This window comes from Eschrichtius robustus, chromosome 15 (genome assembly GCF_028021215.1).
Source record: "Eschrichtius robustus isolate mEscRob2 chromosome 15, mEscRob2.pri, whole genome shotgun sequence".
Lineage (NCBI taxonomy): Eukaryota > Metazoa > Chordata > Mammalia > Artiodactyla > Eschrichtiidae > Eschrichtius > Eschrichtius robustus.
Genome location: NC_090838.1, coordinates 61,171,718 through 61,241,290, shown reverse-complemented (window position 1 = coordinate 61,241,290; position 69,573 = coordinate 61,171,718). Strand labels below are relative to the sequence as shown.

Here is a 69,573-nt window from a genome sequence, read left to right as displayed (position 1 = left end):
GACAAGATGAGCACAGAGGCAGTGCCAGGATCAGACAGACCTCTGCCAGGAGGGTTCCCTGGAGGAGGTGGGAAATCAGGAGAGACACCTCTGAAGCTTTATCCTCAGCTCCTGGAGCTGATCCTGGCTAGGACTTCCTTAGTAAGCACTAAGTCTCTGCTTTGTGTATATGCAGGCAGCTGGAGTCTTGGACTGGTCAGGGCCCCAGGGAGATCCCAGCTGAGAGAAAGGACCTGGAGCCTGTGGGAGACAAAGTGTGTAAGGAAAGCAGAGGCTGGGAGACTTGCTCAGGACACCACTGTCCCGACTGGCTTGGCCACTCCCTACCACATGCCCCAAAGACTCTCCTTCCAGGCTGAGTGCCTTCCTCCCAGAATCCTGAGGGCTTGCAAACCACTTCCCAACTTATCCATCCCAGTGGCACAATTCCATCTTTGTGTGCTCCCCTCCAACCTGACTCTCTCTGGACCCTCCTAAGGGTGGACCCTCACTGAAACTCAGGAGTGGGGAGGTGAGAGGGAGGGGCTGGGAGGGGCAACCAGGGCACTGGCTTCTGAGCCTTTCCAGGTGCCTTGTTCAGGGTTTGGCCAGGCCTGGGGGAGGGCAGACATGGGTCTCCCAGACGGGCTGGGGAGGCAAGGAGTCAACCCCTGGAGAGTTCAATAAGCCAGTGATACCGAAAATTGGCCTCTGTACACCAGCACGGAATTGAATCTCGGAGACAGAGTTTGGGTGAAGTAGAAAAGAACAGCTTTATTGCTTTGTCAGGCAAAGGGGGCCACAGTGGGCTAATGCCCACAAAACTGTGTGTCCTGAGACTTCCCTGGTGGTCTAGTGGTTAAGATTCCATGCTCCCAATGCAGGGGGCCCGGATTTGATCCTTGGTCAGGGAACTAGATCCCCCATGCTGCAACTAAGGGCTCGCATGCCTCAACTGAAGATCCTGCATGCCTCAATGAAGACCTGGTGCAGCCAAATAAATAAATAAATATTAACAAAACAAAACTGTGTGTCCTGACGGGGGGATGGGGAGGTGTTGTGAGGAGTTTTGTTTTGCTTTTTGGCCGTGCTGTGCGGGCATGGGAGATCTTAGTTCCCCCACCAGGGATTGAACCCTCACCCCCTACAGTGGAAGGGCAAAGTCCTAACCACTGGACCACCAGGGAATTCCTGGTGTTGTGAGGAGTTTTATAGTCAAGGCGATGGGTTGCTGATAACGATCAGGGTACCTGCAGGGCCTGCATTTCTTCAATTCAGAGATCATCCAGAGTCAGGTGGTTTTAAAGATACTGTTATATATATCCCTTGAGGGGGAACCAGGACCCTGCCCCAAGGCTGCACTATTGTTTGTTGACTGCCCCTCCCTTGTCTCTGCATCCCCTCCCTTCCCTGATTAGCAACCATTTAAAATTGCCCTTTGGAACTCAGGGAAGGTCATGGAGGCCGAACGAAGCCTATTTCCTACAAACAAGAAACGGGGGACACAGAAAGACTTTTGTGCCCAGGAGCCCCACATGGTCCTGCTCGGTTTCACCAGGAAGTCACACGGAGGTGGTCAAGGAGTCCAGTGAGTATCGTGGACTCCGGGTGCAAACAGGAGGCCAGAGAAGACAGGGGTTAGAATGGGCTGGAGCACCCAGGAAGGCTTCCTGGAGGAGGGATGTTAAGTAGGTCTTGAAAGCCTGGGCAGAGAGAAGGGGCAGGAAGAGCACTGTGAGTGGGGGGAGGAGCTTCTGTGCAGGGCAGGGGGCCAGGAAGAGCAAGGTCCTTTAGGGTTCCAGAGCCATGACTCAGAGTGTCACGTGCGGGGGCAAGGGGTAGACCCAGGCAGCTTTCCTTTTCCTCTCCACCTGCCCAGGAGACCCGGCCAGTGTGACCGGCAGGGTGGGAGACTGGACAGATGGAAGAGGAAGGGCCGGCGGGTAGCTTTGAGACAGGAAGAGGGCAGGGGACAACCTTTAAAAGAATGACCTAGCTGTTGAGGACACGACATAAACGGGTTAGAACCAACTAGGTCCAAGATGGTGGACAAGTCGACTTCCGCTAGATCTTGAACCTCAGTATACGCTCATTGTAATACATCAGCACGCTAAATGACATATCCACAGGCGCTATGACAGTTCCCAGGCCGACCATAAAAGGCCAAAAAGTGGGCGGTGACCCAATTCCTGGAAATCTCCACCCCTTCCCCTAAATAGTTGGAATAATCCTCCCACTCATTAGCCTATGAAATTACCCAGCCTATAAAAACTAACCACTTCAGATTCCGGGGGCCTCTCTCGCCTTCTGAGATGGCTCACACTCTGTCTGTGGAGTGTGTATCTCCCTGAATAAAACTTCTTGTACTTTATGGCTCACTCTTGAATTCTTTCCTGCAAGAAACCAAGAACTCACACGTGGCGGCCGTCCCAGGGACTCGCCTGAGACCTGGGACACCACCGTCTTTCTCCCAAGACACTCTTTCCTGCAACAGCTTAATCAGTTAAAACAGTCCCTTTCATGGTGCCCTGCAGGTCTCAAAGGGCTCCTTGGAGCCAATCTCCCCTATTTCAATACCTGCTAAGAAATAGGGAGACCAATGGTCTGGTTTGCTCAGGACTGACGGAGTTCCTGTGACATGGGACTTTCAGCTTTAAAAATGGGATGAATTGGTTGCTCTATCAAAAAATCGCTTCTGGAGAGGAGTCCTAGGGCAACTCTGTCAATCGCCCCAATGACCCATGACAGGTTATATGGCTCAAGTGTCTTTAGAAGGAGAAGTGTTTGGTTTTCAGTTCTATAAAATTGTCTTCCAATAATTTAGGAGCAGGATTTACCTGTCTCTGCCGATAACAGAATGAGCTATTGTTCCACAGATCAATTCTGCATTGTTTCCCAAATGGTGTTTCCTGGAGAGATGTTAATTGGCTTCCAGAACAAAGGGTTCCTGTGGTCCCTGGCCTGAGTCCTCTTCAATCTTCCTGCGCCACCTTTCTTGGAGAATCCGGCTGCCCATCAGTACATTAAGGCTCAGAAAAGCCCCAAAGGAGAGAAACCCGTTTTGTCCTGTTTAATGGCTCAATAAACAAGGTTGCACCAAGGGAGTCTTGTCTCACAAGAGGTATTAAGCCCCTAATACATCTGCCCCCTGCCAACACACGCGCGTGCGTGTGCGCACACACACACACACACAGATTTTCTCTCTCTTTTTGAAAAAAAATTTATTTTATTTATTTTTGGCTGCATTGGGTCTTCGTTGCTGCGCATGGGCTTTCTCTAGTTACGGCGAGCGGGGGCTACCCTTCCTTGCTGTAGGGACTCTCATTGCAGTGGCTTCTCTTGTTGCAGAGCACCGGCTCTAGATGTACGGGCTTCAGTAGTTATGGCTCGCGGGTCTAGAGCGCAGGCTCAGTAGTTGTGGCGCTTGGGCTTAGTTTCTCCGAGGCATGTGGGGTCTCCCTGGACCAGGGCTCGAACCCGTGTCCCCTGCATTGGCAGGCAGATTCTTAACCACTGAGCCACCAGGGAAGTCCCCAGATTTTCTCTTAATTCCAGCTTGAAAAACTCTGGAAGAGGGACTTCCCTGGAAGTCCTGTAACAGGTCACTGTTAACAGGTCATCCTACATAGATATTTGGGCTCGGGGCCTTCCTCATACCCTTGTCATCACACCTCACCCCTTGGGCAAATGCCCCCCTCCCCAGGGCAGTCCTGTGTGCTGAGCCATCTCTGCTCTCTCCCAAGAGTGAGAGGGGCAGGGGCCGCCATCAGAGGGGCTCGCTGGCCCAGCCGGTCCCACGTGGCCGGGCATGTGCGGTTCAGTGACTGTCTGAGGCCTAAGCAGAGGGGACAGCAGCGCCTTTCCTGAGACAAGTGGGAAGAAGGTATCAGCCATGGCTGACCGAGCGGTGACTCAGGGCCCAACACAGAGCCAATTAGCAGCCACCACAGTGGTAGTGGGCTTGCCTCGGCTTCCACGAGAAGCCCCACGTGCAACTGGCATGTCAGGCCGAGTCAGCACCAGGAGGGCTGGCTGGAGGCTGCCTGCATGGGGGAACGTGCGTGATAACACTTCTCTTGGGCTCAGAGGAGCTGGGCCAAGTGAGATGCATGAGCACGTGTGCCTCTGCCTGAGAGCTCACGTGCGTGTGTGTACTCGTGTGTGGTGCGTGTGACACATTCGTCATCCAGGACTCGTGTGTCAGTGTGCGTGTGTACACCTGCTCATGTTCCTTCAGCATGTTTAGTGCGTGCTTTGTGTGCCTACCTGGCAAAAGCTGGGAATTCTAGGACTGAGCCAGCCAAAGTCCCTGCCCTCACAGGGCTTACATTTTAGTGGGAGAGACAGAAGAGGACCAAGTAAACATCTACTGTATTGATGTGTAGTGGAAAGTGCTACGAGGAAAGGCAAAACAGGAAATGGGATGGGGGTTCCTATTTTACACTGCGATCAGGGAGGGCCCCTCTGTGGAGGCGACCTTGACCTACATGAGGAGGAGGCATCTTGTGAATATCTGGAGGAGGACCTTAGACAGAGGGCAGAGAGCAGGGCCAGAGTGAGGGAGCTGGAATTCCACCACGTGGCCAGTGGGCGTGGTGTGGATGGGAGGAAAAGGGAGACCGTGCAGCTGGGATGACATCTGACGGACCAGGCCTGGGGACCACCCTCAGTGAGAACCTACCTGCCCGACTCGGCTCTGAGGGGCAGCTCTGACCCCCTCCCTAAGCCCGATCCCACTGTCCAGCACAGCGAGGCACCATCCCCAGGTAGGCCCCTCAGCTCTGCCGATGCGTCTGCATGGTGACCAGCAACAAGAGAAGCCACTGCCCAGGGAAAGAGGACAGGACTCTCACAGGCAGGCTCGAAACTGGCCTTGAAGCTGCATCCTAGTGACCAGAGGCGAGGCTGCTGGTGGGTGCCCTGATGTGTGGAAGCCACTGGCAGATGGCGTGATGGGACTGCTAAGAGGCTGCTGGGGACACTGGAGACCCTGGGCCAGGCTCTCTCAGCCCAGACTTTCCCTTGGGAGGCCTGGCAGGGTGCAGCAACCAGGGCTGGGCCTTGGGAAAGCTGGAGGCCTCACTGCCCCTCACACCGCCTCTCCGTGGGGAGGGCAGGCTCTAGACCCCAGCAAAGGTGCCAGAAGCTGCTTTCAGACCTTGTCCTCCATTTCCCAAACCCCTCAGCCCTGGCCAGAGAGCCTCGCAGGCCTGGGAGGGGAAGCTTAGCGGGCTGCACTGCAGATGGCCTCCGGGAGAGGTTGGGTGGATGAAAGGAAAGGGACGTGCTTGGGTGGGAAAACTGTTGTCACCACATCAAACCAGCCAAAGGCTTCCTTCCAGGGGGGCAGATGGATTGGGGTGTCTCAGGATGACGGCAGGCGTGGGGCCTGTGTCCGTGTGTCTTGCTGGGAAGCTGCGTCTGCGGGTCTGTTTGTATGTGTGTGTACGTGTGCGTATCGGGTGTCTGGGGCAGTCTGGGTCCTTCCTGGTTGTTTGTGTGTCTGTGGGCGAGTCCCCGTGCCTCTGTGCCTGTGAGCACCTCCGTGGCCCCCGCACGTGCCGGCTGCGTGGGGACCTCTCTGGGTACGTACCTTTCTGGGTGTGAGTGTGTGAGGTGTCTTGCGGCGCGTCGTCTGTCAGCCTCTGAAGCTGTAACACCCTGCTCCCTAGCATATGACCCCGAAGCTCTCGGGGAGAAGCCGCCTCCTCCATTCTCGTCAAGGCGGTGGCCTGGGCGGTGGGAGACGAGCAGCTCTTGGGGGATGCGGGAGTGCTGGGCTGGTGGGCACAGACCTGCACCTGGCTCTGCCTTTGCTGTCACTGTCACTGTCACCCGCTGCTGCATGGCTGGCCAGACCGGCAGCCCCCAAACAAGTCCCGCACTGATCGTGGTCTCTTACTGACCTCTGGCTTGTGGTTTCAGACTCTCGTCACTGCCGCTGCCGACCCTGAAGGGGCACGGAGTGTGGCGGCGAGGAGAGGAGGTGGGTTGGTTGGACGACAGCTGGTGGGCGGGGCTCAGAGATTTCAGATTTGGGAGGCAATTCAGAGGGAATCTAGCCCCCCGCCCCAGAGTATCCACGCAGCGGCACAGTTCCATCTTTGTGTGGCTCCCCTCCAACCTGACTCTCTCTGGACCCTCCTAAGGGTGGACCCTCACTGAAACTCAGGAGTGAGGAGGTGAGAGGGAGGGGCTGGGGGCGGCAACCAGGGCCCTGGCTTCTGAGCCTGTCCACGTGCCTTGCCCGGGGTTTGGCCAGACTGGGGGAGGGCAGGCGTGGGTCTCACACGCTGGCTGGGGAGGCAAAATGTCAGCTCCTGGAAAAGTCACCAGGAGGCAGTAAATGAGCCCGGTGAGGACCGTGGACTCTGGATGCAAACAGGAGGCCAGAGAAGATGGGGGCTAGAATGGGCTGGAGCACTCAGGAAGACTTCCTGGAGGAGGAATATTAAGTGGGTCTTGAAAAACTGGTAGGGACTGGATGGGCAGAGAGAAGGGGCAGGAAGAGCACTGTGAGTGGGGGGAGGAGGGTCTGTGCAGGGCAGGCAGCCAGGAGGAGCAGGGTCCTTTAGGGTTCCAGGGCCATGACTCAGTGTTGTGTGGGGCTGGGGGACAGGGCCGGGAAAGCTTCAGGGATTGCCCTTTGCTGAGTAGGGGCTGGGAGGAAGGGGAGGGAGAAGAAGGGCAGGCTGGGCACGGCTGGCCACACAGGCAGGCCCCTCCACAGCCAACATCACTGCTGTTTTACCTGAGGGGGGTGGATATTCCAGACTCTAGTGCCCTGTGTACTTCTCTCCCCCAGGGCAGTGGTTCCCATCCTGGCTGCCCTGTGGAAGCCCTGTGCAAACAGTGGGGTGGCCGGTGCAAAGGGGGCATTTGAAAAACTGCCGCAGCCGGGGCCCCAGCCCAGAGTCTGATTCCACTTGGTCTGAAGTCATTATGCTGTGCAGCAGGACCAAGAACCCCCTGACTCAGGGTTAAACTCAGGGTTTAACCCTGACTCAGGGTTAAACAATGAAGGGGGGGTTGATGCAGCTGACATAGGAGAAGGCGCGGGCCCAAATTTCGCATCAGCGTCTTTTGAGCCCTGGTAACCTCTTCCCCTGGGGCAGTTAGGACTCTTGAGTTGCAAGAAACAGAAACTTCGATAAGAGGAAGCTGGGATGGGAAGGGCTTGGAACTGGGATCCAGAAAGACTAAGCCACACCCCACTGACCATATCTTCTCACACATCAGCCCGGGGCCTTCTCACCACAGCCTAGATTCCTTTGTTGTCACCCACATAGTGGGCTCTCAGGTTGACATCTTATTGGCTAAGTGCCACGTGCTACACACAGGCTGGCCCAGCTTTCTCTCGGGCCGCCTTTCCACTTCTGGGAAAGAGAATCTGGCTGTCCTTAAGGATCCACCCCTAGTGTGATCTGTAGTGTGATCTGGCTAAATATTGCTGCAAGGGCCAGCCCTGTAGGCAGGATGGTTCTTGCGTGCCAGGCCCTGTGCTGGGCACTGGGGACAAGGAAATGAGCCCACGCTCATCGCCGTCTCAGGAAACATTTGAGCTGGGTCTTGAAGAATGAGTAGGAGTTTGCCAGGTGGAAAGGTGGGACAGGGTGTAACGGGTGAGGTTGGGGAGTCTGCGTCTCAGGCAAGAGCACCACAGAAAGAGAAGGAACCTCCAACTCTCTTAGCTCTGTGTGAACAGAGAGAGAGAACGCCTGCGCAAGGAGGGACCCTTAATGGGACACCACGCTAAGGTGCAGTTCGGGTTTGATATGCATCGTATTTCTCCTGCCTACTGCTACCATTCAATCCCCCAGTGGTTGGGCTGAAGTTGATAGCAGAGAGCTTTGTTTTGTTTTGTTTGAAAAGCAGGACACATCGCTGCCCTAAGCAAAATAGATGTTCTGTTAGGAAGGAAAAAGGAAAAGAGGACGACCCAGCAGCAGCCCTTCAGCCTACACATCCTTGTTCCCTTGTACGGTAAGCACCTGACTCTGCCCATCACAGGAGGTGATACGAAAAGCCTGCAGAAGCGGAGGAGGCTGGCATAGGAGGCGAAAGTGTTCCATATGAGAACAACTGTAAGGAGAGGGCTGGGGGGAGTGTGTGTGTGTGTGTGTGTGTATGTGTGTGTGTGTGTGTGTGAAATATCTGAAGAGTGGATATTCGGAGGCAGTGTTATCTGTGGGGAAAGGCATTCTCCTGTGTGCAGTCTTTCTACCCTAACTGGGCCTAAGGACAGGCCTTGGGCCTGGAACATTTCCTCCCCAAGAGATAATGAGCCCACACAGCCCGTGCCGGGCTTATCACCTCGTGTGGGAATATCTTTCCCTGTTTCAAGCTCAGCGTGTGCTCCTTTGTCCCGCTTATACCTGTACATCAGTGCCCCTCCGGCACGCCCCCAGCTTTCGGTATTCCAAACTCCAGGAAGGAGGGGTTGGGATGCTTCTGCTTCAGCATGAGAGGGGTGCACAGAGGCCAGCTGCCCTGCGACGGCTGCACCTGCCGTCAGGGCCACCTGCTGGCCACGAGGAACCAAGGCCCACGGCTGAAGCGGCTCTTGCTCTGTCTTCACGTGAGTAAAGAAAGCATTGGGCCGTTCAATGCCTGACTGCGCTGTGTTTTCCTTGGCGACTCAACGCCAAGATGCTGTGGGCAGAAGAGTTTGGACTTCTGTTCCAGTGGCTGACGCTGTGATGATCTTTGTGGTGATCCACAAAGTTGGAGCCCCCCTCTGGCACTGGCCACTGGTACAAGATGTTCTGTGGTTAAGCATGTGGGTACCGGTGCCAGGAAGACGGGGGGGCTGGGGGTGACCAACTCAGCCCAGTTAGCCCGTGACTTTCCTGGTTGTGGCCCGGAAAGTCCCGTATCCTGGGCAGAGCAGCATGGTTGGCCACCCAATCTGGGGCTCCCTAGCTGTGTGAACTTGATCAAGTTACCTAACCTCTCTGTGCCCCGGGTTCCTCCTCCGTAAAATGGGTATAAAAATAATACCTACTTTAAAGACTTTTTGTGAGGATTAAACAAGAGAGTTTGTATAAAGGACCTAGCTCGATGCCTGGCGCAAAGACGTGTTCAACAAATCTTAGCCATTAATAACAGTATCGTATCAGGTGTATAGCCTTTTCCTGGGTAGTCCCAAAGGGGAAAACTGGACCACTCTCTTCAGTACAAAGAAATATTTCCTCACAGATCATGGGGTAGTGAATTTTCAAGGTGTTCAAATAAAGGCAGATGTTGGGCCTGCTTTGTGAAGTGGGAGGTAGAACTTCCTCCTGGCCCTGACCCTTCTTAGTCCTTTGATATATTCATCTCAGCCTCCTCTTCTTTCCCCCCAGGAGGGGAGTTAGCTCGTCAGAGAGAGCTGTCCCTTTTCTTCTAAGCAGGATTTCCTGTCACGGGGGACCACTCAGAGCTGCTTGAATCAAGACAGGGAGACACTCCAGCGATCTGTGTCGGTAAAGGCGGAGTGAATGAGAATGGCTGGCTGCTGTCCCGGCTCCCGGGGCCACCTCCTCTCCTTGGAGGAGAGGCTGGGCCTCCATCAGAGGAGGTACCACAACCCTGCTCAGGGGCTCTTCTGTGTATGTGCGTGTGTGTGACTGTGTGTGTGTGTTTGTATGAGAGAGAGAGGGGGAGAGGGAGAGGGAGACATCTGCAAGGGTCTCAGTTGATATATGCCGAATCCCAGAGTGCTTGCCTTCCCCTGCCTTGTTCTTTCCTGTCATTCTCCAGCCTCACACCCACCCCCACACACACACCCTTCCCCACCCCCAACGGGGTCCGCTCAGCTCGCAGACCCGGCAGCTTAGCTGAAGACAATGCTGAGGCAATTAATAGAGCCTTTTGAGGACTTGTCACTAGAAAGCTCTTTAACTCAGCCACCTGAATTGGGGCCCCAGGCATGTGACAGGGATGGGGGAGGGGTGCCAGGAACACCAGGGCAGCTGCCTGGGTGGGGGCAGAGGCATAGCAGAGAAACAGGGTCAGGAGGCCTGTGGATTATGGGCACATAGGAGTGGCCATTGTTTTTCACTGTTTCTGGTTCGTCTCTTCCTAGAATTTTCCTCTGGCTGACCTGCTGCAGAACCAAGGCCTGAGAGGTGAGCTGCCAAACGAGAAACCTGCTGACTACATGGACCGTCACAGGAAAGGTGTTCCGCTACGGTGTGGGCACCTTAGAGAGGGGACATTGTACGTGTTAGGGATAGAGTGGGAGGGGGGCGGCAGGTACCTACCCCAACACTGTGCTTCTGTTGCCGCCGGGGCGCTGGCCAGGAAAGGGGCAAGAGCTACACAGCGGGACGAGAGGAGGGAAGAGGGGCCTGGATCTCCAGGCCTGTCCCTGCCTGTCTCTGACTCCATGGTGTCTCTCACACAACCATCCTTGTCTGTAGCCAATCCAGGCAGGGGCAGCAGAGGCCCGGATGCTGACGGAGACCCTGTCTCCAACTGTGTGCAGTGTAAGCGTGCACGTGTGCGCTCGCTCTCTCTAGAACCGGCCCTGGCTTTGGTCCTCTTCAGGTCCTCTGGCCGCCACTAGAGGGCGGCAGCGAACATAGCCAGGTCAGGGGCACTTGAGCTGCAGGGTCCCGCACTGCCCAGCCTCTTCATTCCACGCTTCCCCGCCCTTCTGAGCACCTAGGGATGCTCAGGCCCCAGCCAGATAACCACTGGGACCACAGAACCAACTAAAGCCAGTCCCCAGCCTTGGGTGCAGTGAAGGTGTAAGTGTGTGAGAATGTGAGAAGGTTAGCTAGTGAAGATGCTGAAGGGAACTGGAGGTGAACAGAGGTGGCCAAAGCCAGAACCCTGCTGTCTATTCATTAGCTCCTATAAGGCTAAAGGCAGAGGGATACAAGGAAGAGCCAGGGGACCAGGCAGCCTGCAGGGAGATAAAGCAGGGCCCAGCCCACGACCAGGCAGGCAGAATCACCCTGACAGCAGGTTAGTTAAAGAGACCAGAGAAAACCACGTGGGTCTGGAGCCAGACTGTCCAGATTCAAACCCCAGCTCCTCCAAGTACTAGCTGTGCGACCTTAGATAAGGTGTTGAACCTCTCTGAGCTTTCGTTTCTCATCTGTGAAATGGAGACAGTAATAGCATTATGTCCTATGCTAGACATGAGTGTTAAATGGGTTAAAACATACAAATCACTCAGAACAGTGTCTGGCGCAGAGTAAGAACACTATACGTGCACTAGAGTGCACTTATAGAAAGTATAAAAAGAAACAAAAGGCAATGATTGTTTTATGAGGAAGAGATCCACATGATGTTGAAAGAGCTAATTTCCCTAGAACATCGTCATGAGATGTATGGGAACTGATCCCCACACATGCGGAAATCAAATGGTAACATATGAGCCTGTGAATCAGTAAAAGTTAAAGGAGTATGTGTAACATTGGTATAAGTGTATGTAGTTACTGAGGTCTGTCAATATGTAAATCAACAAACTTTTGAACCTACAAATCTTTTCACTCTTGAGTTCCTTGAAATGAGCATGGGAGCCCTTCTGCTTCACCCCATCCCTCCTTCAAGAGAGGTTGTTTTTTTCATCCTGGTGACCTCCTGCCTAAGCACAGGTCCCAAAGAGCCTTCATGAACCCTGCCCCACCTTCTTGGGAAATCATGGTTTCTTCCTGCTGTCCAGAGGAAACATGAATCCTCAGCCTTGGTCCCTGGGGCCAGTTTTGGCTCTGAGACTGTGGGGAAGTAAAAATGCCCAGCTCTGGAATAACAGTCCTGGGTCAGCCATCTGAATGCCCTTAACATTTTCCAGCCTCAAGTTTCCCTTATCTACAATTCTGGGGAGGAGTGGGAGAATACTTTTATATTTTCCTCCCTCCTTGGGAGGATAACGTTTAGGAAAAACGAAGACGAATTGAGATTTTATTGTGCTTCTACTCACTGATGCTTCTGCGTCTCAAATACAAACTCCCCAACAGAAAAGACTTAACCATGAAGCTCCCCTATTGGGCCAATCAGGGGTGGCCAGGTCATGTGATCCAAGGTTAGCTGACTTACCTGTAAGGCTCCACATGCTTTTCTCACAAAGGGACTGATTAACACGACAGACAATTTGAGACATCCTAGCAGGTCCAACATACTACAAACATTTAAATTTTAAACTTAATTCATGAATAGGTAATACATTTACATATATTTACATAGTTCAATGCTTTAAGGATATAAAAAGGAATATGGAGGAAATGCCCTCTCTTACTCTTGAACCCCACTCTTTCTCTTCCTAGGAGGCAAGCAAAGTTACCATTTTTTAATGGACTCTTCCAGAGATATTCCATATAAAGAAATATCTGTGCAGATTCTTTTGCTTTTTTCAAAAGAGGATCCTCCTCTATGGGTACATAAAGAGCATCCTCGATTGTTTTTATGGCTCTGTTTTATAATGTACCAAAACGTACTTGTCCAGTTTCCTAATAATGAACATTTAGGTTGTTTTCAATCTCTCCCGGTGCTGTAATGAAGAGCCTTGTAAATAAGCACACAGTCTTTTTTTTTTTTTGGTCGCATCGCATGGCGGCACAAGGAACTTCCCCTTCTCTGACCAGGGATTAAACCCGCACCCCCTGCACCCCCTGCAGTAGAAGTGTGCAGTCTTAACCACTGGACCACTAGGGAAGTCCAAACCACTGGACCACTAGGGAAGTCCAAGCACACAGTCATTTAAGGTCCCACTTCTCCTTATACACAGCCCTCAGAAATTCTTAACCGGGGGTGTAGGGACCCCTAAGAAGTCAGCAGATATAAAATTCAGGGAGACAAACTGAAGGACTCTAGAAAATTGGAAGGGGAAAAAGTTTCCCTCTTTATTTACACTAAGGTCTAACTGAAATTTAACATTTCCTTCCATTATGAATGCAGGCAACAAACTCACAGTAGTTGGCAATATCTGTGACTTTCTCTTCTTATATGATTGAAGATATTTTGAAAATATTTACACTCATCCCTCCTTTGTCATTGTGGTAGTAAAGGAAAACTGCTTCTTTACTCACCACACTTCTGACACCAAATGTGTAGGTTTTTTCCCCACATCAATCAATTTTCCGACTCTCTGGGCACCAACTGGGTGTCCTATAATTTTATTCAATTCTGAGACTATCTACCTGGAGTTATCGTCAGACTCCACAGCTTTAAGACCCTAGTCCCACAACACTGCCTTCAATTCAGATTCCAGCCACAGTCATGGGTCCCTGTGGTACCACACTTCTGTCTGACTTTCCATTCTGAACCCTATGGTTTAGAGATTTTCATGGAGGCTTCCTCATGATTATTAACTCAATGTCCAGTCCCTCTCCCCTACCTGGAGGATGGAGGGTAGGATTGAAAGTTCCAAGCGTCTAGGGCATTCCCTGGAGGTCCAGTGATTAGGACTCCTCGCTCTCACTGCTGATGGCCCGGGTTCGATCCCTGGTCGGGGAACTAAAATCCCACAAGTCACGCAGTGTGGCCAAAAAAGAAACAGTTCCAAGCTTCCAATCTGGTGACCAGCCCCCTTACTGCAGCTAACCAGGAGCCCACCAAGAGTCACCTCATTAGAACAGAAGATGTTCCTATCACCCAGGAAATTCCGAGGAATTTAGGAGTTCTGTGTCAGGAACTGGGGGCAGAGACCAAATATATGTTTCTTATTATGTCACTGGGAGGTAGTTGCTAGACTTTCTGTTAGATTGGGTTATGTTATGCATTAATAAAGAAGCATATATATTATTATACCACACAGTTTTCTAAAAATTTTTTTGATATCTGTATTTCAGTGTAATTTCTTTGCTTTGTAATCTTATGTATTTTTTAATCGTGGTAAACTATACATAACATAAAATTTACCATTTGAACCATTTAAAATGTACAGATCAGTGGCATTAGGTACATTCACAATGTCGTGCAATCATCACTACCAGCCATCTCCAGAACTTTTCCATCTTCCCAAACTGAAACTGTGTACCCATCAAACAATAACTCCCTATTGCCCTCTGTCCCACCCTCCCCCAACCAACCACCATTCTACTTTCTGTCTCTATGCATTTGACTATTCTAGATACCTCAGATGAGTGGACTCGTACAATATTTGTCCTTTTGCGTCTGGCTTCTTTCACTTAGCATAATGTCCTCAAGGTTCACCCACGTTGTAGCATGCATCAGAATTTCATGTCTTTCAAGGCTGAATAATATTCCATTGCATGCACATACCATTTTGTTTATCCATTCATCTGTTGTTTTGAGTTGTTTCCGCCTTTTGACTATTGTGAATAATGCTGCTATGAACATGCGTGTGCAAATATTTCTTTGAATCCCTCCTTTCAGTACTTTTGGGTATACACCCAGGAGTGGAATTTCTTGATAGCATGGTAATTCTATGTTTAATTTTTTTGAGGAATATGTATTTATTTTTATACATGAAAAATATTCTGAGATAAGAAACATACCAGGGGCCCGTTATACGTTATTTTGGCATGCCTGTCTCAGCCACCAGATGGGGGACTTCTTGACAAGGGCTGCCCTGCTCCTTGGGGCCCCTCAGTTAGCTCTTCCAGAGGTGTAGTAAATGCATTCAGCGCCTAATGGGCGAAGTCAACAGAGAGGGAGAGTTAGGCTTGAGGATGACTAATCAAAGGTGCCCCAATTCCTACCTGTGCCTCTTCCTAGATGTACAATCACCTGAGGCAAAGTAACCTTCCTAGGCCCTGGTCTACATCATCGGATTAATTTCCATCATGAACCTACAGCCTAGCTTTTAGCACAGTGCCTGGCACACGTTAGGCACTCAACGGTTTTGTTCCTGTTACCTGCGGGAGCAAAAGAAAGGCCTGGGCAACCTGCCTGGAGGCTTCTGGCCCGAGGTTGCTGGGGAGGGGTCGGGAGGCCCTCCCCTTCCCTGGACCACCCTCCAGGCTGGCGCAGGAGTGCACAGGGAGGGGCCGGAGGCTACGTTCCAAGCTCCGGTACTAGCGCCGCGAACCCGCGCCTCAGGACCGTCCCGCCTCCCCGGGGATGCATCGTCTACCGTCCCCTCCTTGCAGCCTCGGGAGCCCAGCGGTCCGCGGGCGCGCGCCGATCTGGGCAGCAGCGGTTGGCCCTCCGCGCCGGCGGGGGGCGCTAGTCCGGACCCGGCTGGGGGCGGTGCTCGGGCCGGGCTGCTCTCGGCGGCGGCGCACGACCGTCCGAGGGGCGGGGACGCGGCGGCGGTAGCGGTGGCTCCGTGTTGCCGGAGCCCGAGCGCGCAGGCCCGTCCCGGCGGGCGGGCGGCCGGGGCGGGGGCGCCATGTGGTTCATGTATGTGCTGAGCTGGCTGTCGCTCTTCATCCAGGTGGCCTTCATCACGCTGGCCGTCGGTGAGAGTGCGCGACCCCGGCCCGCGCGGGCTCCAGCTCTGGCATCTGTGCTCGCCGGGGGTCGCATCACGAGGGCGCCGGAGAGAGCCGGGAGACCCCCGCCCGGTCCTTCCGGCCTTTGCATCCCCCTGCCTGCCCCGCCTGGTCCTGCCCCTCCTCCTGACCCCAGTAGCCTAGCCTGACCTCGGGTCCTTCCAGGAGTCGCAGAGTCCGCCCCAGCGGTGCCCGGGAGTGACTGAGTCAAGTGCCCCTTGCCCGCGCATGGCCAACCGCTGCCGCGCCCTCCGTCGCGGGGCCGACCGCACCGAACTTTTCCCAGACACCTACCCTTTCGCCTCGGGCCCTTGGTGCTTCGCACTCTGACTTTGACGGGCTTTACCTTTTTGGCTAGTTCCTACTCTTGATCTCAGCTGAGACTTCACCTCCTCCGGGAAGCCCTCCTTATGGGGTTTGACTTGTCCTACTGGGATAGTCTGACTCCCCTTCCCACTCAACACCCCCCACCCCCGCAAAGCTGGTCAGGGAAGGGACCTCGTCTGTCTCGTACTGTACTCAGCTCTCAGCCCAGCACCTGGCGCATACTAAATGCCAACGGATATTTATTGAATGAGTGAAAGAAATTCCCTTTTATGGGCCAGAGGTTAGGTTTGTGCTGAGGCATCAAATACAGGTTTCCATTCACTTTTATGAAATCTCTCCTTAGTTGCCCTGACAAAGTTTTACTTCCGACTTGGGAGGGTAACACGGATTGTTTGGTATGTTCCTTACCTAATGGAGTCATGAAAGGTTGAGTGGAATCCAGCTGCAGAGAGAGGGGTGATCAGGATGGTGGGAGTGACCCTAGCTAATGTTCTCCCTGCTTGCTTCCCTCCGCCAGCGGCCGGACTCTATTACCTGGCAGAATTGATAGAAGAATACACAGTGGCCACCAGCAGGATCATAAAATACATGATCTGGGTAAGTGGCAGTTTTCCCCAGGATCCCCCTCACTCTTGCCCTGCCTCAAAAGGAGGAAGTGGGGAAAGTTTGGCCTGGGTGATGAGACCTCTGTCCTTGCTGTTTCCTGAGAGTACCACCCCCTACCTCCCTGCCCTGTGCCTTGTCCCCTGGGTCTGCTCTCCTGGGCCTAGGTCTTCCCTGCCTCCTTCCCCAAGTGGCATCGCTTCACTGCGGGCCTCGTTCTTGGTTCCTTAAGGCGAGAGCTGAGTGCCCATTCTCTGTTGACAGGACTGTGGCTTTGCCTTTGTTTGACCGCCTTCAGTGGTCTTAGCCCCTTGCTCTGCTTACAGCATTTAGAACTGAGAGGAACCTTAAGGACAGTTTTGAGTACTTGTTCATTGCCCTCTTTCTAACTGGATCAAGTGACTTGTTCTAAGAGGGAGACACCTTCCCTGCCCCTGGCCCTGGCCTGCTCAGGGCTTGTGGAAGGCTTCTCTTCCTGAAGACACAATCCTTGCCATTGATGTCCAAGCCACAGGAGTGACTGCTGGTGGATAGATTTCTGCAGCTGCAGGAAAGGCTGGGGAGGGGCTGGGGGCAGCCACTTCCACTTTGGGCATGGGAGTTAGTGGTGGAGACAAGACCATAGCTCTCAGCTCTGGCTTCAGAGGCCCAGCTCATGGGTGTTGGTACAGGAATTAGACCTTCATTCAACCGACTGCCTGCCTTTTGTTGAGCACTGACAGCTATAAGTCCTTCAGAACAATGTTTTTCAAACTGCAGGAAGGATTCATTATTGGGTTGTGCAGTCAATTCAGTAGATCATTATCAGCATTAAAAAGAAAAAGGAATGGGAAAGACTAGAATTGAAATCTGAACTTTGATCATGTATATGTACATGTGTTGGGGTCACAGTGTAAACTATTTTTCTTACTGTGGGTTGCTGTCAAACAAACTTTGAGATTAAAAAGTGCTGCCCTTTGGGAGCTGAGAGACTAGCTAGGGAGGTCAGAACTGTGGCTGTGAAACAAGGAGAGACTGAAACATGAGCAGAGTGTTGCCCTGAGTAGGCTGGGGGTTAGTGAGTCCAGAAAGGCTGCCTGGAAGAAGCTCCCTGCACTGTGTGCCTCTGGTTGTTTTCAGTTCTCCACAGCTGTGCTGATTGGCCTCTACGTTTTTGAGCGCTTCCCCACCTACATGATTGGTGTGGGCCTCTTCACCAACCTTGTCTACTTTGGCCTCCTCCAGACCTTCCCCTTCATCATGCTGACCTCGCCTAACTTCATCCTGTCGTGCGGTGAGAGGGGACATAGTTGGGGAGGCAGCTGAGGTGGTTGGATGTGCCCAGCTCAGTCTAGGGCACTGAAAGGGATATAAAGAAAAGAGGCAAACCACTGAGGTCCTGCAGGAGGCCAGGCTGATTGGAGGTTGGGGTTCTCACACATGAGCAGCCTAGAGCCCACGTTGGCTCTAGTGACTAGAATTTGGGGGGCTGGGATACTCAGAAAGGGAGGGCTTTCCTAGGGAGATAAGTTTGACAAAGGGTTTGAGAAGGGAAAAGAGGTGGGTTGGCTGAGCAGTTATAGCCCCTAAGAAACCACTTGGCCAGGAAAAGCCCAAAGCCTTTCCCTGGCCTGCAGGCAGCTCCCCATCCAGTCCTCTGGCCCAAAGTCATGATTAAGACGAGCCTCCTGGGGCTCTGGGGCTCCCTGCAGACAGCTGCCTTGGGGTTGACAGACCCCAGTGTTCGGAGGACCCTGGCTTTCCTGCCTTTGCTCTGCCACCAGTTTCTGACCCCGGGGAGTCATTTCCCCTCTCTGGCCTTAGCTTCTCCATCTGTTCAATGATGTTTAGGAGACTCATTTGGCACACAGATGCTATAGTTATTCTCGGAAAAGGTTCTAGACAGTATCTGGTTACCGGGATTGCCTTTTCTCCCTTTAATCATTACTGGTCATCATAGCCTTTGGTCAAGATATCAGATTGATTGGGGTTTCTTAGAGCTGCTTTTCTATTTCTGTGAGAGAATCTGGAAAGAGACTGTTATTCACAGGAGGGCACAGTGTTAAAGCCAGGACTGAGTGCCTTGGTGTGATTCCACCAAAGGATTTGTTCTGCGGGGATTGGTGTGAGGAGTCCTTCCCTGGAGACCAGGCTCCTCTTGCATCTTCCCGGGGGGGAAGGCGCTCCCCAATCCCCCCACCCGTTGGGGAGCTCCCTTGGCTTCCCTTTGTCACTCCCCTGACTTGCCCTCTAGATGCCCGGGAGAGTTTTTCTGAAGATCTGTGGGTGTCAGGTACCATCCTATCTTCCAGTACGCCCTCGCCCTAGAGCGTGGCTAGGAACGGCAGAGCTGTGGTTCTCTGCCTTAGAAGGGGAGAGGCAAGAGAGGAGAAAAGAGGAAAGATTCGTGGCAGTGGGCTGTGAGGTGTATGTGAGGGGTGTTGGGTGTGAGGGGATGCCTTGTTCTGGTGCCTGCCCTTCACCTCACCGTGGGAACCGGCAGGAATGCCTGTCTCTGAGCAGTGAGTCCCCAGGATCTCTCTCTGAATTTGGCTGCATGCTAAGGAGGTGGTGGGATCCAGAACATACCAGTTCACACCAGTGAACCTTATCCTGAGGACGGACCCCTCCCCCAGAATTTTGAGGAACCCTAAGATTGCACTGCAAACTGTCTAGCAAACACCCCGTCTGGAGTGGACTCCTTGGGAGCGTGTGCTCTGCACGCCCGTGACATCCTCCCACACAGCCCTGCGGAGCTCTCTTCAGGACTCACGGCCGCTAAAGACCAGGTCAATTGGCACCGTGCTTTGGAGTGTGTAGCACTGGAGTCTCATTTTTATAATATTCAAAGAGTGTTTTACCTACTTCTAATTGGATTCATGAGTGCCCTCTGCAGCGGGCAGGTGGGGGCTAGTTCTTCCATTCTAGCAGACGGGAAACTGGCTTCTGGAGAGTAGTGCGCTTGGCACGGAGCCATACTCTGAGCTGGGTGTGAAGTCAGGACTAAGACTCGGCTTCCAACCTCCAGGGCCTTGTGAAGGTTGAAAGTCTGCTTTATGTTATCCGCCCTACAATAAATGACTCTTCATTCCCTCAACAGGGCTAGTGGTGGTGAATCATTACCTAGCGTTCCAGTTTTTTGCAGAGGAATATTATCCCTTCTCAGAGGTAAGAAGTATTCAGTACGTCATCAAACTACTAACCGGGACAGAGCGAGTAAAAGGGACTTGCATGATTTCTTTGTGAACTTGGCTATGATTTGAAACTGAGTTTATTCAGGGATGACACATCTTTTTAAAAAATGGTATAGATGATTTTAGAAAGCAGTGAGGATGAGGAGCAGGACCGGTTTGGCTGAGGTGGGGAGGACACTGCTGTCTCCCAGTGAGTCCTCTGGGGCTCCCAGCATCCCAGCCTAACATCCTAAGGTCAGGAGGGGGTGGGGGGGTGGCCTGGTCTGACGCAGACCTCACAGGGCAGGGGGGTGCTGCAACCCCGAGCCTTGCTACTCCAGCTTGAACCCCTGGGGAAGAACAAGGTCACTTCTCTAGGGAACATGGGTCATTCATGGTTTTGCCCTCCATCTGCCTCCTTCGGTTCAGAGGAGATGCTTGTCCTAGTGACCACGATTTGGGGATTGTGGCCACGCGGTCATCTTTGGTCTCCACCTTTTCCCACTGAATTTTCTCCATATCTGGGGGTGTCCTGTCTCTGCTTCCCGGGCCCTGGTCCCCTTCAGAGATCAAGTGTGGGGCACGCTTGACCGCCTCTCTAAGATACATGGTGAGCACACCTGGCCCAGCCTTGGCATCTCCAGGGGCACCCTCATCTCAGTGTCTCTGTTGCCAGGTCCTGGCCTATTTCACTTTCTGTCTGTGGATAATCCCGTTTGCGTTCTTTGTGTCACTGTCGGCTGGGGAGAACGTCCTGCCCTCCACCATGCAGCCCGGAGGTGAGAAGGGGTTTGTAAGGTGGGAGGCATGGTGGGAGGACGCCAGCAAGGCCTGAGTTGCTGGGGGAGCTGGAGCCCGCCCTGTGATGGAGACACTTGGACTCTGGGTGGGCAGAGCTGTGTTCTCTCTCTCTCACACACACACACACACACACACCCACACACACCCACACCCACACACACCCACACCCACACCACACACACAAACACACACACACACACTCATCTCCCTTCCTGTGTCTCCACAGATGACGTGGTCTCCAATTACTTCACCAAAGGCAAGCGGGGCAAACGCTTAGGGATCCTGGTTGTCTTCTCCTTCATCAAAGAGGCCATTCTACCCAGTCGGCAGAAGATGTACTGAACTTCTGTGGAGGGGATGCTGGGGCGAGATAAGGAGAGCCAGGCCCCTGGGCCTCTGTACTAGGTGGGGGCCGGGAGCTGGAAGGCACCTTCCCCCAGCCCTGGTCCTCCTTCCCTCGACTCCCCCGGAAGTCCCCATCCCCACCGTCCTCAGGAGGCTCAGCTTGGCTCAGATCTGATGCTGCCAGAGGCTGAGACCTCAGAGGGCGCCAGGGAGGATGCGGTGCCTGCTTAGCCAGGAGGCCGTGGTCCACCCGGGTGTGCAGAAGCGGAGCTCCTGTGGCCCTCCCGCCCCCTCCTGTGATGGGTCCGGAGTTCTGGCTCAGCCAGGGCAGGCAGGGCAGGGGCCGTGAAGCTGGAGAGCAGACAGTGGTAACTGCTGTGAGCAGATGGCCATGGGGAGGGGCCGTGGCTTAGCACTTGCAAGAGAAAGTTTTTGCTGTTGAACTGTGATTTCTGTCCAAGTGCTGATTCCCGTTTGAATAAAGATTCTAGGTGGCCCTGTTTGCCTTAATACCCTGAAAGTTCATCTTCCTTTTTTCCTGCTGACCTTCCGCCTGGACTGGCTTTTCTGCGCCAGGGGCTCCTTTTCTGGGTTTGGGGTCTTGCCTTTCCGAAGGGACTGTTCTTGTGGCCCTTAGTGGGAAGGGGACAGAGATGAGGAGCCGAGCCTGGAGTGGGAGGCGGGGTGGGGGGGGCAGGGGAGTGGGGATGGATGCAGCCTTTCTTAATCCCCTTCTCTCTCCTTCCATCTCTTCTTTCCCCAAGGCTCCGTGACTGTCAGACTGAGGGCAGAGAGGGGATGGTGTGGGACTGGGTTAGATTTTTCAGGAGAACATGTACAGTATCCTATTTATAAGTCTTCCCGTAGGGAAGAGGAGTGGTTTCTGGCTGAATTCTATCTCAGGCTCGAGGAGAAACATTAAAAATTGGCTTCCTGGCAGCCTGGGCTACAGCCTGTTTTGTAAGAAACAGGGCTGGTGAAAGAAGCTGTTTGTCATCTAAGAGCACACAAGGGCTGGCCCTCTCTTCTGAGTGGTCTTGACTTCTGGGGAGGTGATCAGTCTTCTAAAAAGGCAGGCCAGGTCCTGGGCACAGGCCAGCATTTGTTGACCTTGCATTCCAACTACAGTGCCTTGCAAGTACTCAGCAGTACATATGCGAATGAAGTCCCCACGAGAGCCATTACCGGACATGTCCTATACCTCAGAGCCAAGCAGACAGGTGCAGAGATGGACTGCACACATGTGGTACCTTTCAGCCACAGGGAAGACCTCTGAGCTTGAAAATCTTACCTCTACATCCAGCCTCAAGTCCCACCACAGCCCTTCATTTCCTTGGGTTTAGCATTCCCATTCTCTTAAAAATACCAGCCTTCCCCTTTCCTGGGGAGGAGCCGCACACTTTGGCCTTCTCTCAGTGGCACGGAGATTGCCAGGCCCTTTTGTCCTATGCAGACAAGGGAGGACAAGCTGGAGGACACTGGAGGCCAGTGTCCTGACTGCAGGCCAGCAGCTGGCCTTGCTCTCCCTTGCTGTCCATTTCTTTGTTTCTCACCCCAATGGTGTGGCTTTGCCCTCCATTCACTCCACTGCCAGTGTTCTGGGGGTTGCCAGTGTCCTTGTGCTAAGTCCAGCGGACCCTCTTCATATCTCCTCTTTCTGGGTCTGTGCAGCATCGGGCAGGGCTCGTCACCCCCAGCGTCCCGAGCACTTCCGTGGCTGGTTCTCCCTCTCTGGCTGCTCCTTTCCGGGTCCTGTGCAGGCCCCTCCACTCACCCCCTGCGCAGTGGGGTTTCTCAGGGTTCGGTCGTGGGTTCCCTGGAGGAGCCCATCCGTGCTGATGGCTTCAAGGAATTGAGAGCTGACAGCCAGCCCCAGCATCCCTCCCGGTCCTCTGAACCACAGTTCTGCTGCCTTTGGGCACACAGACAACTCTCATGGCCCAGATAGCACTTGGTGCTGTCCTTTGCAACCTGCCTTTTTTGGGTACCTGCCTTGGCCCCAAGATCACTCAGGAGCCGACCAGAAACCTGCTTTCTCTTTCTGCCCTGACATCCAGTCTCTAACAACTGTCAAGTTTACCTTCTTAACATCTCTCGATTTGAGCCACTCCCACTGTCAGCAGCTTTCACCTGGATTATTGTGACAGCCTCCTTCTGCTTCTCTATCCCGCAGCCAGAGATGTCTTTCTAATGCATGGTTGATCCCGTCACTCCCTGGCTTACAACCTTCCATGGCTCCCCTCTGTCCTCAGGATAAAGTCCAGACCCCTTAGCATGGCTTGTGAGGCTCGTGGTGTCCCGGTTCTTGCTCGCCTCTCTGGCCTCATCACTTGCCACCTTGCATTCTGATTGTCAGCCTCCTGTATCCGGAGATCCCACTTTAATTCCCTTTCTTCTGCTCACCTGAGTACCTTCTCTGTCAGTTCTCAACTTAGATTTCACTTCCTCCAAGGAACTTTGAATGTCCCCTCTCCCTCCAGAACACCACACAGATCACTCTGGGCTTACTTGCCTGCTTACTGGTTTATCTCCCCATTAGACTGTAAGCTCCTTGAGGGCAGGGATTGTCCTTTAATTTTTGTATCAACCGTGCCTAGCTTGGCACCTGGCACATAGAAAGTACTCAATAAATGTTTGTTTAATGAATGATTTGTAGTGGTGTGTACAGGGGATAGCAGGGGACCCAGGATAGCTTCCTGAAGAAAGTACACGTGCTTTCAGTCTCAAACTGAAGCCATACGTCCTCCCTCTCTTCTCCAGAAAGGCTGCCTGTGCCTCCCTGTACTGCAGAAACCCCAGTGGCAGCTGGGAATGAAGGATGGCAGCCCATAGTGGCAGGGAATCCAATGGCAGGGTGACACATTAGCTCTCTTCCTCCCTGTTCTGGATCTGGAGATGCAGAGTGAGGCTTAGAACCTGCAGCAGGAAGGACTTAATATGAACAAGAGGCAGAATTTCCCAGTGGTCCCTCATCCTGGAATCCTTGTCCCTGGTGAGCTGTTGGGTGTGAGGAGGGGAAATGGGGACACCAAGGTGTCACTTTTACAATGGTAGGGCCCAGGATAGAGAAGGATCCCCACTCTGAGCCTTGGGCTACTGCCCTAACTTGGATCTCCTGGGGGGTCGAAGAGATTCCTTTGTGGAGAGAAGGGAGACCTGGGAGCTGGGTTTTGTCGGGGAGGGGGCTCCGATCCTTGAGCTTGGGGGTGGGCAGCCTGTGGGCACTCCCCCTTCCTCCCCATCCATACAGAATCACCACACCTCAGCCTTCACTGGGCAGCCTCCAGTCGGGAGGCTACCAAAATAAGTTTAAGTGTGGGGTGGTTTGGGGGAGGGCAGAGTGGGGAGCCCTTGATGGGCTCGCACAGCTGCCAGGAAGCCTTCGTCAAATGTCTCTCGCAGGTTCATGCTCAGAGTGTCGGTCCAGAAGGTGCCATCACCCAGGCGCCGCTTCCGGGGCACCTCTCTCATGGTGACAGAACAGAAGCCCTGGGGCACCTTCATCCTGCACGGCTGCACCGACGGGTACAGCTCGCGGATTATCACCTCTAAAGGCAGCCGGGGCACAGGCACCACCTGGTTGCCGGCCACCGTGTGCAGGAGCGCACCACCGTGCCCGTCAGACCTCACCTCGAGGAAGCAGCGGAAGTCGTGCTCCGGCCTGGGGTCGGGATGCACGCCCAGGCGGATGCCCTGCGGGTAGCCGATCTGGGCGGTGGGGGACCTGACAGGGTTGTTGCTGAGATTCCACACCTTGGGCCGCCTGACCATGGGCTGCTTGCAGGTGGGTATAGGCATCACGGAGGGCTGACTGGGCTGCAGCGTCTGTCGCAGGCGCGCTGCTCGGGAGGGGTAGACGCTCTTGGGAGGCCACAGTGCCCGGTGCTTGGGGGTCTTGGAGAGCACAGTGGCCTGGGGTGGAGGACGGGGCTCTCCCTGAGTGTTGCGGATCAGGGATTGGCCTTGGGGCAGCAGCTTGCGATGGAGCCACTTCTTGAAGTCAGCTTCTCTCAGAATTTGCTGCTCTTTCTGCAATATCAGAAGGCACAAGATAGTTCTGGAGGGCTACTCCCCCTGTGCTTCTGTGGAAGGAGGCCCGGTGGCTGCAGCCCTGGAAACCTCAAGTTTCTGACTGAGTAGATACCTTCCTGTCTCCGGGGAGCCCGGAGTCTGATGAGAGAAACCCCTGCCTGTGGGAGCCCTTGTTCTGATGGGGAGATAGCCACTGCCTGGAGGGGGCCCCTGGGCTCATGGGACAGACAGAGCCTTTCCCATAGGAGAGACCTCCAATCTGATGGAGATACAGCCTCTGCCCTAGGTGAGGTCTCCAACTTGAGGGGGGAGACACAGTCCCTGCCCTATGGAAAAACTTGAGTCTTAATGGGGGAGACCAGCCTCCACCCCCACTAAAGGAGTTCCCAGTCTGATGGTGGAGACATGTCCTGCCCTAAGAGTCTCTGGGTTGATGGGGAAAAAGGCAAATGAGTGATGCAGACTTATCCTTGACCCTGGAAGGAGAAAGCAGAAAAGTTTGGAAGGCTAGGAACTGGATGGAGCTAATCTGGGCAGGCTTCTTGGAAGTGGTGGGCCTTGAGTGGTCAGTGTAGGGAGAGAGACAGTTTTGGCTGGCTCTCCAGGCTGGGTGGTGATGCTCTCTGTCCTTGCCTCCACTAGAGCTGAACCTTCAACTCGTTGTCACAGAACCGACCCCTTTCCCCTCCCCGTCTCAGTGTCTCACTTCCCAGACTGTTGCTAAGCAGTCAGGTGGTTTGGAGATTGACCCAGCTTCAGATTTAGGCTCCGATTAGGCTAAGCCAATCATAATAATTCCATCAGCCTCGCCCCAGACCTAAGTCAGTCAACACATGGCTTTCTTTTAGCTCTAGGGATTGGAACAAGAATGGACACATGATCCAGTTGAGGCCAATAAGAGATAAGGGGAGATCTTCAAGGGGCTTCTGGGAAATCTTAGAGCCACAGGAACAGATGGGCTTTGCCTCCTCTGGATACATACATGACTATGAAGGCTGGGTGACACTGACAACGGAGGGTAGGACAGGGAAATTTGGCGAGGAATGCAGCTGGAACAGAGCTGGAGTACCGGATTTTGCCAGCCCCGAAGCCCTCCCAACTCCTGGATCCACTTAGGATTCCCAGCATCTTCTTTTGGGGTTTTCTGGTTCTTACATCCTATGTAGTTATACCTGCTTAAAATCCTTTATTCTCCTTTTCTGTCCCAGCTGAGGTCTGACATTGATCTGGGCCCCTGCCGGGTCTCTAGCTTGTCAGTCTCCAGCTCACATCTGATTCCCTGGCTGTACTGAATTTGCACTTCTTGACAAACTCCATGCTCTCATGTGCCCCTATGCCTCTCCACAGGGCTCTCTGTTCCTTCTACCAGGTTAGTCCTTTCCTGATTCTTCATATGGCCAACGGCCGCCCACCTTTAAAGAGTCCCCTTGAGCATTATCCCTTCGGCACCCTCCTGGAGCCCTCCTCCTCAGAGGAGCGAGCGAGGGAGGCTCTTTCTGGGTGGGACCACTTCTAGCCACTCTTCTAACTAACTGCGCATGTGGGTCCCTGCCTCCTCTGCTCACACGCCTGGACGGCCGGTGCCCCTGCCCGTCCTACTGGCCCTACCCCTTACCTGATACTCAGTCAGGCAGTCCTCCTCCGTGAGCGCCAGCTGCTTCTTGAGCCTCTTCAGTTTCCCCATCTCATGGGCAAAGTCCTTCTTGTCCTGTTGCCACATGGCATCCTTCAAGAACCTGGTGCCGAGGTGGGGGGGGGGGTGTCATTCCCCAGTGACTGAGCTTCGTCCTGGGCAGGGAGGACTGGCTGCTGCTGAGGGCCTGGGTGGGAGTGGGCAGAGCTGCCAGAGATGAGATGAGCGAGACGACCCATCCGCACTGCCCGAGGCCCCGCTGGCTGAAGCGTCTGCGGGATCACCACCCTCCTGCTGATGAGTTGGGGCCTCACGGCAGTGCTAAGCCCCAGGGGTGAGGCCCTGTGGAGAGCCCTGGGAATAGCATCTTGGGGAGAGGCCCCCTCTGCAGACTCACCCCCAGACCCTCCTCTTACATGCTCAGCTCTGGGTGAGGGCACTGGGGAAGGGTGACAGGCAGGGGTGGTTCTCACAGCCTCACCGGGCACAGATGCGGTGGTTCCATATTTTGCAGTAGTCGATGGGCTTGCAGCCCCTGGCATCTTGGGCATGAACATTAGCACCTTTCTGCACCAGGACCTTCACACAGCTCAGCAGGCCCTCGCGGGCTGCCAGGTGCAGGGGTGCGGAGCCGTTGCATGTCTGACTGTGGAGGGCCCCGCCGGGGGGAGGAGGGCAGAAAGGAAGGACCAAGGGCATCTGCCTGTCAGGTGAGCCAACCAGCTTCCAGGCTGCTCTGCCACCCGTCCACTGGGTGACCCTGGCATGTCCCTTCTCCTCTCTGTACCTCAGTTTCTTCAACTGTAGAAGGAGGGTTTGGACTAAGTGAACAGCAGGTCTTATTATGGGGTATGTGACCGTGAGGAAATGCCAGAAGGAGAGCTGGTTGGCTGGAGCTCGGAGACCCCTAACCTCATCTCTCCTTAAACCACTCAGCCCTCCTGCCCCTTCCCCACACCTAGCCATGGCCCACAAGGCCTGCGTGGCCGGGGCCCTGCTTCCTCCCCAACTTTGTCCTCTGACCTTGCCCCACTCTCTCCCAGCATGGCCTTTACACCTCTGCCTGGAACACTTTTCCTTGGCTTTGCTAGGCTGGCTCACCTCTCCATTCTCTCCTTAGAGGTAACTGCTCTTCCCAAATAGATCTCCTCCCTGCCCGCTTTACTCACCACCCCACCACCCTGTTTATACCCTTCATAACCACTTACCACATTCTGTCATTTTGTTCATTTATTAGTTTGCTAATTGGCTGTCTGCTCCTGCACTAGTATATCAGCTTTACGAGGGCAGGGACCATTGCTGTATGTTCACCATTGTATTCCTCAACTCTGGCCCAGCACTTAGCACATTACATGCTGGATAAGTATTTTGAATGAATGCAGTCTCCTATACGCCATCCATGCACTTTCCATGCATTTTCTCAACTATCACAATAGTCTCACGTGATAGGCACTGTCATCCCCCCAAATTTCAGTTGAAGACACTGAGGCAGTAGTTCCCACACTCTGCTGCAAATGAGAAATAGCTGGGGACCTTTTGAGCCTTCCAGAGTCCAGGCCACACCTCAGACCAATTAAATGACAACCTTTGGATTGGAACACAGGCATTGGTATTTTTGAAGCTCCCCAGGTGATTCCAGTGTACAGACAGGTTTGGGAACCGGAGCACTGAGGCTTAGGGTTGAGTGACTTGCCTGAGGTTTTTCTGTCTGGTAGCAGGCAGCAAAGCTGGGACACGAACTAGGTCTGTCCTCTCCCCAAATCTCTTAACCACGACACCATGTGGGCTCTCTGACTGTTCATGTGGGAACCAATCCTTGTCACCCCACAGCCCCTCTGACTGTCCTGCTTGGATCTGCCTGCCTGGAAGTGGGGTTCTTATCTGCCCAGCCTCCAAGTCACTCTCCCCTCATAGGCTGGACTCACGTGTTGAGGGCCGCCCCTTGCTTAATCAGATAGTGAATGCAGGGGAGGGCCATGGTCTTGTTGTCACTGTGGATGACAAGGTGTAGAGGTGTCTGGCCATCGTTGGTGGGCAGGTCCGCGGGAAACTTGTACTCCTCTACCAAGACCTGTAGGCATGCAAGCCTGCCGCTCTGGGCTGCAAAGTGGATGGCAGTGAAACCCTGTCGGGGCCAGAGGAGGCAGGAAGAGGCTGAGCAGGACTGGCACCCCAGGGCCCACAGCCTAACCCAGAGAGCAACTTCTTGGGGTTACCCTCCCCCTCTTCTCTGTGCCCCCGGGGAATCGCACGTACCCCTTTCCCACTCCCGTATCGCTCACCCTTCCCCGCTCCCCCAGATGGCCTTCCAGACAGTCGGAAGGTGAATTAGGACCATCTCCCCAGAAAAGGACATCTCCGGATGCGCCACTGTCACTCTTCGCCAGGTAACTACTACGTACGGAGCTCTCTGCGGGGTGGAGACGATTTCGGTCCCCGCCCCTGAGCTCCGAGGCCTTACCTTGTCATCGGCCGGGATTTCCCCACGGTGCCGATTTAGACAGAATCGCAACCATTCCAGGTTGCCCAGCGAGGCCGCGAACAGCTCGTGGTAGCGCCCGATCGCCCTCTGGTCCCACACCTCGGCTAGACTCACGGAGCTAGAGCAGGCGCGGGGAGGAAGGCGGGAGTGAGCCGGGCAGCGGCGGCCTGCGGGGCCCGCGCGGGCCAGGCCCCCACGTGCACGAAGGCCTTTCTGGAGGCCGGGCCAGGGCGCGCTGCGCGGCAGGGCAATGGGGACACGACCGTCGTCGAGGGCCCCGGGCACCTTGCAGGAGGCGAGCCTGACCCGGCCGACCCCCGCCGCCCCACGGCCGGCCGCTCCGGGAGGCCCGAGCGGTTTCCCGCGCCCCGACGCCCGCACACCCGCTCCCAGGCCCACCTGGGCCGCCGGGCCGCCGAGTCGCCGCAGCTGGCCGACACCTGCTCCGCCAGCCGCATGGGGACGACCCCTGAGAGGCGCTGCCGCCCGCGGGGTGCCGCCCGCCCGCCGAGGTTCCAGCTCGCGCTCCGGGGGGCGGGCGGGCGCTCTCGGGCGAGGGTCGCGGGGTCGGTCCCGCTCGCCCCCTCGGCCCCGGCGCCGCCCAGCCTGCCACCCCACCCCCGCGGCCCAGTCGTCCTGGAGACTCGACATCGCACACACCCCACACTGAAAGACACGTAGCTTTTGTTTATGATTATAAAATTGGTTAAGTGCTGATTGTAAAAAACAGAAAGGACAATGAGGATATTAAAAATCAATCCCACCACCCACAGAAATCACGGTCTATTACTCTATGTGTATGTATATTGTATACGTTTTTGTGCCTCTTTTCATTCAGCGCTAAATTATGAGCTAGCTTCCATTGTCAGTCCACATCCTAAACGTGTATTATGACGCAACCAGAGCCCAACATCGTGATGGATGCGCTGTCAATTTCACATGTGCTGCAGAAAACTAAATGGCTCATTTCTGGTTGTTTTCTTAGGATGGATTCCTGGGAGTAGAATTACTAAGTGAAAGGGAATGAACATTTTTTAGCTGTTGATATATGTTTCCAAACTGCCCTCCAGCAAGGTTTTCTATTCCCTTACACTTCCACCTGAAGTAAAACAGGTACACTGTAAATCAGCCACGTGACTTTGGTCAAGTAGCCAAGCAATAAATGTTGCTTGAATCAGTGTTGAGTGTTACTGAACCATCCACATTCTCACCCCTTCTCAGGGGAAACAGACTGCAAACTTATCAGAGGGCTACTGAGGCCCCAGGGTCGACTCTAGGCTTATCTGGCCACACCACCCACTTCTGACGACCTTCTTCCCTCTGCACCGGATTTCCCAATGTTTCCCCTGGGAAGGTCTATGATGGAGGGAGGAGGGTCTATTATGACCACAGTGACCTGCAAGGAGAGACAAAAATGCAGATTCTCCAACCAGAAGGACCTGTCCCCCTTTCCAGGGAAACCTCCTTTTGTAGCCCACTTGCCTTCCAATCCCAGTGGTCAGAAGGAGTCAGCACCTCTCCTGAGCTCCTTGAAAACCAGCAACTCCTACTGGATATTTGCCCCAGGTGGGGCCTTAGCAACTGGCTTCAAAGTAAGATAAAGTGACAGTGCTTTGCAGGGACAGATTTTGAGGATTTCCTGGAAGCTGAGGGATTCTTTGGGCTGTTGCTTTTGGAATATGAGGATCCAAACAATGGCAGCAAGACCTTATGCCTGTGTTGGGGTCGGAGGGTGTATCTCAGGACCTCTTCAAGTAAATGCTCTCTATCTTCGCCTGGGGTATCTTGCGGTCTCTATAGCGGTGGTTGCAACCCTGGCTGTACATTGGAATCACCTGGGGGGGGCGGGACTATCAGTGCAGGGGACTTGTGCCTAGCGATTCAAATTACAAGTTGACCCTCGAACAACGAGGATTTGAACTGTGCAACGGGGGTTCATTCATACACACATATTTTTCAATAGTAAATGCTACATGGTCCCTGGTTGGTTGAATCTGCGGATAAGGAGGAACCGCGTTTATGCAAGGCCAACTCAACGTTATGTGAGGACTGACCCCCACGTTGTTCAAGGGTCAACTAATTGATCTGGTTTAGAGCCTGAGCAGTTGGTGTTTTGTAAATTTCTCTAGGTGACTGTCACATGCAGCCAGGGTTGAGAAGGACTTTGAGGCATTCCTGCCTCAGTCCTCCTCCTGAGGAGGCCAGAGGCTGCAGGTGATCCTGAGGAAAGAAGGTCACAGAGTGAGGCAGGGGCAGATGGGAGGAGAGGATGGCTTTCACCCTAAAGACCCCTTGGCCAGAGCTAGAGCCATGCGACTGGGCAGACAGTGCCTGATGGAACAACAGAAGACAGACCACGGGGAGGGCAGATGGCAGAAAATGCCCAGAGGGGGTGGATTTCCTCTCTGGAAAGGGATGGTAAGGGTATATCTCCTGAACAACTGGTTTGACAGCCTCCAGGCAAGGGTGATGGAAGGCGGAGGGAAGAGGCAAACCCGGAGAGAAACCGAGGCAGGACCTCAGAGCCTGCTGTCTCCACATCCTGGTCCCATGCCCAAGGCCCGCTCCTCGTTGCTCCCTAAGCCACTCCAAGATCCTTTTGAAGCTTAAGCTATTTTGGATTGTTTCTATCACTTTTAACTGAAGCCTGACTAGTAAAAACTTCCTGAGGTTAAATTCTCCATAGGAACAAATAATTGGGACCAGTGGGGTGGTCCCTGGAAGATGCTGTATGGGCCAGGGCACTGTGGAACCCCAGAGGACATTGGGACCAGTTCCTAAGGGGTGGGTGTGCTTTGAATGCCAGGACTGGTTGGTTTGAGCGGGGGCACACTCACTTGGGCTAGGGCAGGAGGAAGCTGGCCCTTTCACTGTGGCCTGGCCGGTGCTAGCACATTGTCTGAGGATGGTAGTAGGACAGGGGATCTTGGCTGCAAGCAGTTGAAGTCCTCGAGTGATGGGTCTGGTTTCTGGCTGTGGTGGTAATGGCATAGGAAACAGGGCTGACTGATTTTGAGGTCAACACCCTGGGTATCCAGCTGTAGTTGTGGGAGGGAGGAATAATGCTACCTTGATGGGGTAAACACTCCCATCTGAGGTAGAGAGGAAGCTTGAACGACAGGTCCTAAGAGGTAGGAGTGGGAATGCCTGCCTCTTGAGACCAGATTTGGAGAAAGACAGGAATCTGGGTGCCTATCACATTGTGAGCGTGGAGATCAAGTCTGTTCAGGACAGGAACCCCAGAGAGCAAGTCATATCTCTTAACCAGATTTCCAAGTTGTGTGCCCATTTTCTTATCTGTTCTCCCTAGTACTCTTAATGAAGGTGTCAGATCAGAATGAATCCTTTGCTTCAGCCTCAGAGCAATTTCAAAGGATCAGCAAAACCGTAGCTGGGCTGGTGTTTTCACCCCGCCACCGAGTGTCTCAGATATTGGAGGTTATCATGAAGCTTTCAGTAACAGGGAGATGATTTAATCAGGCTAGCACCTGAGTATCATGCTTAATTCTAACCATCCCAGAAGGGATCTAAAATGTAATTCTAATGCCTCTTGAACTGCTGAGAGCTAGAGTGAGTTTGTCTCAAATCCCTATGCCCAGCTTCCACTTCTGGAATGGTAGCATGAGGTGCTCTGTTGACCCACTGTCCTACCATAACTGGTAAAGATTATTTTACAGACCAATTGTAAAAGTCTCCAGAAATTTTCCTAAGGGCATACAGCAAATGAAGAAACTTATTCAAGAAAATCTACTAAATCTCAGCAAGAACAGTGAGAGTCTGTGGCACTTAAGCTACAACCTTCTCCCTCCCTTCCTCTCTCCCCATCTCAGAGCAATGACTGAAGCTCTGATCCAGGTGAGTGTGGCCAAGAAAATGGGGCTCCTTTTCCCCTCAGCTCCCAGTCAAGAGATATGGGTATCTCACTGAGAGGAGCAGGCCGCCAGCATCTCACCAATGCCTCCTTTCTCTGCTCCAAGTTGTAGAGGCTAAATTCCTGGTGAGTGTAGCCAAAAGATTGTGGCTCCCTTCTTTCACCCAGCCCTCACCAATAGGACAGAGGCTTCATTTCAGGCATGGCAGTCTGAGAATACTGATCACCCTTGTCCCAGCTTACATGCTCATGGGGCAGGGGTTCTGTGTTGGGAGAGGCTTACTGGCAACCTAAATGTCCATCGACAGGATCAGAGGCTACCACCAGTGCCCAGAAGCCTGCTCACAAAGCTGGATGTCGTTCTGAGAGATATGAGCCACTGTCCTTGCCCTCAGCTCCTCAACAGAGACTCAGAGATTATGCCCAGTCAATCCATAAAAACTAAGAGCTCTGAAGCTCTTCCCTAAATCACTGACTTTAGGGAATTCCTTGGCAGTTCAGTGGTTAGGGCTCCATGCTTCCACAGCAGGGGCACAGATTCGATCCCTGCTCCGGGAACTAAGATCCCACAAGGCACAAACCCACAAAAAAAAAAAAAAAAAAAAAATCACTGACTTTATTTGGAACAGAGCATGGGGACATTCAAACTTAAGAGTGCTCTGAAAACAATGGAGATTTTGGTGGTAAGCAATTAAAAACAACAAACTGTAGGTCAGGTAGTTTACCAGAGAGAACCAGGGAAAAAGAAAGCTTAGACGAGCCCTCCTGGGGTCAGAACAAACCTCAAAGAATGGCTTTAAAAACTACCTTCACGGGGCTTCCCTGGTGGTGCAGTGGTTGAGAGTCTGCCTGCCAATGCAGGGGACACGGGTTCGAGGCCTGGTCTGGGAAGATCCCACATGCCGCGGAGCAACTGGGCCCGTGAGCCACAGCTACTGAGCCTGCGCGTCTGGAGCCCGTGCTCCGAAACAAGAGAGGCCGCGATAGTGAGAGGCCCGCGCACCGCGATGAAGAGTGGTCCCCGCTCGCCGCAACTAGAGAAAGCCTTTGCACAGAAACGAAGACCCAACACAGCCAAAAATAAATAAATTAATTAAAAAAAAAAACAAAGAAACAAAAAAAACTACCTTCACAAAGGGAACCAAATTTAATTGAATCGGACCCTAGAGCAATTTATGCCCTAGGGGCATTGTTGACAATAGAGCAATAAGCTGACAATTAGTGGAGCCTAAAAGTTGGGTATGATACCAGCAGAGACAGCCAGTTTAACAGAGAACTCAGGGAAAGAGACAGTCTGAGAGAGTCCTGCTAAAACTGCTGCCATCCCAGAGTTACCTGCATATATCCAGGGCTGCATCCTCTTAGCAGTCATATCAGAGGCTTCACATTGAGGGGGAAAGATACTTCACTAAAATATTCCATCCAAGTCACTAAATGAATAAACAAGAAAACAACAACAAACAAACCTTGGAGAAGGGGGTGGGAAAATCAGTATCCACAGTTGCTACAATATATTACTTAAAAAGTCCAGTTCTCAACAAAAAATTATGAGACATACAAAGAAACAGAAAAAGTATGACCCATAAGCAGGGGAAAAAAAAAAAGCATACAACAGAAATTGTCTCTGAAAGGGCACAGATATCAGACTTAACAAACCAAGATTTCAAAACAATTATTATAAGTATTTTCAAAGAACTAAAGGAAACCATACTAAAAAGTATTAAAAGAAAGTATGACAGTGTCTCATCAAATAAGGAATATCAATAAAGAGAAATTATTTTTTTAAAAAAGAACCAAATGAAAATTCTGAAATTGAAAAATACAATAACTGAAAAGTTTACTAGGAATTCTCAAGAGTAGATTTGAACTTGCAGAAAAAAGAATCAGCAAACTTGAAGATAAGTGAATAGAGATTATGCAGTTCAAAGAACAGAGATAAAAAAAGAGTGAAGAAAAATGAACAGATCCTCAAAAAAAAAAATACATATGGGACATCATTAGGCACACCAACATACACATAGTGGGAGTACCAGGATGAGAAGTGAGAGAAAGGAGCAGAAAAAATACTTGAAGACGTAATGGTTGAAAAAGATTAATCTACACATTTAAGAAGCTCAACAAACTTAAAGTACAAAAACACAAAGAGATTCACACCTGGGCAATCATACTAAAAATGCTGAAGACAAGGAGAAAATTTTGAAAACAACAAGAGAAAAGTGATTCACCACATACAAGGGGATCCAAAAAAGACTTGACTTCCCATCAGAAATAATAAGGTCATAAGGCAATGAGATGACATATGCAAATGCTGAAAGAGAAAAACTGTCAACCAAGAATCTTATATCCAGCAAAACTATCTTTAAAAAATGAGGATGAAATAAAAACGTTGCCTACACCCCCCAAAAACAGAAAACAAAAACTGAAAATTTTTTGCTAGCAGCCCTGCCTCACAAGAATTACCAATTGAGATTCTTCAGGCTACTAGCAAGTGACCCCATGCCATAATTTGGATCCTTGTAAAACAAAAACAAAGCACACAAAAAACCCAAAGAGCACTGGTAAAGGTAGTTATGTACTTATAAAAAACAATATAAATGTGTATTTCTTCTCCTTTTTCTCTTAACTGATTTTAAAAGAAATTGTACAGAACAATATACATATAATTGTACTGTTGGGCCTATAACATATAGAAACATATTTCACAATAACAACACAAAGGAGGTAGATGGGAGCAAAGCTGTATGGAGTAAGAAAATAAATAAGTAAGATTTTAAATATTTATTTATTTATTTATTTTATTTTGGCTGTGCCAGGTCTTCGTTGCGGCATGCGGGATCTTTTTTAGTTGCGGCATGCAGACTTCTTAGTTGCGGCATGCGAGCTCTTAGTGGCGCATGCATGCGGGGTCTAGTTCCCCGACAAGGGATCAAACCCAGGCCTGCTGCATTGGGAGTGCAAAGTCTTACCCACTGGACCACCAGGGAAGTCCCAGAAAGTACGATTTTAACTTGAATCCACGGGAACAAATGAAGAGAACCAGAAATTGTAAATTAGAAAATTAGTATAGCAAAATCTATAAACATATACTGTTCTCAGCTTCTTTAAAGGATGTAAAATTACATAAAGCAATAGTAACAATGCATATGTAATATATACAGATTGTAATATGTATAATAATATTGCAATAAAGTGGAAGAGAAAATAGAGATATACAGGACATATAGGATATTCAGTATCTCCTTAGAATTAAGTTAATGTACGTCTAAAATAGATTCTGCTAAGGTGAGATTGTATATGGTAAGCCCTAGAGGAAACACTAAGAAAATAAATAAAAAACAAGAGTTTAACTCATCATTAACAGAATTAAAATGTTACACTACAAAAGATTCACTTAATGTAAAAGAAAGCATTAAAGGAAGAATAGGGGAACAATAACAACAAAAAAGACACATATAGAAAATGAAAAGTAAAATGGCAGATGTACATCCTACCATATCAGAAATAATAGTCAATATGAATGGATTTAACAATCCAATCAAAAGACAGAAATGGTCAAGCTGAATAAAAATCAAGATCCGACTATATGCCTTCTACAGGAAATATACCTTGGGTTCAAAGATACAAATAGGTTGAAAGTAAAAGGATAAAAGGAAAGAAAAAGTTATATTTTGCAAACAGCAACCATAAGAAAGCTGGAGTGGTTATACTAGTATCAGACAAAAAAGACCTTAACACAAAAATCTGTTACTAGAGCTAAAGAGGGACAATTCGTAATGATAACAGGGTTAATCCATCAGAAAGATATAGCAATTATACAGATATGCCATTAACAACACAGCCCCCAAAATATGAAGAAACAACTGACAGAATTGAAAGAAGAAATATACAATTTAACAATAATAGTTGGAAACGTCAACACCCCACTTTCAACAATGGATAGAACAAGGAGACAGAATACAACAAGGAAATAGAAGACTTGACAAAACTATAAATAAATGACTTAACAGACATCTATAGCACTCTCCACCCAAAAATAGCAGAATACACATTCTTCTCAAGTGTACATGGAATATTCTGCAAAATAGACAACATATTAGACCATAAAAAAAGCCTCAATAAACTTAAATAAATGTAAATTGTACAATTGTGTGTTCTCTGACCACACTGGAATGAAATTAGAACTCAATAACAGAAAGAAACTTGGGAAATTCACAAATCTATGAAAATTAAGAAACACACTTCCAAATAACAAATGAGTCAAAGAATAAATCACAAGGGAAATTACTTTGAGATGAATAAAAACAAAAGCACAGCATACCAAAACTTATTGGATGCAGCTAAAGCAGTGCTAAGCAGACTATTTACAGCTGTCAATGCCTATGTTAAAAAATAAGAAAGATCACAAATGAATAATCTAAAATTCCACCTTAACAATGTAAAAAGAAGAGCAAAGTTACCCAAAGCAAGTAGAAGGAAAGAAAGATTAGAGTAGAAATTAATTAAATAGAGAATAGAAAACAGTAGATAAAATCAACAAAACTAAAAGATGATTCTTTGAAAAGATCAAGAAGACTGGCAAATCTTTAGCTAGACTGACCAAGAGAAAAAGAAGAATTATTACTAAAACAGGAATTAAAGAGGGGACATTACTACAGACCTAACAGAAACAAAAAGGATTACAAGGGTATACTATGATCAATCATTTTCCAACAATTTATATAGCTTAGATGAAATGGACAAATTCTTCTTTAAAAAAAAAATTTTTTTTAATTAAAAAATTTTTTTTTGGCTGCACTGTGCAGCTTGTGGGATCTTAGTTCCCCGACCAGGGATTGAATCCAGGCCTTGGCAGTGAGAGCACGGAGTCCTCACCACTGGACCCCCAGGGAATTCCCTGAAGTGGACAAGTTCTTAGGACAAAAAGTACCAAAATGGACTCAGGACGAAATACAAAACATGAATAGAACTATAACAAGTAAAGAGATTGTTAGTAATAATAAACTTTAAAAAACCTACCCACAAAGAAAATCCCAGGTTTAGACATTTGAGGAATCTACCAAACATTTAAAGAAGAATTATTACCAATTACTTACAAACTCTTCCAAAAGTAAAAAATAAAAGATCAAACAATTTCAACTCATTCTGTGAGGCTAGTATTATCCTTATACCAAAATCAGACCAAACATCACAAGAAAAAAAAAAATCCTCCAGGCCAATAGCTCTTGTGAATAAAAATGCAAAAATTCTCAACAAAACACTACCAAACAGAATCTAGTAACATATAAAAAAGATTGTACACTATGACAAAGTGGAATTTATCCCAGGAATGCAATATTGGCTTAACATCTGAAAATCAATTAATGTAATATAGCATATCAATAGAATAAAAGACAAAACCCATGATCATCTCAATAGACACAGAAAGAGTGTTTAACTAAATTCCACACCTATTCTAGATAAAGCACTCAGCAAACTTGGAGTAGAAAGAAATTCCTCAACTTGATAAAGAGTATCTGTGTAAAATCCACAGCTAACATCATACTTAATGGTGAAAGATTGATTTCTCTTTAAGATCAGGAAAAAGACAATGATGTCCACTCTTGCCACTTCTATTCAACATTGTATTGAAGGTTATAGCCAGGGAAATGAGGCAAGGAAATGAAATAAAAGGCATCCACATTCAAAAGAAAGAAGTAGAACTATCTCTACAGATGATATGATCTTGTATATTGAAAATCCTAAGGAACCTGGTACTGGCAAAAGGATAGACATACAGATCCATGGGATAGATCTGGAATCCAGGGGGAAAAACCCCTCACATTAATGGTCAATCGAGTTTTTTTTTTAAATTAATTTATTTTATTTATTTATTTTTGGCTGCGTTAGGTCTTCGTTGCTGCGGGCGGGCTTTTCTCTGCGAAAGGGGGCTACGCTTCGTTGCCGTGTGCGGGCTTCTCATTGCAGTGGCTTCTCTTGTTGCAGAGCATGGGCTCTAGGCGCGCGGGCTTCAGTAGTTGTGGCACGCGGGCTTAGTAGTTGTGGCTCGCGGGCTCTAGAGTGCAGGCTCAGTAGTTGTGGTGCATGGGCTTAGTTGTTCCATGGCATGTGGTATCTTCCTGGACCAGGGCTCAAACCCATGTCCCCTGCACTGGCAGGCAGATTCTTAACCACTGCGCCACCAGGGAAGCCCCTGGTCAATTGAGTTTTTATGAAAGTGCCAAGATAATTCAATGGGGGCAAGAAGAGTCTTTTCAACAAATGGTGCTGGGACAACTGAATATCCACACACAAAAGAGTGAAGCTGGACCTCACTTCATATCATAACAAAAATTAACTCAAAATGAAGGAAGATCTAAATGTAAGAGCTAAAACCATAGAACTCTTAGAAAAAAAATCGTAAGTGTAAAGCTTTGTGACCTTGGATTAGGCAATGGGTTCTTAGATATGACATCGAAAGAAGCAAACAAACTGGACATTACTGAAATTAAAATCCTTTGTGCTTCAAAAGATACCATCAAAAAAGTGAAAGGACAACCTACGGAATGAGAGAAAATATTTACAAATTACTGATTAAGGACTTGTGTCTAGAAAATATAAAACACTCTTACATTCAACAATAAAAAAGACAACCTAATTTTAAAATGGGCAAAGGATCTGAACAGACATTTCTCCAAAGAAAATATACAAATGGCCAATAAGCACATGAAAAGATAATATGCTCAATATCATTTGTCATCAGGGAAATGCAAATCAAAACCAAAAATGAGATATCATTTCACACCCCCTAGGATGGCTATTAATCAAAAAGACACAATAACTGTACAGCTACATGCAAAAGAATCAAACTGGACTCATACCATATAAAAAAAAAACTCAAAATGGGTTAAAGACTTAAATGTAAGACCTGAAACCATGAAACTCCTAGAGAAAACAGGCAGTATGCTCTCTGCCGTCGGTTTTAGCAATATTCTACTCAGGCAAGGGACACAAAAGCAAAAATAAACAAATTGGGTCTACATCAAACTAAAAAGATTAACACAGCGAAGGAAACTATTAACAAAATGAAAAGACTGCCTTGAATGGGAGAAGATATTTGCAAATGATAAATCTAAGGAGTTAATATCCAAAATACACAAAGAGGGACTTCCCTGGTGGTCCAGTGGTTAAGAATCCGCCTTCCAATGCAGGGGATGCGGGTTTGATCCCTGGTCGGGGAACTAAGATCCCACATGCCACAACTAGAGGGCCTGCGCGGCACAATGAAGACCCAGTGCAGCCAAAAAAACCCAAAAGCCAAAACAAAATACACAAAGAACTCATACAACTCAACATCAGAAAAACAAACAACCCAATTGAAAAATGGGCAGAATAGCTGAACAGACATTTTCCCCTGATTAAAAAATGGTAGAGGACCTGAACAGATATTTTTCCAAAGAGTACAGATGGCCAAGAGACACATGAAAAGATGTTCACTTCACTAATTACCAGGGAAATGCAAATCAAAACCACAATGAGATATCACCTCACACCTGCCAGAATGGCTAATTTCAAAAAGACAACAAATAACAAGAATTGGCAAGGATGAGGAGAAAAAGGAACCCTCGTGTGCTGTTGGTGGGAATGTAAATTGGTGCAGTCATTATGGAAAACAGTACAGAGATTCCTCAGGACATTAAAAATAGAACTACCATACGATCCAATAATTCCGCGTCTGGGTATTTCTCTGAAGAAAACAGTAACACTAATTCAAAAAGATACATGCACCCTTATGTTCACTGCAGGATTATTTACAGTTGCCAAGATATGGAAGCAAACTAAGTGTCCATTGATGGATGAATGGATCAAGATGATGTGGTATATACATATATATGTATATACACAATGGAATATTACTCAGCTATAAAAAGAAAGAAATCTTGCCATTTGCAACAACATGGATCGATGTAGAAGGTATTATGCTAAGTGAAATATCAGACAGAGAAAGACAAACACTGTATGATCTCACTTATATATGAAATCTAAAAAAAAACCCACAAGAAAACAGAAACAGACTCATAGATACAGAATGCAAAATGGTGGTTGCCGGAGGGGAGTAGGGGAAGATGAGTGAAATAGGTGAGGGAGATAAAAAGGTACAAACTTCCAGATAAAATAAATAAGTCACGGGACTGTAATGTACAGCATAGGAAATATAGTCAATAATATTGTAACAACTTTGTATGGTGACAGACAGTAATCAGAATTTTGTGATGATCATTTTGTAATGTATAAAAATATCGAGTCACTAGGTTGTACACTTGAAACTAATATAATATTGGAAGTTAATCATACTTCAATTTTAAAAAGGGGGAAAAAAGATAAGTGTGCTTGAGGATGTAGAGAAATTGGAACCCTCTTGCATTGTTGGGGAACGTAACATGGTGCAGCCACTTTTGGAAGTAGCTTTGCAGTCTGGCAGTTCCACAAATGGTTAAACAGGGAGTCACCATCTGACACCCAGTTATTTCACTCCTAGGTATGTACGCAATAGAAATAAAAACATACATCCACACAAAAACTTGTACATGATTGTTCATAGCAGCATTATTTATGACTGAAAAGTTGCTTCAACCACATGTCCCTATACTGACGAATAGATAAAAGGTGTAGCCATACTGTGAAATATTATTTAGCAATAAAAAGGAATGAAGTACTGACACAGGCTACAACATGGATGAACCTTTAAAATATTACACTAAGTGAAAGAAGCCAGACACAAAAGACCACATATTGTATGATTCCATTTATATGAGTTGACCAGCATAGGCAAAGTTACAGAGATAGAAAGATTAATGATTGTCTTGGGCTGGGGAGGGGGCAGAAGAGTGGTTTGAGAAGTGATAACTTGGGGTACAGGGTTTCTTTTTAAGGTAATGAAAATGTTCTAAAATTGATTGTGGTGATGATTGCACAACTCTGTGAATATACTAAAAGTTGTTGAATTGTACAATTATAAATAGGTAAACTGTGTGGTACGTGAATCACATCTCAATAAAGCTGTTATTAAGTAAAAACAACCCTATGTCCTGTGGACACCCAAAAGCTTTCCCTAAAATGGCTGTAAATTGTCTTGGGGATGGGAATTTTATTCTCAAGGCCTCCTTTGGTGTCAGCTCTTGATCCAAGAATTCTGGCCTGGTCCCATAACACATTGACCCAGAAATGGAACTCAGCCTTTTGCTGAAGTTCTATCTTCCCAACCTGCCCTACCTCTTAGGAAGCATTCATGACTTCATCGTAGGTGGGGCAGAGGAGACAGGAAGGGATGGCATTACAGAAGAGCAGGCATCTTTCAAAGGAACATCAGGTATCCTGGTTTTTAGGATGCTCTTCGCCCATTTCTTAACTGGGGGGCCTTTCCTCAGCCTTTGCACACTGCCCCCACTGTTCCTCAGGCCATCTCCCCAGCAACTCCCCTCCCCGTCTGGAGCAAACCAAATTCCTTCCTAGCATCTCTTAGGCAGAGCTGTTTAGAATCAGACACATCTTTTGTGGCCTTGAGATTGTCCTTTCTATGGCCCATGAGCTCACATTCCACCCAAGAAATTTATCAAGATATTTTTTAACAAAGATAAATACCTCCCTAAGAAGAATTCTGTTGTCACCTGTTAAGACACTAATGTAGCCTTTTCTTTTTTTTTTTTTAGGTGGAGAGAATAGTTTAATGAACCTCATGTACCCCCCGCAGCTCCAACAATTATCAGTGTTTTGCCAATCTTGTATTTACATGAGATAAATTCTTGGGAGAGGACGGTGGTACTTTTAAAATACAAATGCTCCTATCAGAACAAGACAGAGAATATAGGCTTAACCACCTTCTGTTTCCCATGTCGGGGAATCCAGGGAGAGGACTGGAGCGTAGGAGCCCCCCATAACCTGTGCGGGACTGAGGGTGGGCACGGAGCGATGGGTTAAGGTATGCGGACCAAGACGATGGGGCGGGGCGTGTAGGTCGGGCGCCCGGCGAGGGCGGTGCCAGGACCTGGCTCCGGGGCCAGGCTTCCCGCGGGGCTAAAGCGCCATGTCGGGCTCGGGGTCCGGCGGCGCCCCCTCGCGGGAGTAGAACTCATCGATAATGTTCTGCGGGATGCGCTTCAGTATCTCCTTGGGGAAGATGCGCAACAGCTTCCACCCCAGGTCCAAAGACTCGAACACCGAGCGTTTCTCGTAGGGACCTAGGGACAGAGCAGGAGTGTTAAGGGTGTGTGCGCGTGTGGGTGTCGGACTAAGAGGGTTGCTGCCTGAACGCCCCCAACGCGCCTCACCCTGGTTGATGAAGTTCTTCTCAAATTTCTGCAGGAATTCCAGGTAGAGCAGGTCCTCGGAAGCGAGCGCCTCCTCCCCCACCACTGCCTTCATGGCCTGCACGTCCTTCCCGACGGCGTAACAGGCATACTGGTGAAGGGGTGAGGGGGTCAGCGGTCACGGCAGGCTTACCGCAGGAGTCCCATGTTCCCCCATGTGACTGTGCGGGGACCCCGAAAGGGGAGGCAGTTTTTTCTTCCAGGAGAAAAGTTCGTGGACCAGCTAGGGCTCGAACCTCCAGCTTCTGAAACTAGCTTCCCCACCAGCCCTTGGGCTCTCTCCTTACCAGCTGGTTGGAGACATCTCCATGGTCCTTTCTCGTCATGCCCTCCCCAATGGCGGACTTCATCAGCCGCGACAGGGAAGGGAGGACGTTGATGGGGGGGTAGATCTGGGCGGGGCGAAGAAGGCGTGTCAGAAGGCAGGGTCCAAACTTTCCCTTCTTTCCCACCTCTACGTGTCTTCCCTCCCCCTGTGGTTCTCAGGAGACTGGTCCTTATTCATCCCACAGAGAGGTCGGCTGGTCACACCCCGCCCTCCTCTATCGCCCACAAATTCTAGGGCTTGGGTATACAGGTGTCTACATGTGCGCACCTAGACAGGAGAGTGGAGGGGGGTGATGACATGGCATTAGTTCATGAAAGTCTCGCTATTTCAAAACTTCTGATTATTTGGACAAAAGCCAGGTAGAAACTTAACAGTTCATAGTTGCAAAGAAAAGCTGCCAGACAAAGAGGAAAGAGTAAGGGGGTGGCCTAAGATGGGACAGACACATTTTCTAACCCTTTGGTACATTATTCACCACCTACTTATGTCAGTTACCTATTGTTTTTGTTCACCAAAGCAAATTACTAGAAAGGAAAGAGAAGTGATATTTATTTTGTATCTACGATCTGCTAGATGCTTTCTGTGGACCAACTTATTTTATTTTATTCTCCACAATGCAACTGTGTGATATATATTATCATTCCCATTTTATAGATGAGGAAACCTAGGATCAGAGAGATGAAATGATTTTCTCAAGGTCCCACATCCAGGTAGGCTGGATTCCACCCAGACTTGTCTTCTGTCTGGGAACCAAACAGTCTTCCTGGGGACTATCTCCTGTTAGGTGTTAGCCTTGTCTGGCCCCTCCTCATTCACAGGGAGATGAAGTACAGGGGGTGGTGGGACACTAAATTATTAGTCAGTGTCCTTGGAGATGGTGGAGAGAGCAGGAAGTGGGTAAGGAAGGGACAGTACCTGTCTGTTATGAAGCTGTCTGTCCACGTAGATCTGTCCCTCTGTGATGAAGCCCGTCAGGTCTGGAATCGGGTGGGTGATGTCTGCAAGGAAAGGCACTGGTGTCAGTGTAGATCCAGGTCTCCACCCACTCAGGGCCATGTAGGTTCTATTCCCTCACGGGAGTGGGTGATCGGGGGAGGCAAGGAAGGGACAGTGTCTACCCTGATGGAGGAACAGAGCTACTGCACATCTGTATAAAGAAGCATGGGTCCTTTAAGTGTCTGGGTAGGATGGGAGGGCAGGAGGGCTGCAGAGGGTAGTGGGCAGGGAGGCGGCTCACCGTCATTGGGCATGGTGAGGATGGGGATCTGAGTGATGGATCCGCCCCGGCCCTCCACGCGGCCTGCCCGCTCGTAGATGGTGGCCAGGTCTGTGTACATGTATCCGGGGAAGCCTCGGCGCCCGGGCACCTCCTCTCTGGCAGCTGAGACCTGCAATATTCGTGGGCCTTGGGGTAAGAAAGGGGGCAAGAGGCTGACACAAGGAAGGGGAGTGGGGGGCTCATTGGCCATGAGGAAAGGGGTGGGGACAGGCCTGCGTGGGCCAGCTCTGGGCGCAGTGACTACAGCCCCCTCACCTCCCGCAAAGCCTCTGCGTAGGAACTCATGTCCGTCAGTATGACCAGCACGTGCTTCTCACACTGGTAGGCAAGGAATTCAGCCGTGGTCAGTGCCAGGCGCGGGGTGACGATCCGCTCGATCCTGCAGGTATGGCCGATGTTTAGAGAACCTGGAGGCCCAGGCCTGTGCTCCATTTGGCCCCAGTGCTGAGTGGGTGGTGAACTGGGAAGGTGGTACAGTGCACAGCAGCAGAGGACTGGGTAAGATGAGCCCCAGGCCCCAGCCCCCAGATCCAGGCCATGGTTCCTGGGAGTGGGCCCTCAATCACGTCCTGCTATTCAAGGTAGGAATGAGCACAGAGGCTGGGACAGGCAGGGAGCCGGGTGAGAGAAGGACAGGCAGGGCCAGGAGTGACTGATGAGGAGGACAGTGTCCCTCGTCCCCCAGGGCTCCCGAGCTTGGGTCAGCTGGAGCGCTCACACACTCGGTGTCCTCGGGGTTCTTTCCTTACTGTTCCCCTCACTATTCCTTGCTGGGCATGGGTCAGAGGCTGGCCTGCCCTGGCAGCCCCTTCCACTGGGGGCACTCCAGGCACCCTCAGTCCCCGGGCTCTGTGCCTGTGGCACTTTTCTCTGGTGATGTCATCTGGGCCCCCTGAACTCTGCTACCTGGTTTGAGTTCCTTCTGAGTACCTCCAGTTCCCAGGACAGTTTATTAGATTTTTTTTTCATCACCTAACCTACAGATTTAAACTCACATTTTCTCAACTTTTAAAATAGCAGTTTTTCTAAGCAAATGCTTTAGGGAAATATCTCTTTAGTGGTGACCTTGTGGAAGTGAGTCTCGGAGGAGGAGCCCTGACTTGGGATGGCGGCTGGATGCAGGTTGTGGGCAGGGCGGAGGGGCGGCAGGTGGCAGGCGGGCTGTGGCCCAGCTCCGTCTCTCCGTGTGCTGTCCCTACCTCTTCCCCAGCCTCGGTGGCCCCATCTCCACAATGAGGGGTTGTTCTCCCAGCCCTGGCCCATGGCTGTAGTTCTGGGATGCCTGAGACCTGGTACTCTGGGTCTTGGAAGGGGACAGGGCCTGCTGCCTAAGGGCAGTATGGGTGCCAGGGGACGGCTCACGTGGGGTCGTTGGCCAAGTTCAGGAAGAGGCAGACATTGCCCATGGTACCGTTCTGCTCGAAGTCGGACTTGAAGAACCTGGCTGTCTCCATGTTCACCTGGACACACAGCAGGGAGGGCTGGAGGCGGGGCCCAGGCTCCTCCCATCTCTTCTCAGTAAAGCCTATTGACTGACCTGCTAACGGTCACTGGGGTGAACCTGGGGCTTGAGAGGGCAGGGGCTGTGTTTGCTGCCCAGTCCGGGATAGGGTCTCATCAGATCCCCAGAGAGAGGTTCAGACTTCAGACTCAGCTCTGCTCAGTGCCACCCCTGCCCCTCACCCTACCCGCTGCTTCCCTGCTAAACTCCCCGTCCCTGCCTTGGGCCCTCTAAGGGCTCCCGGGATCCCCTTTCTGAAGCTGTCTTGTCTCCCTAATTTCCCTCCTCCCCCAGCTGTCCTGGGCTCATCTCATAGCTGCCGTGGCCTCTGGGCTTCTGTGGGGCACACACTGCCCGCTCCTCCAGTCGTGCTCTTGCCTCTCCCACCAGAGAGGCTCCGACTTTGACGGCTTCTCAAGAAGAAGGATAATGCCTCCCCCATAAGACTGGGTGTGCCAGGGGCCAAGGCTGCCCGCCCATAGCTTCCAGAACTTGCCAATCGGCCCAGCCCCTCTTACCCCCATGGCTGCAAAGACGATGGCAAAGTTGTCATCGTGATAGTCCAGCACGGCCTTGGACTTCTTCACCAGCCCAGCCTGGCGGCAGATCTGGGCAGCGATCTGGGGATGGGAGGAAGGACATCAGAACCAGAACTCGAGCCAGCCCACTGAGGAGCATGGACAGGGTAATTCTCAGCCCATCCTCCCGCCAAGGCCTTCGGTGGGAGGGACCCAAGGTCAGCAAGGTGGAAGGGCTGCCCCGGGTCCTACAGCCGCTCTCAGGGGAGGGCTGCCTTATTCTGTGGCACCTGAGGACCCAGGGTGCCTGTCATGAGGAGCAGGGCGGAAAAACAGTTCCAGAGAGCAACTGCCTACCACGGGTTAGGGGCAACTGGCCCTTCAGAGTCCCCTCTGCCCCCCAGCCTGCTAGGGGTATCTCTGGGGTTTGCCCCAGGTCTGCAGCGTGTGGAGCTTCCGGTCGCCATGTCCAGATCCAGGATGAGTGTGTGTGGGGGGAAGGCAGGGACGCTTACGCCGTCTAATCCCTCTGAGCGTTTCGAGGGTGAGCCAGGGCGCATCTGGGAGTAGAGGAGTGGGGGTGGTCGGGGGGGGGGAGCATCTAGAAACCTTGTCACACCAGCTGCTCTGGAAAGAAATGGGCTGTCCACTCTGGGTAGAGGGGGTAGGGCAGGAAACCTGCACAGGGAGGCTTCAGACGGCCGTGGGGCTGGCCCGAGGTGGGGTTCGCTCAGTGCAGGCAAGTAAAGACCATTGTAAGGACCAGTGGTAGAGCCGTGGGCTCAGCTGCGCAGGACATTCAACACTGAGGCTACCCGTGGGCTCTCTTGTGAGCCAGTGTGAGCCCCACTCACTCAGGATGGAGGCTTGGAGATCTGCCTGGGGGCCCTGAGTCCCTGAGCTGCCAGGAGACAGCTGCCGGTGACCCCAGCCTGCTCGGCACAGGAGGTCTCCCTCGCTGGCCCACCAGCCCCGGCCTCTGCTCCGTCCCTTCCCCTTGGTCGTGCCCGCAGGCCCCTCGACGTCCTCACCTCATTGTGGGGGAGCCCAGCTGCTGAGAAGATGGGGATCTTCTGGCCACGGGCAATGCTGTTCATGACGTCGATGGGCGAGATGCCCGTCTGAATCATCTCCTCCGGGTAGATGCGGTCGTGGGGGTTGATGGGCTGGCCTGGGAGACGGTGACCATGGACCCTGCTCAAGGGTCCAGGCCTTGCGCGCCCTCCGCCACCCCTGCCCCAGACTCCGGAGCAGCACTGTTTAACAGAATTTTCTTCCGTGATGGAAATGTGCTCTAACTGCGCTGCCCAAAACGTAGCCCTGGCCACGTGTGGCTATTGAGCATGCACAATGTGGGTTTTTTTAAAAAAATTAATTTATTTTATTTTTGGCTGTGTTGGGTCTTCCCTGCTGCGAGCGGCCTTCTCTTTGCAGTGGCTTCTCTTGTTGCGGAGCATGGGCTCTAGGCGCGCGGGCTCAGTAGTTGTGGCTCGCGGGCTTAGTTGCTCTGCGGCATGTGGGATCTTCCCGGACCAGGGCTCGAACCTGTGTCCCCTGCATTGGCAGGCGGGTTCTTAACCACTGCGCCACCAGGGAAGCCCCGTGATGTGGTTTTGAAATGAACTTTTATTTCATTTGAATTAGTTTGTATTTAAATAGCCACAGTCCAGTGCTCCCTTGGACGGTGTCACCCAGGCACATTAGAAGTGGCAGGCAGGTGGATGCCAGAAGGCAGGAGAGTGAGGGTCTTGGGCACCTGGGGAAGTTTGCACAATGATGATAGCATTTTATAGGAATGGGACATGAAATGCAGCTGGCCCCAGACAGAGGGGCCTTTGCTGCTCTCGTATCTCACCTGACTTGCCTGTTAGTATGACCAGTCCTGGGGGTGAGCCCTGGGCAATGGCCCTGGCCTTTATCTGGGGCAGAATTTCCAAGGGGCGAGGTGACAGAGGCAGTGACTGGGGTCGGGAAGGTAGCTGGGGGCTGGGTCCTGAGAGCCATCCCGAGCCTCCGGTCACTTACCATTGATATCCAGGAAGTCCTCTGCCATGACCACTGGCCCCTTGTCGATGGGTTTGCCAGAGCCATTGAAAACCCGACCTGGGAGTGGGTGAGAGGGGATGGGTGACGCTCAGGCACAGCCCTGGGTCTCACGGCTGCTCACCCTCCACACCACCAGCTCTCACCCAGCCCTCACGTCCCAATTGCCCCATGTCCCCCTCCCCTCAGCCCTTGGTTACCCCCAGGGAGCTGGCTACAGTGACTGCCTCCTTGGGGGTCTTCCTTCCCCTCCTGCAAACCTTTACAGGCAAGGCCTTGGCCCAGGAAAATGACTCTGATGGGGAGTTTTAGGGCTGGAAGGAGGAGGGCCAGGTATGGCAGACCTTGGGAGAAAATTAGGGGATGTGCTGTTCATTTCAGCTTGACCCCAAATAGATGGTTACCTCCTCTGCCTCTAATTTATTGAAGCTGCCTGCCTCACGTATTGAACACCTGCTGTATGTCAGGCCCTGAGCTGGGGTTGGGGGTCAAAGACAAGGCACAACCTCTGACCTTAAAGGACTCCCAGGGGAGGCAGACTAGGTAAAGAGGCAATGACAGTATGGTCTGCTAGGTAAGCACTTGGTCAGGGAAGCTGGGCTGGCCGGACAGAGGGACGCCCTCACCCTGCCCATCCCTACCCCTCACCCAGCATGTCCTCCGACACTGGAGTCCGTAGGATGTCCCCTGTGAATTCGCAGGTGGTCTTCTGGGCATCGATCCCAGAGGTCCCTTCAAACACCTACAGGGTAAGAGGTTAGTTAGTCTAATAAGTGGTTTGCTGGGGAGAACGGCGCCTCCCATTCTAGGCTCCCTTTGTGTCCAGCTCCGGGCAAAGCTCTCTCAGGGGAAATAGAACATTTTCTGTCTTTGGAGTTTATAAGATAGTGTGGAAACTTTGTGGATTCATTCATTTATTCAACCAGCCAACATCATATTGACACCACTTACCTGAACAATTGCCTTGGTCCCAGCCACCTCAAGCACTTGCCCGCTCCTCTGAGTCCCATTGGGGAGGGTGAAGTTGACGATCTCAGCATACTGGGCAAACTGGCAGGAGGGGAGAGCAGCCCAGAGTGTCAGTGAGACCAGAGGTGAAGTCCCTGTCTCCTCCCCAGACTTCCTTGACCCAGTCTCAAGCTCCTTTCTCCCATCTTGTGCCCAGATACTCTTGGAAATGAACTTCAGGGACTGGTAAGTGGAAAGTTTGAATTCTGTTTGGGAGGCAGTATACCTGGGTGGGTAGGAGCACCGACTTTAGAGTTGGAAGACCAGGGTTAGAATTGAAGCTCTGACACTTAGAAGCTGTGTGACCTTGTGGAAGTTACTTAATGTCTCTGAGCCTTAGTTTCCTCATCTTTAAAATGGGAATAATACTAACACCTGTTTCATAAGGCTGCTGTGGGGAGGAAATATATGGAAAGTCATTAGCTGGTGCCGGGACCTTACAACAGCTCAATAAAATGTAGTAGCTATTATGGCTGTTTAGGTCTCCTGACAGCAGCGTTGTTTCTGCCCCTGTGGACTAATGGTGAACACACTGGCAAAGTTCTCTCCTCGGCTCCCAGGTGTCCCCATCTACCAGTGGCAATCTTTCCCTAGCCGTGGGGCTGGGATCAATTCACAGGTAGTCCTCACAGGCTTCAGGAATAAAAAGAATCAGGCAATCACTTTGCTTTTGGCTAAGATCAAGTGAAGTATTCATTCTTATCAGTGTAGAAAGCATCAGGCCGACATGTGGAATATATAAAGAAATCTTACAACTCAACAATAAAAAGGCAAATACCCTATTTTAAAAATGGCAAAGGATCTAAATGAAGATAGACACGTGCCCAATAAGCACATAGATGCTCAACTAATTAGTCACTAAAGAAACGCAAAATCACACAATGAGACAGCACTTCACACTCATTAATATGGCCGTAATAAAAAAGACAGATAATAACAAGTGTTAAGGTTGTGGAGAAACTGGAACGTTCAGACACTGATGGTGTGAATGTAAAATTGTGTGGTCACTTTGGAAAATAGTCTGGTGGTTTCTCAAAAGGTTAAATATAGAGTTACAATATGACCCAGCAATTCCACTCCCAGGTGTATACCCAAGAGAAATGGAAACACATGTCCACATAAAAACTTGCATATGAAGGCTGATAGCAGCATTATTCATTATAGGCAAAAAGTGAAAATAACCCAAATGTCCACAAACTGACAAATGGATAAACAAAAGGTGGGATATCCAGGCAGTGGAATATGTCAGCTTTAAAAAGGGATGAAGGGGACTTCCCTGGTGGCAGAGTGGTTAAGAATCCGCCTGCCAATGCAGGGGACACGGGTTTGAGCCCTGGTCCAGGAAGATCCCACATGCCGCAGAGCAACTAAGCCCGTGCACCACAACTACTGAGCCCGTGTGCTGCAACTACTGAAGCCCGCGCGCCTAGAGCCCATGCTCCGTGACAAGAGAAGCCACCGCAATGAGAAATGAGAAGGCCGAGCACTGCAAGGAAGAGTAGCCCCCACTTGCCATGACTAGAGAAAGCCCGCGTGCAATGCAGCCAAAAATAAACAAATTTAAAAAAAAAAAAAGGGACGAAGTACTGATCCATAATACAACATGGATGAACCTTGAAAACATCATGCTAAGTGAAAGAAGCCAGACACAACAGGCCACAAAGTATATAATTCCACTGATATGAAATGTCCAGACTGGTCAAATCCACAAAACAAAATGATTAGTGGTTGCTGGGGACGGGAGGAGGGAGGATTGGGGGTGACAACTAACGGGTTCAGGGTTTCTTTCTGAGGTGATGAAAATGTTCTGGAATCAAGTAGTGGTGATGGTTGCACAACTCTGTGTATAGACTAAAACCCACTGAACTATACACTTGAAAAGAGTGAAGTTTATGGTATACACACTATAACTCAATTTTAAAAACCAATCAGGGGCTTCCCTGGTGGCGCAGTGGTTGAGAATCTGCCTGCCAATGCAGGGGACACGGGTTCGAGCCCTGGTCTGGGAAGATCCCACATGCCTCGGAGCAACTGGGCCCGTAAGCCACAGTTACTGAGCCTGCGCGTCTGGAGCCTGTGCTCCGCAACAAGAGAGGTCGCGATAGCGAGAGAGGCCCGCGCACCGCGATGAAGAGTGGCCCCCGCTTGCCACAACTAAAGAAAGCCCTCGCACAGAAACGAAGACCCAACACAGCCATAAATAAATAAAAAATAAATTAAAAAAAAAAACCAATCAGGCTGTCCCTCCAGGACCACAGGCAGCAAGTGGGTAGGTGGATGTCTGCCTCAAGGGAATCCCCGAGCTCCGCTGTCTGTGTGTGCTTCAGGAACCAAGGTCTAGATGAGGCTATGAGCCAAGCCAAAGAAGCTGGGCTGGGAGAGCAGACGCTCCCAGCTGACACTGGTCCTCATCTCTGGTCAGCACCAGGAGAGCTAAGTCCTCTACCTGCACCTTCTTCCCAGGGGAGGTCCTGGAGAGAATGCATAGCATTGCCCAGTCTCCCTCACCTTGCTGCCCATCCACCTGGTTTCCTTGATTCACTTCAGGGGTAAGTCATAATCTTAATTCAATAAGAATAAATGGTAAAAAAGACTGCACCTCTCCCTGCAATGTTTCTAATATTCTGGGAAATTAAAGTACTCCTCTAAGTTACTCCTTGGACATTAGAGGAAATCAAAACTAAAATCACAGAAGAAATAGAAAATAATGAAAAGGATATCACTTCGAACACATCAAGCTGTACCATGTTTTCTGATCTTAATCAAAGTCAGTCAGAAATCAATAACAAAAGGATAGCTAGAAAAACTTCATACATTCGGAAATTTTGAAACATTCTAAATATAGAAAAACTGGGACTTCCCTAGTGGTGCAGTGGTTAAGAATCCGCCTGCCAATGCAGGGGACATGGGTTCGAGCCCTGATCTGGGAAGATCCCACATGCCGTGGAGCAACGAAGCCAGTGTGCCACAACTTCTGAGCCTGCGCTCTAGAGCCCATGCGCCACAACTACTGAGCCTGCGCTCTAGAGCCAGTGAGCCACAGCTAGTGAGCCTGCGTGCCTAGAGCCTGTGCTCCACAACAAGAGGAGCCACTGCAATGAGAAGCCCGTGCACCGCAACGAAGAGTAGCCCCTGCTCACCACAATGAAGACCAAACGCAGCCAAAAATAAAATAAATAAATTTATCAAAAAAAAAAAAAAAAAAAAAAAAAAAAAAAAAAAAAGGGCTTCCCTGGTGGCGCAGTGGTTGAGAATCTGCCTGCCAATGAAGGGGACACGGGTTCGAGCCCTGGTCTGGGAAGATCCCACATGCCGCGGAGCAACTTGGCCCGTGAGCCACAATTACTGAGCCTGCGCGTCTGGAGCCTGTGCTCCGCAACGGGAGGGGCCGCGATAGTGAGAGGCCCGCGCACCGAGATGAAGAGTGGCCCCCGCTTGCCGCAACTAGAGAAAGCCCTCGCACAGAAATGAAGACCCAACACAGCCATAAAAATAAATTTAAAAAAAAAAAAAAAATCTTAAAAAAAAAAAAAAAAAGAAAGGCTGTGGAAATATTCCAGGCTAAACAGACATGATGATTAAATGTGATACCAGGCCCTAGACTGGATCCTATACTGGAGGGAGAAACATGCCATAAAAGACTTTATTAGGTCAGCTTACAAATTGGAATATAGATTGTAGATTAAAGTATCAGTGTAAATTTCTAAAGTTGATAACTACTGTGGTTGTGTAAGAGAATATCCTTATTCTTCGGAAATACACCCTAGAGTTTTGGGCATAACTTACCCTCAAAATATCTAAAAAAAAAAAAAAAAAAAAAAATTAAGCACACACACACACACACACACATGCATATACACTCAGAGCAATGATAGAACAAATGGGTAGATGGATATTCCTTGTACTATTTTTATTTTTGCAACTTTTTATAAATTTGAAATTGTTTCAATAAAAAGCCAAATTAAAGTATGCCAGTGGAAAAAGAGACATGATTCCCTTTATTTGCAGATGATATTGTATATCTAAAAAACCCTAAGAGGATCTAGTTAAAAACAAAAACAACCCCACCCAGGATTAATAAGAGAATTTGGCTGTATACAAGATAAATATATAAAAATCAATCTCAGATTATTTTCCATTATGTTATTTTAAGATATTGAGTATAGTTCCCTGTGTTATAGAGTAAATCTTTGTTGCTTATCTATTTTATTTAAGTAGCTTGTACCTGTTAATCCCACACTCCTAATTTATCTCATAATCTGAAAAAATATATATATATAGGGCTTCCCTGGTGGCGCAGCAGTTAAGAATCCCCCTGCCAGTGCAGGGGACACTGGTTCAAACCCTGGTCCAGGAAGATCCCACGTGCCGCGGAGCAACTAAGCCCGTGCACCACAACTACTGAGCCTGCACTCTAGAGCCCATGAGCCACAACTACTAAGCCCACATGGCACAACTACTGAAGCCCGCGCGCCTAGAGCCCGTGCTCCGCAACAAGAGAAGCCACCACAATGAGAAGACCGCGCACCACCACAAAGAGTAGCCCCCGCTTACCGCAACTAAAGAAAGCCCGCGTGCAGCAATGAAGACCCAATGCAGCCAAAAATAAATAAATTTATTTTTAAAAAAAGCTTCTCATTAAAAAAAAATATATATATATAAAACTGAATCACTTTGCTGTATACCTGAAACTAACAATATTGTAAATCAACTATACTTCAATTAAGAAGAGTGTTCCCCCCAAAAGAATCACAGAATATTAAAACGTATCATTAAACAAAATTTATGCAAAAAGTGAAAAAGAAACTATCTCTTTTTTTTTTCTATTCCAGCAGTAAACGGAAGAGGAAATGGAGAAAAATATTTCATCCACAATAGGGCCAAAACCCATAAAATATCTGGAAATAAATTTAACAAGAAAGGTACAAGAAAATAATAAAATCTTACTAATGGAAAGAAAACAAGCCCTGAACAAATGGAGAGCAATAGTGTTTTCCAAGACAGAATGACTTACTATCATAAAAATATAAATCCTTTTCAAAAGTATATAAATTCAATGCTTTCCCAATGGATTGTTTCTCCTGGAACTTGATAAAATGATCTTAAAATTCATGTAAATGTCTGAGAATATCCAAAAACAGTTATGGAAAAGATCAGGGGTGGAGGGCTTGCCTTGTCAGATATTAAAACGTGCTCTAAAGCTGCTGAGGTCAAGTGGTCAGTGTTGGCGTGAGGCAGATGAACGGAGATGTTGGAAGGCTAGAGTCCAGAAACAGATCCCAGATTTTAGGAGACTATTAGAGAACAAATGTGGCATATAAGTTCATAGGGAAAAAGAATTTATTGTACAAATGGTGCTAATACACTGGGTATCTATCCCTATCATAAACACAAATGCATTCCAGGCATATAAAAATTTAAATATAAAACTAAAACAAACAAAATACCAGAAGAGCTTTTCTTCTTTCCTTTTTTATGGAATAATCCAGTTAAAAGCTGGATAAGAGAGACATCTTTAAGCAAGATAAGAAATCCAGAAGCCATAAACAAAGAAATAGAAATCTTTGATAATATAAATATTTGAAATTTCTGTATGGCATACCATAAACAAAGGTGAACAATGAACAAAGCAAAACGTACAACTCAATGTGTAGGAAACGGTCACAGAGGAGGAAGTGAGATCTCAACAGATAAAAAGATACTCAACTCCACTAGTCATCAGGGAAATGCAAATAAAAGCAAGATAGGACTAGTCTTAACCATTAGGCAAAATTACTGGAGAGCACATATTCAGTGCTGGCAAGGATGCTGGGAAGTGGGTCCTCTCATGCACGGCTGGTTGGAATATGAATTACCACAACCTTGCTGGGCAAGCAATTTTGCTCCAAATTGTCAGTATCTATTAAAAAATAAATATACACTTTGAACCAGCAATTTCATTTTGGGGGAATCTATCCTGTAGCAATAAGGGCACCAGTATAAAAGGGATATATATTGCTATACTATTTGTAATAGCAAAACCTGGAAACATGCTGATTGTCTATCAAAAATGGAATACATCACGGTACATCCATACCACGGTTATGTCCAAACCATAGTCGCTATCAAAAAGAATGAGTAAAATGTGTATCTACTGACATGGAAGAAATACTCGATACATTTTAAGAGACTAACACCAACGTAAACATCTAACTTGCTTATATTTGCCCATATACAGCAGGATATTTACATTGGTTATCACAAGAGGTTGGGAATAAAGAGGTTAGGGGCAAAGAGTTAACTGTGTCTTTTATTTCACTAGTTACAAAAAGCGTGTTTTGTGTGTGCGTGTAATTAAAATGTAAAAAAAAAGAAAAATGGGGGGGAATTCCCTGGCGGTCCAGGGGTTAAGACTCCGCGCTTTCTCTGCAGGAGTCCGGGGTTCCATGCCTGGCGGGGAACTAAGATCCGGCAAGTAGCGCAGTGGGGCCAAAAAACAAAGGTGGGGGGGTAGGGGAACATGTTCAAGTACAGTGACGTCGTTGTCACCATCATTATATCCCCTGCTGTCTACAAACCAGTGACCTTCAGGGCCAGGGAAGAGGGGTGGATGGCTCAATTCCCCAAAGGGGTGTGAGCAAGGTGGGGTCCTCCCCCCAGGGCTCCCTGAGACCAGAGGTTGAACCTGAGGCAGGAGGATTCCCAGCTCTGATAGTCACTGAGAGAAGCTCTGGCTTGGGCCCCTCCTTGTCCTGTGAAGAGGATGCCAGGAAGGCCATCTTGTTCCCTCCTAAACCACTGTCAGGCCCCGCTGAATTGGGTCACTGGGGGAAGGGGCTCGCCCCAAGAGGAGTGCTGAGGTCTGCGGAGGGGCTGATGCCAGACAGCCTTTGGCTTCACAACCACAAGAGGGAGCCCAAGAGCAAGGGCTGCGAGGCCTCGGGAAACAAGTTAAATACAAGTCCTGGCTCCAACCCCTCTTCCGCTCTCTGTGGGCCTGTGTCTCTCTCTCTCTGAAATGGCCACTGGCCTCATTGTCTGGGACGCAGATGGGGGGCTGCTAACCTCAGGAGGAAAAATGCTGGACAGAACACCGGCCTGAGCGGGCCCCAAAGCAATTAGGCAGTGGGCCCAATGAAAAACAGGCAGCAGGCTGATAAAAATCTATCCTTTGGGAACTTCCCTGGTGGTCCAGTGGGTAAGACTCCACGCTCTGGGAACTAGATCCCACATGCGTGCCGCAACCAAAGATCCCGCATGCCGCAACTAAGACCCGGCACAGTCAAAATAAATATATTTTTAAAATTCTCTATTACCTTAAAAAAAAAAAAAAGCGATCGTTGGTATGTGGGTTTGTGTGGGTGATGGAGAGGGGAGAAGAGGTGGCACACTGTGTGTCCCTGAAAGATGAAACATCACAGAAAGTGAACTTTAAACAGCAGAGAGGTTACAGCCAGATAGGAGGAAGAACTCTCAGAACCATGGCGCCCAAGCATGGAGAGTGTTGTCTGGAATCCTTTAGGAAGAGAAAGCCAGTTATTTTTCTGGTGGGAAGGGTGGGTTTAGCCACTTAGAGCAGTGTGTGCAGCGGGAGAATTCCAATGTGCAGCAGTGAGCTTTTATTTATACCCCGTTTCCCAGCCGCAGGCCTGATTCTCTCAGCTCTCATTGTTGGTTACTAAGAGAATTGCAGGGAGTGTGGATTGTTCAGTGTAGCCCACCTCCTCTGCTGGAGATTCAACCGAGTTCCCAACCAGCCAGGGGTCAGGCACAGGGGTGCTGTCGCATCCACTCAGGAGCCTGGGAAGTTCTTAGCAAGCCTGGCAGGACTTGGACAGGGCGTGCTGCCTCCGAGGCTTCTCCCCCTGACAACGCCCAGGGCACTTTGGGAACTCCTCTTTGGAAATTGTTTTTGGAGCCGATGCACACAATTTTGAAAGCTTTTTCCCTGAAGAGTTTGGGAGCAGCCACAGACATTAGACATTTGGAACCAAGACTGGTGGGTAATGTGAATCTCAAACAAGGGCCGGTTTGAATCACAGAATATAGCAGGCGGATGATCCTCTAGAACAGCGGTTCCGAGGGTGACCCGACCCTCCCGGCAGCATTGGCCACCGGGAGCTTGTCAGGAATGCACATTATTGGGCCTCAACCCAGGCTGCTACCTTAAGAGGTTTTCATACAATTTCAAGGCCCTGATTACCTGTCTAAGAACTTTGGATCTACGCAAAATTCTTCCCCCCAATATTTTTCCATTTGAGAAGGATGGAAGCAGAAAGCGTTGTTGCCTGTGTGATTCAATTCGGGCAGAAGGTGGCGCCATAGAGACAGAATTGTGGCATTTTTGCCCAAGCAACTCTGGAACAAGGAGTGTGGGAGAGTGCAGAAGGGTGCATAAAGGTGCCTTCATCTCACGCACTTATGAGACTGTCAACTTCTGATTCCTTTCCTTCCCTCTGCAAGCCCAGGATTTTCTGGGTGTCTCCATCACCCAGTTACTCTGTTCTACACGAGTTACCGATGTGTCCAATAATCGCAGAACCATAGCCTGGGAATCTATCTCCAGTTTTGTAGTCCAGCCCCACCTTACAGCTGGAAAATGGATGTCTGCATAGGTACTGACTCTCCATACAGGGTCCTATATAGACTGACAGGGAGTGTGGCAGAGGTGGGCAAAGGGGCATGAGATTCACCAGCTGTTTATTTAATCAGGCATATTAGCATTTCCGCATTCCAGGCAGGGCTCTCGCTAGCTGTTCTCAAGGAGGAATAATAACAACACTTCTGGGCTTCCCTGGTGGCGCAGTGGTTGAGAATCTGCCTGCCAATGCAGGGGACACGGGTTCGAGCCCTGGTCTGGGAAGATCCCACATGCCGCGGAGCAACTGGGCCCGTGAGCCCCAACTACTGAGCCTGCGCGTCTGGAGCCTGTGCTCCGAAACAAGAGAGGCCGCGATAGTGAGAGGCCCGGGCACCGCGATGAAGAGTGGTCCCCGCTTGCCGCAACTAGAGAAAGCCCTCGCACAGAAACGAAGACCCAACACAGCCAAAAAATATAAATAAATAAATTCCCTCCGAAATACCTGGTGGTTTCTGTTTAAAAAACAAAAAAACAATACATTTATCTGATTTGATCCTCACAATAATCCTCTTGTCATTTTTTTTTTTTTTTTTGGCCTTGCTGCAGGGCATACGGGATCTTAGTTCCCCAACCAGGGATCAAACCCATGCCCCCTGCAGTGGACATGCAGAGTCTTAACCACTGGACCACTGAGGAAGTCCCCTATTGTCATTTAATGGATGAGGAAACCGGGATTTACAGTCCTAGACAGATGGTTCTCAGACTTCAGGGAGCATCGGATCACCTGGAGGGCTGTGAAAACAAACTTCTGGGCCCTCAGAGTTTCTGATTCTGTCAGCCTGGGGTAGAGACCAAGAATCTGTATTTCTAACAAGTTCCCAGGTGGTGCTGATGCTGCTGATCTAGAATTGACGGGTAGTTAATAGAAAGGGTGGGATGGATCTGGGATTAAAGTTCAAGAAGTCTGAATCACACGGTCTGGTTCCGGTGCGCACGTGCAGACCAGCTCCGCCACACTTCTTCCCAGGGCGTCCCTGACACTAATGGGCCCAACTGTGAGGTCTCCATGAACTTGGAATCTGTTTTCCAGAAATGAGTGGGTCTGATCTCTTTAATATAGTTGGCTCAGATTTTGACAGGCCCGTACTTATTCATGCTCTCATTCATTCATTCATTCACTCACTCACCCTTCCTTTGAACAAACTGAGCCCCCATGATGGGCTAGGTGTTCAGTAAAACTGCAACGTGGGGCTCTGGGAGCTTGGGATTTATAGACACCATCCAAGTCCAATAGGAGGGCACATTGTGGTGGGTGGGGAGGGGCAGGGAGAAGACATGTGGCCAGGTGGTGACCACATGCCTCGATGGATGTTGCCAGCAAGACAGTACACAAAGCTGAGAGCAGGGTCAGGCTCACTGCTTCCAGGAGAAGGTGAGTCAGAGGAAGGGACAAGGGTGGGGGGGGTGGGGGGGGGAGAGGTAGTGGAGAAGGCAGAGTACGCGCAAAGGCCCAGAGACATCAAATGGCAGCTTCACACAGAGACAGTGTGGGTTTCTAAGTGCGGAAGGGAGAGTGATGAGATGTGGAGAGGTATGCAGGACCCTTATAGGACAGAGGGCCTGTAAGGTGACGCCATGGGGAGACCTAGTGAGTTTGGAGCAGCAGAGGGAAGGGGTCAGGGCTGCATGGCTGCAGGGTAGAGGATGGGAGGGCGCCAGGCTGGGGCCCCAGAGGCCATGGCCATGATAAGGGTGTGGTGGGTGGGAGATTGCCGACAGAACATGGGCCAGGAAGGGAGGAATCAATGACATGGGCCAGGAAGGGAGGAATCAATGTGGCACCCAGATTTCCAGTTTGGGGTTGGGTGGCGTGGGGCGGGAGACAGGGGCGGAACTGGCTGGGGGGAAAGCAGAGTGATCGGGTAGCTCTGCAGAGCTCTTTACGCCTCGAGAATCCCCAACCCGGGACTCAGAATACTGCCAGTGTCTGCCATGGTCCTACAGTTCCCCGAGGACACCAAGTCGCCCGCACCCCACCTCCTCCATGAGGCCCGCCTCACTTCCCGCTCAAGCTGCCGGCTCCCAGGCTGAGACAGTCCAAAGACCTTTGAAAACCTCAAGCTCTGGAGAGTTAGCTGGTATCCATCTGCCTGCCGCCTCCTCCTCTTCCTTTTAAAAGAAGACCCGTGAAAGGCAGGTGGGAGAGTCTTGCCTTCCGGGGAAGTTAGACACAGCCATTCTACTGATGAAGAAAGAGGCACAATAGCTGCAGTGCCCCTGTTCATTGCTGGTAGGAGCAGGTCTCTTAAGGCCCACAGCGGGACCCACAGAAAAGGCGGGAAAAGAAAACCTCGGGTGGCCAGGGAGGGAGAATGTGGAGGTGGGTGTCTGGGGGTCAGGAAGAAGGGGGTGAGAGCATGGGGGCCACCGAGGGGCAGGGCAATTTAGAAGAGATCAGTATAGGGGCTGGGAGCTCTGGGATTTGGCCGTGGTGCCTGGGAAGAGACAGAAGTCTTACCTTGACCTGGTCCAGCACCACCAGGGGCCCATTGACGCTGCACACGGTCCTGTAGGCTGGGGGAGGGGTGGGGGTGGGTGAGGGTCTCACACCGACACCCGGACAGACAGAGACACACACACACACACACACACACACACAAGCATCCTCCACCTTCCCTCCCTCTAAGCACCACCCCCTCCCCTCTCTGGAGCCCGGGCCGTCAGGGTCATTAGCTGTGACAGGGCCAGCCACCATTGCTGTAAGGGTCATGCCCCTGCCGGCAGGGCCCCCGCTGCCTCGGACACCTGCAGGAGGCTGGGGGAGGGCCAGGGCAAGGGCAGAGGCCCCTTGAGTCCTCCCCTCCCACCCCCCAGCCATCAGAGGCCTTTCTCATCTCTGAGGCTACTTCCCGTCTGGCCTCGGCCCCCACTTACCCACTACACCCTCCTCTCTGACCCACAGCATTTTCCAAAAGCTAGAGATGTGATGAGAGCTGCCCTCCCTGCCCCTCAGCAGGACCACACTTCTCTCCATCACCCCACACTGACTGGGCACTGTGTGTGTGTGTGTGTGTGTGTGTGTGTGTGTGTGTGTGTGTTGGGGGTGCAGGCATCAGTGAGAAAAGTCAGCCAGGGCCCTGCTCTGCCACGAGGCCGGCCTCACTGGGCGCCTGTGGGAGCAGGGAGAGAGCAGAGCCACAAAGGAGGGTGAAGCAGATTGCCCCCGTCCTGATGGCTGGAGAGAGCCACAGATGGGGATGTGAGCTCGGCTTACAGGGAGGGACTGGGTTAAACGTCAGGAAATACTTCCCAGCTCCAGTGCCGGGGACCCCAGTAGGAGAAGCACAGACTGGCAGACAGGAAGCTTACTTTGGTTCTGTGAGGCGCTAGCTGAGGGACCCTGGGTCCTTCCATCACCCATGACCCCGGGACATGGTAGCCCTTCCCCAGGGTCCTCTTGAAGTGCCAAAGGGACAACTGGGGTGAAGGAACCTGGCAGGGCAGGATGGCCAGGGGTGTCTGTGAGGTCGCTGGGTCACTCCCAGGCTGGAAGGGCCTCCGACAGGAGAGCGGTCCAGCCCTCCTCTCAACAGGCCAGGAGAATGAGGCTCAGAGGGCTGGAAAGCCCGCCCAGGGACACAGACCCTTGTGGCAGAGCAGGGGCGGGGTCCCCTCGTGCTTCCTATCAGACCACATGGGCTCCCACCCGCCCTCATGGTTTCAGCAGGCCTGCCACCCAGCTGCTCCCGCCAGGTGAAGCTAAGCGAGGCTCAGTGGTCAACCCCTTATTTTTGTCAGATCGAAGTTCCTTTCCTGGGGACTTGGTCTAGGAAGACCGACTGGGCAAGGTGATCCTTGCACAGATGTTTTCTATGTTCTCCGGAGCTTAAGGACTATTAGGAAAACTCAAGAAAGCTGAGTTCTTCTCGGACTTGGGCCCAGAGCTGGGGCACTTCCCCCGCCTTCCTGCCCTCATACTACCAGCCCCCACGTGCACCTGAGCCACTCTCTTGTCCTTTTCCCACAGAGGTGGTGTCCCACCTTCCATCTAAGCCAGCCCCTCCCCGGCACTGGGAACCAGGCCCTAGAGAAGGCTGAGCACTGGGGTGACGGGCCAGCGCTCCTTCTCTCTGTGGCCATCTCATCAAGCAAGTTCTGGTATTTTCCATCTTAAAATCACGCCCTCCACCCCAATCCTTGTCCAGCGACGATCACAGCCTGGCTCCACTGCCTTCTCCCTCCACCTGCCACCCACACCTCACCTTCCAGTCTGGCTTTGCCCCTGGAAGGGACCAGGGCCTGGATGCACTCTCTCCTGCAGGTCCCTGGAGGCCCTGCCCTGCCCCTCCCCCCCCCACCTCTCTGGCTACTCCTCAGCCTATTTTCATACCTTTGGATGCTGAGACCTCAAGGCTGGGACCTGGCTCTTGACATCTCACTCCTGCCCTCCAAGCTCTGCTTCCCTCCTCCCTCCTCCCATCCTATCTTCAAGCCTGCCTCTCAGATGCCTTCACAATACTGGGCTAGGCAAATAAAGGAGGCAAATAAAACATGGAGCCTACAATTTAAAAGGGGATAAAGATGAAATAATTGCCAACTGCTCTGAAGGGAAAGAGTAGGGTGGGCGGGAATGGGCTTGAACACCAGGCTTGGAGCTCATGGAGGAGGCGCCTTGCAGGAAGGGCCATCTGAGCTGAGGCTCCAAGGTCAAGTGGAGTCATCCAGGCCGCCCCCAGACAGCTGGACAAAGGGCACATCTGGCAGAGATAAGGAGGCCCAGGGGCCCAGAGAAAGAACTCGGGGCCTTTGGGGAACAGAAAGAAGAGCAGCGTGTCTGGCGTGCACACGCTCACTTCCCTTGTGCAAGAGGACACATCAGTTCCAAGACACGTGAGGGCGGGAGTGTCTGTAGTGTTCACTGCTGGATTCCACCTCTTAGAAGAGTATGGGCCTATGATAGACAGTAAATATTTGTTGGATGAATTATGGAAGGCGTCACCTTGTCCCACCAGCCCATTCCCGTATTTCCCACATCAGGACCTATGTGTTCCCCCTACATATACACACACACCTTCCCAGCCCCAAACCAAATAAGGATGCTGTCACCTACTCTGGCTCCTGCCACCCCTGTGAAGGTAGAATGGAAGGGATGAGAAAGCGAATACACAGGCTAAAGGGGTTGTAGGCACAGGAAGACCCCAGACTCCAGAGGGTGAGGGCAGAGGCCAGGGCATCAACCTGCCCACCAAGAAAATCACCAAACAGCCCTTCCTGCCCAGGGGGCATTTTGATCAAACCCTCTGGGTTACTAGGACTGTGTGAAGTAGAGAGGAGCCAGGGAGCCCAGCAGAGGGAGGGTGGAGGGTTGTGAGAACAGGGGAAGGAGCACAGGGCAGGGAGACCCGCGTTTTCAATAGCCCTGGGGAAGAGCTGGCATCTTCCTGGCCCTGTGGAGAAAGTACCAAGACCAGCCAGAAGAAAGACGCAGAGTGGGTGGGCCGGGTAAGGAAATGGGGGTGCTGGAGGGGAAGGGCTCTTCACAGCTGGCTCCCCCCATTTCACAGCTTCTGCCAAGTGAAATGCATTGACCTTGACACCCAACAACTCTACCTGCCAAGGGGAGGAGTGGTGAAGGTCACGGGCACAAAGAGGGGAGCGATCTGGATGTGGGGGGGCCCTCCAGCTCCCAAGGAGGGGCTGGTCTGCGTGCGGGGAGCCCAGGCAAAGTGCCTGCAGCAGAGCTGGGTGCTTGGCACTTCTCAGTTCTACGCAGCACGAGGTCTCTAAGTCCCCATCTCATCACACCAGCCTCATCCATAAGCTGCCTTCCCAGGCTTCCCGCGGACACAGTTCTTGGCTCTAGTTGCTGGGTGAATACATCGCTCCATAGCCTGGACCTTTCATCGCAGATAATCCACTTACGTGGCCATTTCGGTTCAGTCTCTGGCTATTGCCTTCCTTTGTCCGAGGCCTCGCCCTTGACTAACTATGGCAGCTCACTGGGTCCTTTCCCCTCTGAAGTCCCACAGCTGGCACCCAAGTGGGTGCCCTGCTCTCCAGCTTGCCCATTACTGGAGACAGATTGTGTCTCTCCCTTCAGACCAGGGTGTCTCCTCTGCAGGACTAGACAATATCTTTTCTGAGAGGCTGTCTGGTTTGGACACAGCCAAGGCGGTGGCTGAGCAACAAGGGTGCCCTTGACTGGAAGGCAGGCCTTTTGTCTGCACCCACCCCCAACTCTGATGGTGTCCATCGCACGGAGTGGCAAACTGAGGCCCAGGACCTCGGCGGATTTCTCCTAGGGCCCACCGCAAGTCAGGACAGTAGCCTGTGGCACTCGAGGCTATGGCCCTACCCCAGCCAGGGGCACGTCCCTGACCCCGGAGGTGGTGCTGGAGGCAAGGGCTGGACAAGAAGACCCCTGAGGGGCACGGACACGTTGCAGACACTCCCTCCAGCTGCTCTGCCCACCCCCTCTCCATTGTCCTAGCTGACACTTCGGGCTGCGGGCCCCTCCTGCTCCCACCTCCCCACCGCCTTCCCCGGCAAAAGCTCAGCGGGGCTCCGCTAATTAGGGCCGGCCCAGCCACACCTGCAGCGTCCTGGGAGCCGGCTGAGGCGGGCGTCCATGCGTGAGGCTGGGGGGTGGGCAGGCCCGGGGCAGCAGGCCCTGCACCTCCTCCCAGATCCCCGCTGGAGGGATTAGGGGAGGGAGGGCAGGGGCGGAGGGTTCTTAGAATCGGCCCGAGACCCTGACGGTGGAACTCTCTCCGTGTCACCTCCCTTGCCTTTCGGTTGAGGAAACAAAGGCAGCCAGTGGTTTGGCACTCAGGGCCCCGGGCCATCGGACCGGGCTCCAGCCCTCCAGCCAGACCGCCAGCCCGTCCATCCTAACCTCTGCTCCTGCGGGGCGCCCCGACCCCTCACCCCACCCCTTCTGCCCCACACAACCAGATAGAGCTCCTGCCGCCTCCTCTCCGTGGAGATCAACTCCAGCTCTGAGGAAGGCAAAGGGGGCCCTTCCTTCCCAGGGTGGATACTGCTGGGGTCCCTCCCCATCCCGATTCTACCCGGCCCCCCTTCTGCCTTATTCCCTCCTTCAGCCACTGCAGAGAAATCACCTTTAATGCCTCAGGCCTGTTTAGTCCACCTCCTCCTCCAGGAAGTCTTCCCCTGGACCCATGCCCATGGCCAAGCGAGCTCTGGGGCTGGGATTCAGCTGCCCCGTCCCCTGGCCCTCTGGTCCCCCAGCTCTCCTCCTAGGCTCCTGCTGCCTCTACACAAAGTTCTCCTGCCTGGAAGTACTTAGAGTCCCCTGGTGGGGGAGGAGGGCAGAGAGGGCCACAGGAGTCCACCTGCCCAGGCCCCCGAGGAGGAAGGGGGGTGTTGGAGAAAGCTGCAGGTGCAGAAGCACGCTGAGGAATCCAGCCTCCCTTGGGCGGGGGGTGCCGGCCGGCCCCGGCCCCTGGGTGGACCTGTGAGGACACTGGGGTGCAGCGAAAGCACAGGAGTGGCCTCTGTCTTCACAATAACATCTTTAACGCGGGCACTGGGCGAGGGGCTCACCTCGCGCTGACCCGTGACTCTGGGTGGGCTGTTGGGTGTGAACACAGTTGCCTGGCTGGGGGCCGCATGGTGCCAACGGGGGGACACTGCTGTTGCTGCTTCCAGCCGGGGTCAAATCTCCTGGGCGTTGGCCCCAGTGCCAGGGCTTGTGGACTATAAATAAGAGGCCGGCTGGGAGGGGATCCCGGGTAAGGTTGCACCCTGGGAGGGCACATTCCAGGGAGGAGGAAAGCCGAGCCGTAGGTCCAGACCTCAGACCCCACCCCCCACTCAGCACCCAGGCGGCTCTCCCTTTCTCACAGGGGGAGGGGAAGATGGGGGAGGAGCCTGCGGGGGTGGCCGTCACCGGGCCTGGACAAAGGTCAGCCGACTCTACTCAGGTCTCCGGGCCCGGGATCTGGACCCCGGGGGGGCACGGTCACTGTATATTTCTGGGCCTTGGTGACCCCGGCTTTGCAGTCGGGGAGGATCTGGACCTTCGTCCTCCCCAGGCCCGCGGGGCCTTCTTGATAAATCCGACCCCACTCGCTCTCAGTTCCTCCTTAGCTGGAGTGTTCCACACCCCTCGGTGCCTGCCTCAGGCCTCAGGTGGTGGCCCGCCCAGCCGGGGCGCTGCTCCCCCGAGCCCTGGGCCTGGCTGTTCTGCTCCTGCTCTGCTCTCCGTGGTGTGGGCCCCGCCGCACACCCAGCTCTCAGCTGCCTCTCTGGACACTCCCCCTGCCCCGGTGGGGCTGGCTGGCTGCAGAGGGAGGGGCCGTGCTAGGCCAGCTTCTCCCCATACACACCCTCTTAGGAGCCTCTGGCTCTGCTTAGCTGGTGCCGGCCAGGCCGGTTTACTCCAGTGAACAGGGCTGTCTGAGAATTCAAGAATTCGCCACACCAGGGAATGTGACCTTGGACAAGGAAAGATGGCCGGAGCAGGGGTGCTTGGTCCTGGGGACTTTGGTCCTGGGGACTTCCCAGGTTTTCTGCCCCAGACACCCGGACTTGGCCCACCCCTGCAGGACGGGCACTCGAGCCACACCCACAGACGCCCCTGATGCCCCCTCAGAAGCCCACAAGGGTCCACTCCAGCGCCCGCGGTCCCCACACCCCTACCACTGGATGTCAGGCACGCGCCCTTCTCCTAGCTGCTCACACGGACATGTGACATCATCTGACCACACACTCATCCATGTTCTCCCTGTGAGCACACATGCTTGCACACGCACACCCCCCACCCTGAGTGTACAAGCATGCACACACAGTCTCACACATTTCCTTTCTGATCACACACACACTCAAGCTGTCACATACATATTCACAACACATATGTCATCACCCAAGTGAAGGTGGGAGCACACGCCCACCCAGGCACACGCCTTCCCCTGGTTCCACACCCAGGCACCCTCCCCCAGAATGCACACATGACATGACACACACGGTGTCACGTGTTCCCCATCCTGAGAATGCACACACACTCTGCGTTGCCACATACATCCCCCAGGGAAACTTGATTATACTGACACTGAGTATTCTGGTGTACACATGCACACACCCCAAACACACATATTCACACAAGAGTGCACACACACACACACTCTTGGGGGCAGTTGGGAGCTCTCTGTGGACTTGGGGTCTCAGTGCAAGATCACTGTCGACAGGAAGGTTCCTGCAGCTACTCCCCTGCCCTTTCTTCTGGGGTACCCTGGGCTGGGGACCCCCATCCCCCCACCCGCATCACTCCGCAGGACCGAAAGCCCCTTAGGTCTCGCCAGGTCTCGGGTCCTCCACTTTCCCTGAGGCTAAGAAGGAGGACCTGGAGACCCAGCAGCCCACCCGACCTCACCCACTGGGGGTCATACTCACTGACGCGGGGGTGGGTGATGTAGTTTCGGGTGACCGCCTGCATGTGCTCTCGGGTGGCACCCAGGTTGGAGCCACTGCTGGGGACCCCCCCGGGGCTACTGTCTACCTTTGCGGCCATGGTGAGGTGGAGGGCTGGGAGCTGAGTGCCTGAGCCTCCAATACTTCTGGCCCAGCTGGAGCTGGAGAGAGCCGGCCGGCCTCCCCATGCGGCCACTCCTCCCTTCCACCCTCCTCTCCTCCCCCGGGGTTGACTGTAAACACGGAAACCTGGTGCTTTGGCTCTGAGCTCTTCCAGATCTGGGAGGTGTCCTAGGCCACCTGGGAGTGGGAGGCTGGGGGAGGGGCAGAGGGGTAAGACAGGCTTTTCCCACCTCTGTCTGTTCCTCCATTCCCGCCCCGGCCCTGCAGCCGGTGTGAACTCAGCACTTCCCCCGGAACCTCAGGTGCTCCGACAGCTCCATGCCCCTCACATCTCCTCCTGGGCTCCCTCCCATACCCCGCTTCCGGCAGGCTGCCATCTCCTCAGGTCTTCTCACTGTCTTCCCAACCTGCCCTCACCCTGCCCTCCTTGCCCTGACCACATCTGGGTACCTCTTCCCCCGCAAAATTCCATCATCATCTTTTTTCGCACATCTATAGAGGATCATTCTTGGGCCAGCTTCAGTGCCACCACCTACAGGAAGCCTTCCCTGGATCCTCCAGCACCCTGGATTCACCACACTTCTGATCTCTTTCCTATGTCCTGCCTTTTGGGGAGCTCTCTCATTGCCACCACTTGGCTCTGAGCCCCCACGAGCTCAGCTTGTGTTGTTCCATCAGACTTGGGTCTCCTTAAGCCTTTCTGTCTCATAATATTGAGGACTCCCTGAGAACCAGGGCACGTCTCTCTCCATCTGATGGCAGGACCCTGTCTCACCTTATACTTCACCTCCAGGGTCCCAGACAGCAGGTCTGCCCTGACATTTTCAACCCAAGGTAGAAAGTACAAATGGAGGATCCCTCTTCATGCCTGGTGGCTAAAGAAGTTGTCCCCTGGGCCGTGGAGCATGCACAGGTCTGTTTGGCAAGGCATCGTGGGCACCGGTGTTTGGCTGCTCCGGTGACCTGCGTGTCTCCTTGCAGACTCAGGATCTCCCAGCATCTCTAAGGACCTCCCCAAACTACACTGCCCCACTGAGGCAAAGGGAAAGCACAGCTGTCTGGGGCTCCCTGTCTCCCAGCACCCCCCTCTGGGTGACTCAGGGCAGCCAGCTTGAAACCAAATACGCTTCCCAGAGGAGACTGGAGCTGATGGTGCTTGCCTTTTTTTCCTTCAGAGTCAAAATCTCACCCTGCATCCTCCGACCTGAGAACCCATTTCAGGGTTCTCCCTCTCCCACTTCAGGTTCAACCCCCTCACAATTCCTAGTCTTTCAAAGAACTCTCTTGGGCTGGGGTGGGGGATGGGTGTGACTTTGAAGGGCAGCACGGGGGAGATCTTTGTGGTGATCAACAGTTCTGTATCTTGTTTGTGGTGGTGGTTCCACGAATCTTACACAGGTGATAAAGTGACATGGAACTACACACACACACACACAGCACCAATGCCAATTTCCCAGTTTTGATACTATACTGTAGTTATGGAAGATGCAACCATTGGGGGGAACTGGGTGAAGGATACTCAGATTTCTCTGGTCTATCTTTGCAACTCCCTATAAGTCTACAGTTATTGCAAAATAAAAAGTTAAATAAAAGTGTCTTCTTTGAGCAAGAAAAAAATTTTAAAAGTGCTTCAAATTGGGGTGTTTGTAATGGGTGGGTCCTCTAAAGCATTGTGCAGTCTTGCCTGAGTTTACCTGTGATGCCCTCTCTCCAGCTCTCTGGATCCTGGTCTCACCTTTCATTGGTCACCCTCTCCAAGGCCTTGACATCCCCCCTGTCGAGTACACGTTTGAAAGAGAAGCTTGCAAAGGGCAATGCTTACCA

General features: G+C 51.4%; 3 protein-coding genes across 3 annotated transcripts; 1 reads left to right on the top strand and 2 right to left on the bottom strand.

The window, feature by feature from the left end:
* The first annotated feature begins 15,174 nt into the window (after positions 1 to 15,174).
* TEX261 (testis expressed 261) lies at positions 15,175 to 21,116 on the top strand. The gene is made up of 6 exons (XM_068564627.1): positions 15,175 to 15,335; positions 16,213 to 16,292; positions 17,418 to 17,571; positions 19,378 to 19,445; positions 20,127 to 20,229; positions 20,478 to 21,116. Exons 1-6 carry the CDS (start codon positions 15,266 to 15,268, stop codon positions 20,591 to 20,593), a joined length of 591 nt encoding a protein of 196 aa, XP_068420728.1. The 5' UTR covers positions 15,175 to 15,265; the 3' UTR covers positions 20,594 to 21,116.
* A 2,789-nt stretch (positions 21,117 to 23,905) lies between these two features.
* ANKRD53 (ankyrin repeat domain 53) lies at positions 23,906 to 29,394 on the bottom strand. Its single transcript, XM_068564163.1, has 5 exons — positions 28,723 to 29,394; positions 28,187 to 28,386; positions 26,743 to 26,907; positions 26,244 to 26,364; positions 23,906 to 24,625 (listed from the first exon to the last, which is right to left on the bottom strand). Exons 1-5 carry the CDS (start codon positions 29,392 to 29,394, stop codon positions 23,906 to 23,908), a joined length of 1,878 nt encoding a protein of 625 aa, XP_068420264.1.
* Positions 29,395 to 42,656: 13,262 nt separating this feature from the next.
* On the bottom strand, positions 42,657 to 67,769 carry ATP6V1B1 (ATPase H+ transporting V1 subunit B1). Its single transcript, XM_068564289.1, has 14 exons — positions 67,609 to 67,769; positions 60,713 to 60,768; positions 49,578 to 49,676; positions 49,275 to 49,368; positions 48,609 to 48,686; positions 47,615 to 47,754; positions 46,584 to 46,685; positions 45,927 to 46,024; positions 44,820 to 44,943; positions 44,523 to 44,673; positions 44,201 to 44,283; positions 43,245 to 43,349; positions 42,919 to 43,048; positions 42,657 to 42,828 (listed from the first exon to the last, which is right to left on the bottom strand). The coding sequence occupies exons 1-14, from the start codon at positions 67,724 to 67,726 to the stop codon at positions 42,665 to 42,667; spliced, it is 1,542 nt and encodes a 513-aa protein (XP_068420390.1). The 5' UTR covers positions 67,727 to 67,769; the 3' UTR covers positions 42,657 to 42,664.
* Between the last annotated feature and the right edge of the window lie 1,804 nt (positions 67,770 to 69,573).

Excerpts from the sequence above, each read along its gene's own strand:
- TEX261 (XM_068564627.1), top strand. The coding sequence starts at position 15,266 with ATGTGGTTCATGTATGTGCTGAGCTGGCTGTCGCTCTTCATCCAGGTG. Across the intron at positions 17,572-19,377 it reads TAACTTCATCCTGTCGTGCG|GGCTAGTGGTGGTGAATCAT; the intron begins GTGAGAGGGGAC and ends TTCCCTCAACAG. Across the intron at positions 20,230-20,477 it reads CTCCACCATGCAGCCCGGAG|ATGACGTGGTCTCCAATTAC; the intron begins GTGAGAAGGGGT and ends GTGTCTCCACAG.
- ANKRD53 (XM_068564163.1), bottom strand. The coding sequence starts at position 29,394 with ATGTCGAGTCTCCAGGACGACTGGGCCGCGGGGGTGGGGTGGCAGGCT. Across the intron at positions 28,387-28,722 it reads AAATCCCGGCCGATGACAAG|GGTTTCACTGCCATCCACTT; the intron begins GTAAGGCCTCGG and ends TGGCCCCGACAG. Across the intron at positions 26,365-26,742 it reads AACCACCGCATCTGTGCCCG|GTTCTTGAAGGATGCCATGT; the intron begins GTGAGGCTGTGA and ends CCTCGGCACCAG.
- ATP6V1B1 (XM_068564289.1), bottom strand. The coding sequence starts at position 67,726 with ATGGCCGCAAAGGTAGACAGTAGCCCCGGGGGGGTCCCCAGCAGTGGC. Across the intron at positions 47,755-48,608 it reads GGACTTCCTGGATATCAATG|GCCAGCCCATCAACCCCCAC; the intron begins GTAAGTGACCGG and ends ACCGTCTCCCAG. Across the intron at positions 43,350-44,200 it reads GACAGCTTCATAACAGACAG|ATCTACCCCCCCATCAACGT; the intron begins GTACTGTCCCTT and ends CGCCCCGCCCAG.